The 72089-nt window shown below is 31.2% G+C and overlaps 6 protein-coding genes and 1 pseudogene across 6 annotated transcripts; 4 read left to right on the top strand and 3 right to left on the bottom strand.

Annotated features, from left to right (window-relative positions):
* Positions 1 to 793, bottom strand: part of LOC125877073 (short-chain dehydrogenase reductase 3b-like) — a 955-nt pseudogene extending 162 nt beyond the window's left edge.
* Positions 794 to 23304: 22511 nt separating this feature from the next.
* On the top strand, positions 23305 to 27204 carry LOC125877120 (uncharacterized). The gene is made up of 5 exons (XM_049558446.1): positions 23305 to 23602; positions 23689 to 24237; positions 24894 to 25253; positions 25376 to 25467; positions 26288 to 27204. The coding sequence occupies exons 1-5, from the start codon at positions 23504 to 23506 to the stop codon at positions 27069 to 27071; spliced, it is 1884 nt and encodes a 627-aa protein (XP_049414403.1). The 5' UTR covers positions 23305 to 23503; the 3' UTR covers positions 27072 to 27204.
* A 364-nt stretch (positions 27205 to 27568) lies between these two features.
* LOC125846272 (protein SOSEKI 1) lies at positions 27569 to 32265 on the bottom strand. Its single transcript, XM_049525655.1, has 6 exons — positions 32049 to 32265; positions 31860 to 31929; positions 30815 to 30933; positions 29502 to 30090; positions 28940 to 29044; positions 27569 to 27716 (listed from the first exon to the last, which is right to left on the bottom strand). The coding sequence occupies exons 1-6, from the start codon at positions 32182 to 32184 to the stop codon at positions 27569 to 27571; spliced, it is 1167 nt and encodes a 388-aa protein (XP_049381612.1). The 5' UTR covers positions 32185 to 32265.
* A 6906-nt stretch (positions 32266 to 39171) lies between these two features.
* On the bottom strand, positions 39172 to 41380 carry LOC125876490 (vacuolar protein sorting-associated protein 62-like). Its single transcript, XM_049557684.1, has 2 exons — positions 41098 to 41380; positions 39172 to 40725 (listed from the first exon to the last, which is right to left on the bottom strand). Exons 1-2 carry the CDS (start codon positions 41201 to 41203, stop codon positions 39200 to 39202), a joined length of 1632 nt encoding a protein of 543 aa, XP_049413641.1. The 5' UTR covers positions 41204 to 41380; the 3' UTR covers positions 39172 to 39199.
* A 14563-nt stretch (positions 41381 to 55943) lies between these two features.
* Positions 55944 to 58781, top strand: LOC125847591 (beta-hexosaminidase 2). Its single transcript, XM_049527231.1, has 2 exons — positions 55944 to 56882; positions 57647 to 58781. The coding sequence occupies exons 1-2, from the start codon at positions 56108 to 56110 to the stop codon at positions 58594 to 58596; spliced, it is 1725 nt and encodes a 574-aa protein (XP_049383188.1). The 5' UTR covers positions 55944 to 56107; the 3' UTR covers positions 58597 to 58781.
* Positions 58782 to 60278: 1497 nt separating this feature from the next.
* Positions 60279 to 61650, top strand: LOC125878439 (non-specific lipid-transfer protein 1-like). Its single transcript, XM_049559693.1, has 2 exons — positions 60279 to 60670; positions 61309 to 61650. Exons 1-2 carry the CDS (start codon positions 60315 to 60317, stop codon positions 61316 to 61318), a joined length of 366 nt encoding a protein of 121 aa, XP_049415650.1. The 5' UTR covers positions 60279 to 60314; the 3' UTR covers positions 61319 to 61650.
* A 2077-nt stretch (positions 61651 to 63727) lies between these two features.
* LOC125851393 (non-specific lipid-transfer protein B-like) lies at positions 63728 to 64410 on the top strand. The gene is made up of 2 exons (XM_049531197.1): positions 63728 to 64171; positions 64258 to 64410. The coding sequence occupies exons 1-2, from the start codon at positions 63786 to 63788 to the stop codon at positions 64283 to 64285; spliced, it is 414 nt and encodes a 137-aa protein (XP_049387154.1). The 5' UTR covers positions 63728 to 63785; the 3' UTR covers positions 64286 to 64410.
* Positions 64411 to 72089: the final 7679 nt, after the last annotated feature.

Raw genomic sequence — 72089 nt, 5'->3', positions numbered from 1 at the left:
TGCTCAACCTAACACCTTTCAAGTTTCCGTTTCCATATATTGCTGCTTCCAATGGACCCGCATCCAACCCATACGCTTTGCACACCAGGGGCGTTGCTATTCCATATGGCGACACCCCATTCACCCTTATCCCGTGTCCACCTAGTTCACGTGCGGCCGCTTTCACAATGCCTACAACTGCGTGCTTTGACGCAATGTAGGCAAGCGAAGCGGCCCCAGCTACGATACTCTCTAAACTCGCGTTACATATAATGGATCCCCGAATTTTCTTATCAACCATAAATCTAGCCGCGTGCTTAACAGCTAGCGCGGAGCCTCGTACATTGATGGCCATCGTCTCATCGAAGGCCATCACGTCCATGTCGAGGACGCTGCAGAAATTCAGCGTCCAACATTACTAAACATGATGTCAAGAGTACCGTATTTCTCTACCGCGTAAGCTACGGTATCCTCAACTTGCTTCTCGTCTGTAACGTCTCAGTGTCGGTAGCTGGCTGTCAGCTCCGATAGACTCAACTACTTTCAGACCAAGTTCATCTTGAATATCGGCGACGACAATACGAGCACCATGTTCGGCGAACAATCTAGCTAGCACTTGCTTCTCCAATGCCACTTGCAGCACCTGTAATTATAGCCACTTTGCCCTCCAACCTACACGATGCATATAATATACCACAAAAACATTTGATTAAAGCTAAAAATACACATTTAATTCTCCGTAATGACATATACAATTTGAGAAAAGAAAGAAAGAAATTAATGTACTAATTAAGTACCTGAGCTTATTTGCCATTATATGAGTAGGTGGCTTCCTTTGCAGCAACTGTATGTTAAATTTACTACGTATTAACAAATACTTAATAAAGTGTCTAATAGGTACTAGTCTTAGGAAAAATTTTAATATGGTTGAGATCCAATCAACAATAGTTGTGTGAGGCTCCATTCAATTTTTGACACTTGGATTTGTGGGCCTCATTTTAACACCACACACTCTCTCACCTTATTTTTTCCCAAATTCTCCCTTTTCCCTCCAAAATATTTTAGTTCCTTGTTTAATATTCCTCTCTTTTTCACAGTTTTTTTTTTAATGGAGCCTCACACAATTATTGTTGGTTGGACCTCAACCATATTAAAAATTTTCTATGAAACCCCACTCTTAATTATGATAATTTTTTTAAAAAAATGTTAATTATTCTATTCTATCAATAAAATGTATTAAAGTTAAAATAAGCAACTCAAAGACCAAGGACTTGTAATTGTGGTATTCAAGAGAAGTTTTTTCTTTTTGCTTTTAAGTGAAATTGATATTTGAAAATCAAAGTTATTTTTTAATATAAATATAAATTGAAATTGTTTTGTACTTTCTTTATTCCTAAATATTTGTTCACTTTTCCTTTTATAGTTGTTCCTAATTACTTGTCCATTTTGACAAATCAAGAAAGAATATTTTTTTTACCTGTTATACCCTCAATTAAATGACTAATTACTTTGAAAAATGCAGAATTTTTCATCTGCTTCATAATTAATAAGGGTAAAATGATAAACTCACTATATTATTAATTGATTTCTTAATAGGTATGATAATTCAAAAGTGGACAAGTAAGGGACGAGTATTTTTTAGGCTACAACACAAGGCGACAGGTTTACTTTAATGTTTTTGTAGCGAGATGCTAGAAATTTGTGGGGCCATCTCAATTATAATATTTGTCTTCCTTGTAGCGAAGGTGTTGGAAATTTAAAAATTATATAAAAAATTAGACTAGCTTTCCAATGAGGGTTTTGCTCAAGTTGGTCGAAGAGAGGGCAGCGCACCCAAGAAGTCCCATATGGGGTAAAACACTCTCTCTATCAAAGGTTTGTATCATATTTAAACCCGATACCTTTAGGCTCTATTTAAAGATGACAGAGTATTTATCATCCTCCTATAATCATTATTGATATGGATTGTTGATTAATGCGTCACTCAATAGTTTATTCAAATTATTTTTATTTTAGCAGCAACTTTGAAATGTGACAAATAAACATCATCTACTATTTGAATGGTCTTTGCTTTGTATTTCTTGCTTCTTCTATGAAAAAAAGATATGATTTCTAAATTACAGCTATTTTTGATCGAATCTTTTTAGGATAAGATTCTGTAATGGAAATAAAGGTTTCTTTATTTCAATTTTACTTTGAAAACAACCAAGTTTTCCAGCCCTATTAATATTATATTCTCTTATTTTTACAGAAAAAAATGATCCCAGTTTAGCTATGTGTTTCATAAATAAATGAATGAATACACAATGTTGTTCAACAACTTTTAGTAAGATACTTAAAATAATAACTTTGAAAAACTTGATAAGAAACAATAAAATCTAAAGAATATTTTCAAAACTAGTAAATTAAATCAGTAAAGAAAATAGAATCACAAACAAATTAGAAATACTATACAAAATATTTTTCTCAAAGAAGAAAATCGAGTCTACTGAATGTACAATGTGCCCTTAAGGAAATTATTCCTCTGAATTATCTGAGGTTAATGGAATATATACTCCCAAAATAGAATGATCTTACTCACCGGTGTATCGATGCTTAAAATCGCGATGTCAGTGAACCACTCAACAACAATAAAATACACATAGAATACTAAATTTAGTAGTAAAAGAAGAAGTCCAAAAATTTGTTGTTGAAAAATGAGAGAAATTTCTTTATTTATAGATAACAAAGGGTAGTGTGAATATATGTTTATTGTGCCTTATCAAAAATGTCACAACCCTTCGGAAAAGTCACAATCTTATGAAAAAGTCCATCTTTTTATAAAATTCACAACTTTTCATAAAAGTCACAAATTTTCATAAAAGTCACAAATTTTCATAAAACTCACAACTCTTCATAAATGTCATCTCTTCATAAAAGTTAAAACCTTTTCATTTCCCATTTACACCTTTTAAAACCCAACATATATCATGACCCATAGGGTACTTATTCTACCAGCAAGACAAAATCAATTTGCTCAAGATTATTTTAATTTATTTTAAATGTCTCAAATTTAAGTCATGGATATGAAAAAAAAAAAATTAGTAGTAAATGCTTCCCTCTAAAGATTATGAAGGGTGTTTAGAAATTGAACAACAAAAACTCTTTTTTTAAAAGGGGAGAAATTTTCTTGCTAGTGAATTTCCTGAAGGGTGTCCAGAAATCGTACAACAAAAGCTCTTTTTAAAAAGGGGAAAAAAAATTTTGTTCGTGAAATACGAACAAGCAAGCACTGACTCATTCAAGGTGTTTGAAACCCATTAAAATCATTGGGCTACAACAACCTATTATGTAAGGGTGTCTAAAATATGTTATTTAATCACTCCGCGTATCATTTTACTTATATATATATATGATATTTTTTCGGACAAAGGGTATTCAATTGGACACCCTGACTTGCATGTGCCTCCGCCCCTGCTGCTATGGGTTTAGTAATTTGGACAAAAAAAATAATATTCGTACTTAAAAAATTATACATAAATAACATACCTCCTAATCAATTATATAACGTGAAATATTACTCATAAAAAATTAAATATATACATTACTGACCTCTTAATCAACTACCAAACTATATCTTAATAGAAATTTATTGCTACTACTCCATGTTGATAGTGAGTTCATTCTTCCAAAAATCTATCACAAAATAATTGGTAGACCGTCCAACACCACCATTTGGAAGAAATTTCCTTAACTGAGCTGGCATGATTAAAGGTTGAATTCAATAATTTTGAAGATATTTTATTTTTTTTAATCAATTTCAAAAACAAAATGTCACCTTTTTATTAATGAAATTTAACTTTAATTTTTTTTATTTTATCTTTAATGAAATGATTTGTGATCACACAAATAATTTAAAACCATTTTAAATCATAAATTTCATAAATTCTTTTTTCCCTCTTAAACTCTCAATCAAGTCAAAATGTGTCACATGAATCATACCTAAAAGAATGGAGCCTCCTTTCTTCCTGTCCCTCCAGTTCCCTTCTGGATTCATAACACATGCCAATTAATAAAATAAATGATGCAGATTTGTTCTCTAATTACATTAGTGTAGGGGTGTCAAATAGGCGGGTTGAATTTAAATTAAAAATATTAGAATGACTTGAAATAGAAATTGGGTTGGGTCTTGACCCGCCCAAATTTACTTTAAGCTCAAATGGACAAAAAATCAGTTTGAATTATGACCTGCTTAATCTCAATAATTTTAACATATTGTTATTTAACATTTATAACCACAATTTGAATTTCAACTTAAGAAAATCTTAAAAAAAATAAATTACAAATGGATTGATAAAATCCAAAAATTATAAAATAGATAGTTAGTGTTTTAAAAGGCGGGGACGTGAGGCGAGTCGTTTTACTTAGTATAGGGCGAGGCGTGGGGCGTAAGCCCTATGGATCTTTAAAATTATAATTTATATTATAGTATAATAAAATAATAACACAAAATTATAAAAATAAATCAATAGTTTGAAATAATTGCAAATATGATTAAATAAACTAATAGAAAATAAAAAAATCTAAACATGATTATACAAGTATAAATAATCTAATATCTTAACTTTCTAATAATAAAAGAATCATTATTTCTCAAAAAAAATTAATTTATCATACTATACGATTTACCCCCATAAAAGAAAATAATTAATAGACTTGCTAGTATTATAATAAAAAGGCAAAATGGTCTGGTGGACAGTTGTACTTGTATGAGTTTGTATTGTAAATCCTTCTACTTACCTGTTTGTCAATTGAACCCTTAAACTCAACAAAACACAATTTAACAAACCCCTCATACCATTGACCAAGCTTATGTGGCGGTAGATATCTGAGTTGGCAAAAATGTGTAACTACACGCCTATTAAGGCGAGTGAGGAGCTTTTTACTTGAAAAATATTAAAACTTATAAAAAATATAATTTTTTAAAACCATTAATTAAAAAACCTTCTTCTTCACCCATAACACCTCCTTTCAGCCATATCCATTCCTACCCAACCCCTTTTACTTTCTTTTCCAGAAGCTATTTTCATCTATTTAGATGATCTTGGACACCTCCTTGAGTCCACTAATTACCGACGAAGGGTGTGAGCGGCGCTGGTGGTGCTTGCCAGACACCACTGATATGCAGTGGAGGGAGAGATATAGGTGTGGCTGGTCAGTGGAGAGGAGAACAAAGTGAGTGAGGGTGCGATGATCGAACCATGGTTGCGAAAATGGTGATGATGTGCGGCGGAGATGAAGGCGAAAATGGTGATGATGTTCGGCTAGATCTGATGTGGTGGCTTAGGTTGTCGGTTTTGTGGAGGTTGGAGGAGGAAAGGAAAATGGTGATGATGAAGGCGGAAGGAATATGAGTGCCTTCGACGGCAAAAATGGCTACGACGGCGACGGCTTGGTTCACGTGAACAAGTGGGAATGGAAGAAATTGTAATGGCTTTTACTTTAAAGAATATAATTAAATTTCTATTATTTTATCTTTAATTAAATAATTATGACATGGCATTAATATATCTGATGTGGTTACGACATGTCATTTATATAAAGGATAGTGAGCTATACACATGGTTGGAGGGGTTTAAAATGCTCATTTTGATTGAGTTTAAGAGTTCAGTTGACAAATGATTAAGTAGAAGGGTTCACAATACAAACGCATACAAGTATAAGGATCCACCAGATCATTTGGCCTAATAAAAACATCACTCCATCATGAATAAAAATACAATTACTTTCAAATAGCTAAATAAAATAGAACAACTTTCACATATAACAAATATAAAAATCATATTTGTATGTTATAGTTATAGTTTGCATAATTGCGCTCCATAACAAATTTTATATTTGCTATGAAGCTTTTGATTTGTATAATTCGTTGAATACATCCAATTTTATACAAATTGTTCAGTTTTGTATAAATTCATTTATACATTGTAATTTGTATAATAAGATCTGTATTTACATAATTATAAGTGTATAGGACGAAAATATATGTTTTTATGTTTGTATATAAACTTTTCTCTCACTTTATTCAAACACAAACGCATTTTATACATTTGTATACCGAATGAGTAATTGTATACCGAAAATGGCTAATTGTAAACCGAATCGGATGGCAAAAAAATGGGATGTTTGCTGCGAATTACAAATAAAATAAACTATGACTATAACATTTAATTTGAATCAATAGTTTGCTATTTCATACAATTTTCCCAATAAAATATAATAATTTTGAGACATATGACAAAACCATGAAGACCAATGATAAGTGAAAGGTAAAATTTCGCGACGTATTTATAAAAGAAATGTTACGTAAGATATAATTACTTTCACAGTGTTACCAAATAGGAAAGATGCGATACTAAAACTTGTTATTTGAGTTATTTTCAAACTTCTTTAGCTCCATAGATTAAAAATTATTATGTATCATTCAATTATTCAAGAATTATGAGGGTCAACAATGTCAACTAAAGATTTTAACACATAATTTGTGTATGATCTGTTAGGCGAGCCTCGAGCGTTGGGCGTGCTTAGGGCGTATAGTCGGGCGCTTATGGCGTAAGTCTTACAAAACTAAGCCCGACACTTGATTCTCCAGGCGTTTTGCTAAAGTCCCGCCCTAGGGCGAGCCACGAGGCGAGTCCCAACAAAGTTTTTTAAAACACTTTAGATAGTAATTCATATCTTCAATATAAGAACATATATTATATTAATGCAAATAAAGAATCTTAAAACAGGTTGAAATTGGTGATTAAATTGGCTCAATTGAGTATTCTCTCAACTGGTTCATGCGGAGGAATGAGACAGATTGAAAATGAAAAAAATTATTATGTTGAATAGAACAGAACGAATTAATTTTATTGCGTATTAAGCTCAACCCACACCGCCTCATTACCATCCCTAACCCTAACTCAGTGTATCACATAGAACTAAAGTCATTTCTCTTTTCTGGAGCTCCTCCAAGTTTTTCCTTTCCTCCTGCATACTGTCACGAATCTAGAGGTAACTAGAGAGAGAAAAATATCCCTAACCCTAACTCAGTGTATCACATAGAACTAAACTCATTTGTCTTTTTCTGGAGCCCCTCCAAGTTTTTCCTTTCCTCCCGCATACTGTCACGAATCTAGTGAAAACTAGAGAGAGAAAAAAATAGGCATTAAACATTAGTGGTTCAAGAATCTAGATTGGATTGATTTGAACAAACATGTATTATTTTATCCAACCAAGAAAATAAATTAATACTATTAGAAAAAAAAAACATGCATTAAACATGAGTTCGGAGTCAAAAGGATAACTTTTTTCTTTCAAAAAACTAAAACGGCACATAAAAAAAAATTAACCAAAAGGGCAAAATCGCTCCGTCAGGAGCGATTTTCTTCTGACAAAAGTTGACGTTGTCCGTTAAAAAAAAATAAAAATCATTGCCTTAGCAGCAATTTTCTCAAAAAAAAAAAATTCTTTTTTTCTTCAAAATCACTGCTATATAGCAGCGATTTTGGTTAAGAATTTTTTTTTAAATTTTTTTCTTTTAATTCAATATTCTTTTATTATTATTTATGATATATAATTCAATTTTCCTCATGCTTCAAAATTTTTATTGAGTATGTTGTCCGTCTTGTTTTTCATTTTTATATTATTAATAATTAACAATAGGCATGAATAAGCATGAAAAGAAGAGCACATTAACATAGGCATAAGTTTTTTTTATCATTTTTATATTATTAATAATTAACAATAGGCATGAAAAGAAGAGCACATTAACATAGGCATGAAAAACGCTGCCCCTGCAGCGATGTGTAAGGAAAAAAAATTCAACTTAAAATCGTTGTCACGGCAACGATTTTTAATTGAAAAAAAAGTTTTTGGACAAAATCGCTGCTAGGGCTTTTTAGTCATTGTATTAGAGGAAAATCGCTTCGTCAGAACCGATTTTGCCCATTTGGTTTTAAAAAAATTTGATGTGCCCTTTTGAAATTTTTGATAATTTTTTTTGCCTTTTTGGCTTCGGAATCCATTAAACATCAGCGGTCCAAGAAAGAAAAGTTAATTATTAGGAAAAAAACAAAAGGCATTAGAGCCTGTTTAGATTGACTTTTGGTTTATGACTTATAAGCCAAAAGCCATAAGTTAGGATTTTTAACTTACGACTTGGCTTATTTTTGTTATTTTGGTTTTGAAATAAGTGCTTATAAGCACTTTTTAACTTTATTCAAACACTTCAAAACTGATTAAAAACTATTTTGGCTTAAAAACATCTAAAATAAGCCAATCCAAATGGGCACTTAAACATCAGTGACCCCAGAAAGAAACGTTAGGCCCATCTGGTCAAGCGATATGAAATCATGAAATGAAATTTTATTTAGATATGATATTTAGATTTTTTATGTGGTATGTTTTCTCATAAAGATAAAAACTTCATAAGTTATAAAACTATTAAAATTGTCTCAATTATTTATACAATATTACCAAATAAACAAAACTTTATAAAATCTCATAATACACTATCACAAAGATATTCTTAAAAAATACAATATTTATGATCATGTTATAAAATATTATAGTGTGAATATCCACTACACCAAGAAGTTACTCTCTCCCATTATCTCCATTACTTTCCTCCATTATGAAGATAACCATAACCTCCATAACCTCCAACTTTATAACCATTATTCTTGTAACCTTTCACTTCTATAACCTCCTCCATTATATTCATGATAATGCCATGTTTATGACTAACCTTTTGTATGCCTTTATGTTACACTATAAATAGAGGCATAAGAGTTCATATTGTATAAACTTGAAGATTTGGTGAACACTTGCAAGCAGTGGCGTAGCCAGAAATTTTATAAAGGGGTCCAAACTTTGAATAATATATATATATATATATATATATATATATATATATATATTTATTTATTTTATTTTTTTTTTTAAATGATGATTTATAGAGATTCGATTTTTAATAATATTGTGATATAATTTGGGTAAATGAGTCTCAAATTTATAGAGAAAGAAAACCTTAATCCAAAAGGAAAATGTATTAAAATTTAAGGAAATCTTATTCCACAAGGAAAAGGTATTAATGTTGACTTTTTTCCACCACAAACAGATTTGCCGCATGGATTGAATTTAAGAAAATAATTCAATTTTAATTTTAAAAAAAATCTTATTGGAGGTGAGATTTGAACTTGGGTCACAAATGACAAGCTTAAAACTATTTACCACCAAGCTACTGAACATTTATGTTAAATTTACGCATGTTTATTTACTTAATAACTTCAAGAAGGCAAAATAATTACAAAAAAATGAAAACACTCATGCGGGGAATTGAACTGGGACAGTGAATGGGATTGCGACAACTCTAGCCATCTCCACTAAGGGTTACTTTGTTATTTCAGGGTGTCCAAAATACCATATATACCAATATAAGTCAAAACTTTACGTGTATATATAGTATAATTTTTCGACGAAGGGTGTCCCCCGGGGACAAGGTGGCTCCGCCCCTGCTTGCAAGAAAGAAAGTTATCTTATATTGTTCTAATATTGAAGGATTGAAGCAAAGTAAATTTAAAGAAGGTAAAAATATTTGTGTTTATTTTTTCTCTCGGAAACAAGGTAAATTACTATATAATTTATTTTATATTTTACTTTTGAGTATGCATCATTAGTTTTCTTACCATCTCAAAATCATATGAGTCCAGCAAGTTGCGTTTACTTTGAGCAAACTTTTAATTTGATCACTTATATATTTAAAAAGTAAAATTAGTTTTGTAAGTTAATAATTTGTAAAGAAAGTATTCTTTCTGATCTTATTTTATTAAAAGATAAGTTATTGAGTTATGTGGCATATACATATTGATTGGATTATCATTATTGGTTACTTTTGTACCTCTTTATTTTTCTTTATCTAACATTTCCTTGTTGAGTTATTAATATATTATTTGTACTAACAAAATTTGTTTTGTGGTTATATTAAAATGGTTAGTAAATTATGTGAAATCTTTGTAACAATATTGAGAAGGAATGTTAAAAGGTTTTAGTTCATTTTCACTTGGGACTTTTACATGATTCCAACATGTTGTTCTAATTAATTGATTTTGTTCATTTTTCTTATGTTTTAAGTCAAATTCAGACTATATTTATGGGTTTCGATATTTATTTTTTGGTAACGCTTTAGTTTATTAAGACAAATGATTGAGCGTAAGATGATGAATTCAAGTTTCATCGCACCAAGTGGGTAAGACATCGAGTTAAAGTCTCGATGCATCATGATAATAATATGTTGGGTTCATTTATGGTCTAAGGTTTCTTTATATGGATAAGACATTGAGTTTAAGTCCTAATGCACTATAGTGATAATATGATGATGACTAAGGCAAAATGATGAACTTTTGGTGAAAAGTCATGAAATCCACCCAATTGATTTGCTCCATTCTCTTATGTGAATGTGGTAGCAGTGTATAATATGTTTGAAAGATGACAAGTGATTTAATGTATGAATGTAGGCGTGGTAAAATGTTAATGGTCATCATTATGGTAATTAAAAGGAAGAACAATATGGGTTCTTAAGATGATCCTTCAAAATGTGAAGGTAATTTTTATCCATTAAAGTGATATGAAAAGTTATTGGCCACATTGTTGTTGGTGCAACCCAATTTGAAAAGTTTTGTAAATCCTCCATCAAAATAAAGGAATACAAAGTGGTACTACATTTGGTACATTTGACCTCTTAAAGTGATTTTGAGGTGAGTCACATAAATTTGATAAATGTGAAAGAATGATAACGAGTTTCGAATAAAAACTTATGGAGCATGTTCAAATGGTTATGGTCCATTTCTTAAAGAAAATGTGACTTGTGTTCTTATTAATAAGAACATGTTCATGTATTGTTGGATAAATGTCACATCTTACCTCTACGGGAGGTTTGAGAGATTGAAAAGAAATATTTTGACATAAATGGTCATTTAGTCATATACTTTAAGTACTACACAAATATTGTGGTATGTTAAATTATGAACTATTGAAGGACAAAATAAAGAAATAATTATTTCCTATAAAGATTGTTGCCATGACCAAAATAAATATTGTTGTGTGGCAACACAAATTTGTCATGATTGTCAAGAAATAAGTCTTGCATGTGATAATTTTAACCTTGACAATAATAATAATGTTCTCCTTGAAGGAGATGGTCACCATAAGAATGGTGTCACAAAATTAATTGAGAGTTCCGAAAGGGCTAATTTGTTACTATCCGGAGGAATGAAATTATTCATAATATTGGGGTTGTAGTAAGTCTCAAAAGAAACATTTTAAGTTTCAGAAGAATTGAAAAGAAAAATATTATATTGAGACTATAAATTATGGAAAGATTTAATATCTTCAAATTACTACAACCAAAGTGGATTGTAAAATTTTATGTATAAGATTACCCATTTTTTCTCGTTGTTTGTTGTATACAAATATGGGCATGATTATGGAATCACATGCAAAAGTAAACTAGAAGTTTACTAGAATAAATATAAGTTGGCATAATCGGTTGGCCATGCCGATTCAAATGTGATGCAAAAGAAATTGAGAATTCATGTGACTATATGTTTGAAGAAATAAAAGATTCTTCAAGAATTTTCTTGAGTTGCTTGTTCTCATGATAAAATGATCATTGTACCAGCTAAAGTTGAGATTGTATCCCCTGAAATTATTTGGAACATATAAAAAGGTGAATATGGGCCCGTTCACCTGCCATGTGGACCGCTTACTATTATGATTTAATAGATGCATCTATGGTATGGTCACATGTGCATTTGTATCAACTTACAAATTGGTTTTTGTAAGGTTGTTTGCTCAAATTGTTAAATTAACACTACAATATTTTGAACTTTTAGCCACCCCAGTAAAGTGTAGCCTAAACTGGCAAAAAGTGTGGCCTTTGATAAAAGGCTACACTTTTGGACTTGCAACACTTTTCTGGGGGCGGTCAAAAGAACCGTAACCTTTGACATTAGGCCACACTCTTTAAATGTCGCCATAGCAACTACTCTTAAAAAGCGTGGCCAAAGAGGTATAAGGGCACACTTTTTAGTAATTCATTAGCAACACCTTTTGTTTGATTATACTACACTTAAAAGAGTGGTCTTTACTTTGATATTGGGCACACTTAAAAAATGTTGCCTTTTATATCTCATCTACAACAACACTTATAAAGTGTAACGTTTCTTATGTACAGTAAGTCACACATTGGACATCCCTATAGCAACACTTTTGAAGTGTGGTAATGTTGTGTAGAATTTTTGTTGCCACAATTTTTCATTTTTAAGAATAATAATATTTATTTGCATATATTCAATAATCACATATAATAATTAAATATATAAGTGATCTGAAGCACAAAATTAGTTAATAAATAAATTGAAGCTATATATTTCAAACAAACTTTGAGAAACATGTCTTGTACAACCAAACTTCGACGAACATGTCTCTACTATCAATTATATCCACAAAACAAAATGAATTCAAACACACACACACACACACACACACACACATATATATATATATATAGTACAAAAACTCTACATCGTTCACTACAATAGATCGAGTTTACTTCATGCCACTATTCAAATTCAATTACCGATATTTTCCTGCACATTCAAAATAAAATTATAAGTTAGAGAAATAAATCATATGTATTTAATATGCTCAAATTCACAGTAAGCCAAACCAATACATAACAATAAAGTCACAGCAGAGCCACCATAAACTGAAGCTCTCCAAAACTAACAAATCTAAAATTGAGTCATAACAATAAAGTCATAGGAAAGCTCTCCAAAACTAACGAAATAGAGAGTTGACATTGAAAATTGACCTATGTTAATCAACAACCTCCTTTCCAATGTTAATCAGGCAAAACAAATCTTTTGAAATCCAATGTTAAAGCAGCTATGAATTAACATTTTGCATAGCAGCTATTCTAATCAGCATTTTGCATAGAAGCTATTCTAATCAACAAAATGTTAAAGCAACTACGTGTTGACACCCAGTTTTGTATCTTCACAATACAGATTAATCACCGAGCTTCTTAAATTTCAAACGATTTGAAATAATTGACCTTATAAAATTCAAAATATTTTTCAAGTTATTTTAAATAGTTTTGTCACTTTTTATAATTTTTATATAATACATATGTTTTATATAAATTTATATATAATTAGTATAGTTTATGAATATTCGAGAACCGTCTCAAAAAAGATTTTGTTAAATATTTGGTTAATTAGTTTAGTTATATAATAGTTTATACTTTAATTTATTTAGTTTATAGTTAAGTTAATTATTTTATTTTGTTAACATTAAGAAGCTCATTGATTAATTTATATTAATTCGTCTTATTTAGTTTTTAGTCGAATCACCAATTAAGCTCAACTTGGCTAAAATCTTAAATTCAATTGGCTATAACTGCAATCGAATGGGTCAAATTCTAAATTCCAATCCAACCCTTTTTCTTACCTCACCTTAAACCCGTTGTGGTGGTGAAATCGTCTTAGTAGCTAGCTCGTTCTGTCTCGGTTCTGTTGCCCCTTTAAAGGTAATACTCATTTCGGTTCAAGTCCCTTTTGTTGTTAATGTGTTGCCGTTTGATTCTTAATGTGTGAGTTGTTTATATGCTAGTGTTTGGGAATACTTTTGACTCAGTGTTGATCGTAAATCAGTATGTAGTTGGTTTGTTTGCTCGAAATGATTTTTTTCGATTTCTTTCGCTCAAAGTTGGATTGATTCCATTTTAACATCGAGGTGATTTCCTCTTGTTACTTCAATACATGATCTCTCTTGTTGTTTATAATTTGTGGTTCAATTTGAAGTCCTAAATTTTGTTTCCATAGATAGGTTGTTTCCATTTGTAAATCGAATTTCGTTTCGTGTCTCGACTGGTGCAAACTTGTAAGTTGGATGGTTTACTTCTTTCTCTCTTCTCTTCCTTTCTTTTCGTTGTGTCGATCAGGTTAGTTCATTTTGTTCAGACTTCGGTTCGGTTTGATGTATGCCTCTTCGACTTTGGAAATACTGTTCGTTTTGGTTTATATAGTCAAGCAAAGATTGTGTATGTGACGGCTATTGTCACCTACCCACTCCTGTTTCTCAGTGTTCAAAGAGTTTGAGGCGGATTGAGGTTTATTTACTTGTGGTTTAGGCTGGCAGTGTATCATGATAAGTGTTTTAATTTTTCAAGTGTATATGTTATTTCATAGTGTTATACATTCTTTTATGGGAAAAGGGTCAAAAATACCCCTCAACTTTAGTTTATTAGTTGACTATATCCCTGCCGTTAAAATGAAGTTAGTTTTGCTCTTGCCGTTACTAATTTCACCATATATATCCCTCATTTGACGGAAAGCCCCAAATGAACTCAAATTGACCCAATTTTTTTTAAAAAAAGACCCATTTCCCATTTTAAACCCATGCGCCGATCCATCTATCTTTTAACCCGTATAAACCATTCAATTAGTGTTGCATGCATCTCCTTTGCAGCTTTGCTTGTTTGTTTTCATAGTTGGATCGCATTTCCAAATTAAAAGACCAAAATGAATTATAGTATAATACTAAAGCTTCACACTCCAAAAATAAGTTACTAAATGAGAATTGGTAAATGAAAATGGGTAAAAGAGAATGAGTTCTATCTCTGCTCTCGGGAAAAATTCGCCTCCGCCGTAAACCACCGTACAAACTATCCCAAATCACCAGGAAATCCAAAGCCATCGATCACCAAAACAATCACAAAAGCTGCAAAAAAATCACAGGAGTCTTCACTGAAACTGACGAAATCGCACTCCTCAAAACCCTTTCACAATCCCCAAACAACAACGACCTCCGTACCGGAAACTTCACCTATGCGCTTATCGCGTATAAACTGAAGAAACTGAAAGAGAAGTACCACAAGTTCGCTAGATCCAAATCTCAAATCAAAACTCCACACGGCTGCGAGATTTACGAAATTGGGTGAAAGTTTTGGGGTCGAAATGCAGCTAAGGGAAAGGAATTATTAGTAGTACAAGAAGAAGATCATGATGAAGATGAAGATGATGTGAATTTGGAGTATTTTTCCTTTTTAGTGATGAAATGACGACGGTTTTTCAGAGATATGAGTATTGTATAGAAGGTTAAGGAGATTGAGGAAGAAGAAATTGATGGAGATGAATGAGAAATGGATGGGTAAATGGGAACGGGTTAAAAGATAGAGGGGTCGGGGCGTTAGGTTTAAAATGGGAAATGGGCCTTGTTTTAAAAATTCGGGTTAATTTGAATTAATTTGGGACTTTCTGTCAAATGAGGGGTATATATGGTGAAATTAGTAACAGCAGGGGCAAAACTAACTTCGTTGAGGGGTATTTTTGACCCTTTTCCCTTCTTTTATTTTATTAGTTATCTTGTGTTAGTAGTATTTCAATTAGTTCATATCTTCCCCCATGTGTTGTTACTGTTAAGAAAGGATGGGCTCATGGTTGGCTCTGTTTTGTTCTTGCATTTTGTCAATATGCTTACCTCTGTTACCTTATTCTCTTGTGAAGTTTCAATTCTTTAAGTGGAACTTTGGTTTGTTTGAGCACAACTATCATATGTTATAGTCTAAGCATGATTTAAGCATATTTAGTTTTATAGTCTAAGCATGATTTTGGCATATTTAGTTTTCTTTTTAATGACCAACTGGTGACTTTCTTTTTCCTTAACTCCTTGTTTTTTTTATTATTATTATATATAGTTGCAAATTTTGTTAAGATAATTCATGGCTCACCCTTTAAGTATGAATATTAATCCTTGTTGTATTCTTTTTTGTATGTGGCACTTGCCTTGAGTCCACGAGACTCTTTCCTTGCATTTGGAGTTGGATTGAAACCCAACACCGCTATCGAGTCAATCTTGATGGAATACAGTGCAAATGGAATGCTGAAATACGAGCTTGTATACACTGATATACAGTTAACTGTGTACAGATGATTCAGGGCGAAAATGGGCCAAAGCCCAATATAATTAAAGCAACAGGTTGAACAAGAAGTAAGTGGGCCGAAACCCATTTAAATTTTCAGCAGGTCTAGGTGGAGAAATGGGCTAAATGCCCAAATCAATACATTGGGTCAGGCCCAAACGAACTGTAGTGGTCAATTCATTTAAAGGATTGGATCTTTTAGATTTAGGACAAGATTTGGGCCAGAAGCCCATCAGATTAGAATTTGGGCAAAAGGCCTAAATTCAATGTTTTCCTCTTTGTTTTTTTATTTGTTGATTGACTAACATTTTATTTTTATTTTTGGTTTAATTTAATTAATTCTCCAAAGATATTCATTTCTCCTTTTATGTTCAAATTAAAATATTTATATTTTATTTACTACTTAGTTTTATTTTATTTGGTTGTCTTGCAATATATGAGTTACTTTTCCCGAAAAATTCCTTAGGTTTATTTCCGTCCGAATAAAAAATGAGTATTCCTTACTTAGTTAATATTTTTAAAATTAGTCAAATCGTTGGTCAACCGCAAGTTAGCGGACATTCCGAGAGCCTAACACCTTCTCGGAATGTAAATTGAATCCCGAACCCCCTTTGAATGTCAAATGATTTTATTTTGTTTAAGTCCTTTTGAAAGACTACAAGTTTTCTTAATTTCTTTCAAAAATTAACTGGCGACTCTATTTAGAAAATCGATTTCTCTTCAAATCATAAGTTAAGTCAATTTTTTTGAAAACAAGTCATTTTTTTTCATTTTTATTTTTTCGAGTAAAACACTATGTATTAGGCAAAAAAAAATCTTTTGAAAAACTACAACTAGATGCTAATCAGGATTTAGAAGAGGAAGTTTGATCATTTTCACCATCAGACCGAATGTTTATACCAGGAAAATATTGGTTCCACCAGGCACAAATGCTTCATGAGGCATAAAATTACCGACCACATGACCACCAGAGAAGCTGCAAAAAGACTCACAATAGCCAGCAATTTAAGTTATAAGAACTTTTAAGAGATACAGTTGAAGGAAGAAAAAACAAATTCAACATCTTTCGAGCTAATCATCATAAAAAGATGGAGAATGTACCTTAGGAGAAGACGCATATGACCTAATAGCAGTCCTTTTCTAGCATGAGCATTGACTCTGTTAAAAACTAGCCACTCTGACCACACATGAAGTCCCTGATCCATGTTGAAAATAAATTGCAAAATAGCAGGGAGAAATAGTGAAAGGGTGCATCAAGAAATTTTTCTATCCCTACATTTACTAGATAAGGAATCTGGCATAATATTATGAAACCTGTCGCACCCCATTTCTAGCCGGCCGAAACAGTTCACAGCATAATATGATTGTCACTCTGATTTTTGGAAAAATTGTTTCTGTTGTTGTTTTAGAGTCGCCACTTAAATTTTAAGGAAAATATTAGGAAAACCATTTTTTAAATATGTAAATGTAAACTCTGTTTAGATTTGCGAAACCAGAGAGATTCTAAGTAAGGGTTTCGATTACTCATGGGGAAGGTATTAAGCATCCCTCAGAGCCTATTTGAAGATAGTCCTTAAACTCAATTTAGGAAAATATGATTAGGAAAATTTGTTTATTTATTTGCTTTAAAAATCAATGATAAGTTAGTTAGTTTAAGAGAAGAGTAAAATACAAGGTACAACATATATATGTCTTATAAAATAGATTTAACAGTAGTATTTTTATCATATTGTAAAATAAATAAATAAATGTACTTAAATGTATGATAAAATTTTGTTGTTTTATTTATATATAGAATTAAGACGTAAAAAATAAAATAAGATTATAATCGGGTTTAAATAGATAGAGTGATATGTGTGAAAAATGAAGTTTAATGAAATAAATAATAATGATACTAAATGTTAAAATATTATATAAAAGTTTGTGATCTTAAATATGTTTATTATAAAGTGTAGTATATACATGTAAGTTGTTTAAAACATATGAACACTTATTATTTATTTACACGTATAGACAAATTGACGATAGATTATATGTAGTAAAGTAATATGTATATTTAAGTGTAGGGATTTATAAATTATAAAATAAATAAATAATATTAGTAAAAGTGATAGTAGATATGAGAAAAAATAATATGAAGTGTAACAAAATAATGAGTTACGTATAGAGAAAACTAAAAAAAATATAGAATTTGTACCTTTTTGCGTATGACATATATATATGTATGTACCTTGTATTTTAAACCTGTTAGCATATCTAAAATCTTGAAATAACATGTTAAGAAATTAAAATGTTTTATAATATTCGATTAAAAAAAATGACAATAACAAATATATTTTCAGAAAGGGATGATGTCAAAAGAATATACAATGGGCATAATTATTGGGACTTATTCTATAGTTATATTTATTTTGTTAGATATATGAGCCTACTTTCTTACTTGTTTTTCTTTAAAAAAAAAGGTATTTCTAAAGATAAATATATTAGCCTTAAAAATATTTCAAAAGGGTAATTGCTTTAGCCTCTAAGCTAGTTTCAAATTTATTTGGGAGTTTTAAATCATGAGTTTTCCTATCCGTTAAGATAAACTTTCAAAGACTAGAAAAACGGGGTAACAATTCTAGCAAAACTTATAACATCCATTTTCGGCTTTTAAAATGATGTTCTTCTTTCTCTTGAAAGTAGTGTTTTTTAAAAAAAACCTTTTTTAGACTCAAACTATTGCACTTTTAAACTCTCAAAGTATAGTGATTAGTTTCAAAAATTTATACTTTTAGATCCCACAAAATGGTGTTCGAAACTAGGTAAAGGGCTGCATTTCTACACCAAAAAATTTGCCCAATAGGGCTGTTAAAAGCTGTATTTTTTACCTCTCAAGGACTGCACTTTTTTATGCTAAAAATCTGTTTGGTAGAGTATGTGAAATCTGCATTTTTTCGCACTATAAATCTGCAATTTTTTAAGCTAAAAATCTGCATTTTTTTAACCTCAAAAATATGCATTTTTAAGTTCAAATTGCTCCCCCTAAAGGTTCCCAAAATCTGCCCCTTCTCAAACTAGAAATACATCATTTTGAACTCAAACTAGCTCACCATAAAAACTCTCGTAACAAAGCATTTTTGTTCGAAAAAAAATACACATAAAACCTGCACTAAAGCTGTTGTAAATATGCAGTTTGTTTTAGCTCTCTAAATCTGCAATTTTCAAGCTAACATTTGCACTTTGAAGCTCACAAAAGGGGTTGTGTTTTGAGCCTCAGAAAACTTGCGATTTTTACACTTAAATTCCTCCTCTTTTGATCTCAAAATTCAACATTTTCGAGCTCAAAACGCTGTACTTTTGAGCAATAAAAATGCACTTTCTGGCTTCTACTAAAGCTTCAAAATCAGCCACAAATATCTAAGAAATCTTTTCAAAAGAAGACCTCTTTGTAAAAATCTTTTCTGTAACTCAAAAGAAAACGTTTAGCAAGGCAATTAGAAACTAATTAGCAAGTTTTACCCATCTTAAGCACACACATAAGCCACAAATAAGAAAAAAGAAGGCGAGTGATCAAACTTGTTGTTACTAGTTGGTTTCCACGAACCCGCACATAATAACCCAAGAAAAATATATGGTGAATAAGTAATGAGTCAGTCAAAAAAATAATAATAACAATATACACAAATTATACCTCAAAAGGTATGCTCCTTCTAATCATTTTTGCTTGTCTGATATTGTCTTAACATACTTCTTAAGCAGCAATAAATAGAATACTCCTTTCGTTTCATAATAGTTGATCATATTTCTTTTACATGCATATTAAGAAATCATTTATAAGAAGATGATTTTACTAATTCACTTCTTACAAAATTTCTTTGGAATTTTATAAATAAATGTGAACACTTAAAAAAAGAATTAATTGTCAAGGCAATATAGAAATAATTTAATTAATATTTTCTTGATTTAGTAAGGTAAGACAACCAATATGAGACAACTATTTTTAATAACATGATCAACTATTTTTACTTGTCAATTTTTTATTTGACACATGTATTAATAAAATAATGATTGATATACTAAGTTTACCATTTTGTCCCTATTAATTGATAGAGTTCCAGACATATTTACTCATTACATTTTTCAAAGACGTTAATTTAATGTTTATAAATTGAGAGTATAATTTGAAAAAAGAGAATTATCTTTTAATATAACGTCCAAGTAAAAGTGAACGGAGAAAGTACTAAACTCGCTAAAAATATTAACTTCTTTTAGCCATGATTTCTGAAGTTGCAATTTTTGAGATTTTGGACCCGTTTGGCCCCAAATATATTTGAAAAAATAACTTAAAAAATAGTGTTTGGTCATACAACTTGTCATTACTTGACAAATATATTTGTCAAATATCCAAGTTCTCAAATACTACAAAAAAATTAGTATTTGGACCAAGTTCTTATATTTGAGAATTTTTAAAAAATTAAAAATTACCCCAAACTTTTTATATTTTATAAAAAACACCAATCATTTTTTAATCCAAGCAATATTTATCTACCAAATTACTCCACTAATAACTATTCCTCTTTGCTATCTATTCAAAACTTGACAAAAAAGACACTTTATTTTTAATGGGTTATAATTCATCTTGAATCAGTGACAAAATTGAGTATGCGATTAATGTATTGTTCTTGCCCTTATTGTTATTTTGTGATTGTTGATTGTCATCAATTATGTTATGAGATTATTTTTTCAGAACATGTAATTTTAATACAAACTTAAAGATAATTTTAATAATTTTTAGAACTCATTAGTATAAATCATATTTTATAAAATAGTCAAATATTTCTCCCAAAACTTATGACGATGAAACTTCACCTAAAAATAATTTACCCATAATATTTAAAAAACCGAAGCCAAATACTAGCTTGAAGTTTTGTGAGTTAATCCAAAAAAAAACTCAAAAAACTTTAAATTAGTTGAAGGTCAGATTTTGAAATTTTGATCATATTTCATAGTCAAACAAATATTTGAAAATAAAATTTTAGATAGCAGACAAATAAAGAGAAAATGATATAAATAGTCCCTTAATTATACACTTAACAGATTTAGTTCTTTAACTATTCAAAAACTTATTAACTTTGGTCTCTTAACTATACACTTACCAATTTTTAGTCCCTTAACTATAAACTTACCGATTTTAGTCCTTTAAGTATTTAAAAACTTATCATGTTTAATCTTTGTCCATTTTTAAAATACAAATAGCTTAGGTTTATATTAACGAAAATCTTCGTAAAATGGAATCTTTAACCCATTTTTGAGTTGTTTCTCTATGCCCGCCTTTTTTTCTTCAAACTACTTTTATGAAAAGAACAATAACGTCAACGATTCAAAATAAAATTAATGAAAAAAGAAGATATAAGTCCTAATTTTATTTAATGGAGGATATAATTAAGCATATAATTGTTGTTAATGACTTGAGTCCACACTTGAATATGCTAATCAATGCAGATTTTATTTAATTTACTAAAATTTCTTAACGTAAAATAAAATGAATAGAATAATTAAATTGATCTATTTTTTTAAAAATAAAAGAATTGCAAATCTACCATTTTATAAATTTCAATTTCTTAAAAATTAAATAAATTTTGTTCAATGAAGTCATTGGAGTACAAACTTTGGATTTAACTGGTAATAATTTTTTTCTTTTTATAATAAAGTTTAGTATTATCAGTCATTAGTAGAAATAATATGCTTCATTTTATCCTCTCTTGAATAAAATTATGACTTATATTTTTTTTCTTCGTGAATTTTATTTTAAATCGTTGAAGTTAATGTTCTTCGCATAAAGTTAAATTTAAAAAAAGTAGCAGAGAGAGAACCAACATAAAAAATTGCTAAAGGGATTTAATTTCTTGAGATATGAATTCTGTTAATATCAACTTAAGTTATTTGTATTTAAAAAAGGGAAAAATGACAAATATACCCTCGAACTTTTGAAAATGGTATGTCAATACCCTCCGTCATACTTTTCGTCCATCAGTGCCCTTGCCGTCCAATAATCAGTGCACATTTACCCCTCCCACTAACGGAACACTCATTTTATACACGTGGCGCAATTCTAAGCCACAACTCGGTTGACCAATTTTTTAACCCAAATTTCAATAACCCACCCATAACCCATTTAACCCACTCTATTCACCCACAAATAGACTATGGACCAAGTTCAGCCAATGTACCGGCCACCGCCGCCGGAGACACCAAAGAAACCCATGAAATTTCTATCTTGTTCTTGGAGTCTCTCTGATTTTGAAGTCTCTAAAGCTTTAGCTCCTCCTCAAGTTTTACCTAAATCACTTTTTTTTGCTGCCCCTTCTTATATTGGGAGTGGTAGTGGTACTATACCGGAGGATATTGCTGCCGAGTTAGATGAATCCGCCATTGTTTCCGGCAACCCTTTTTCTTTTTCTTTTGCATCTATTTTATAATACAATTTGTTACTATGTTTAGAAAGTTTAAATTTTATGGTGTGGTTCTTTTTTAACACCCATGTTATAACTTAAATTATTTTTTGTGAAAATTGATGAACTTCAAATGGGCACCAGGCTCTCACTGAGATGCCTAATTTTTGGCCACTTATTAATAGGCACCATCGCAGATTTTACAGATCCCTTATCAATGAATGCATCTGAAGAACCACTCTATTTATCTTCCCAAAATCAAGAATCCTTTCTCTCTCACACACACACAACTTGTTTTCTTTTGCCTATGGCACCTTGTCATAATAGCACCTGGAAATTTTCGATACCCACCTAAAAATCATAGCCGGAGAATTTCTCTCACATAGTATTCAAGATTTGTATGTCAGCGTATTGAATGTCAAACAGATTCAAATGGGCCGAAAGGAGTAGTTAAAATTCTTTTAATCTACCCAAGAAACTTGGAATTGAGCTTTAGTCCATAGTTTATTTGTGGGTAAATTAAATGGGTTATGAGTGGATTTTTGAAATTTGGGTTAAAAAATTGGTCAACTGGATTGTGGCTTAGGATTGCGCCACGTGTACAAAATGAGTGTTTCATTAGTGAGAGAAGTAAATATGCACTGATTATTGGACGGCAAGGGCTATAATAGATAAAAAATATGACGAAGGATATTGACATACCATTTTAAAAAATTCAGGAATATATTTATCCTTTTTCCCTAAATGGACAAATATTTTGAATCTTTTTAAGATACAGAAGGGATGATTTTTGTAATAACTCCAGGTAGGAGCATTACTACTACCTTTTTAGTTGAATCTTGTCTTCTACTGCCTTCCTATATATCTGTGCCCATTCCTCCCTTCTCTCTCTCTTTCTTCTGTACCATTTCTGCAACTCTGTCACCTATAGACCACATCCCCAGCTGACACGTGTCCTTTTTCCGTTTTGAGATTCGCCTAAAACTCACTCTTCCCCATACCCCCAAATACCTTCTCTCAAATCTTGCTTTGCCATGTTTGTTAATCTTTCATTTTTGCTCTCTGTTTCATCTACATTGCACTAATGGCGTCTCTAACGCCTGGTATTTTGCTTAAACTCTTACAACATCTTGATGATAAAGAAACCAAAGTTGCTGGCCAACACCGCTCTGCTCTTCTTCAGGCATGTCCAAAAAAATACCAATCTTTTTTTATATTTATAACAATGCTGGTATATCACTTGAATATTTTTTTTTAATGGGTTTTCAGGTGATTAGTATTGTTCCTTCACTTGATGATGATCCATGGAAAAGCAGGGGATTTTATTTAAGGGTATCAGATTCTCAACATTCAGCTTACGTTTCTGTATCAGAACAAGATGTTGAGTTGATACTGAGTGACAAGATCCAACTGGGTCAGTTCATTCATGTTACTCGTCTTGATTCCGGTTCCCCTGTTCCGGTTCTTCGTGGAGTCAAGCCGGTTCCCAACAGGCGCCCATGTGTTGGGGATCCTAAAGATTTGATTTCTAGTGATTTTCTCACTGCTCGGAACCGACCCGACCCGAAAAGAGGGAAGAAGAATGGTGAAGTGAAAAGGGTCGAGGCGAAAACCAAAATAAACAGAGTGGTGGTGAGTGAAGATGTAAAATCAAGAAGACAGTCCATTGGGAATGGGAAGGTGGATGGGTTAGAGATGAGGAGATTGAGTTTGGATTCAGTTAGAAGAGGATGGGATCGGAGCCCCGGTGAGAAAAATGGTGCTGGAGCTACTACACCTAGGTCCAAATCAAAAACCGGGTTTCCGGGTTCGGACTCTGTAAGTTTACCCCCATAAATTAGTTGTTGATGAACTTTTGGCAGAATGTGACTTCATTTAATTTAGGCTTGACATTGTTGTAAAGTTTTATCTTTTTTAGTGATTAAGTTGGTGCTTTAATGCTGTTTGTTAGAATAGTTATTTTTTTTTTGTTTTCTCTTTTAGGTCAATTTTCTGATTCAATTAGTAAACCTAGGGCAAAAATGGTTAGACAATAATACACTAGGTTAATTTCAATGTCCTTGTCTTTTTCTTTATTTGGTTCTTCAAAGAGATCACATTAAGTTCATGTTTAGATTAAACTTAAAAATGTTGGTTCTTTCTGTACAATAATGGATGGATTGGACTGGATACTGGATCAAACAGTTCATGCTAAATCGAGATTTTATAACGCGTTGTAGTAGCTTGGCTATTTATCTCCATGGAAATGTTAAGAACTGTATCCCTGTAGACTGTAGTTATATGGCTTTCTTCAGTATGTTAGTCTTATAGAGTACGGGTGGTGAGTCATCACGAATCATTTTGTTGGTGTTGTTTATTGGATGAATGTGAAACTTTAGTTAGTATCATATAATATTGACCAAGTCTTTTTAAGAGAAAAACCATGCCTATGTTTTGTTGATTGTGTTTGAATCGGATGAATCGATGTTTTGCAGCTTCCTTCTGTGAAGAAGCGTTCTTTAGATAAAGTTTCAACACCAAGACATTCAACTGCAAGTATTTCACCGCTTACAAGTAGGAATAATATTGTGTCACCAAGGTCAGTTAGCAAGCCCACTAGAAGAGATGTAGAGCTTATTGTGTCACCAAGATCAGTTAGCAAGCCTACTAGAAAAAATCTAGAGCTTATTGTCTCACCAAGAGCAGTTAGCAAGCCTGCTAGAAAAGATCTAGAGCTTTCACAAGATGAGACTCTTCCGTGCAATCTGACAAAGGTGGCCCACAGTTTCAAAAATTGGTCCGACTCAAGGATTTCATGGAGTTCACTTCCATCAACAGTTCGTGATCTTGGCAAGGTATGCGAAGAATTAATGTTTTAGTTTTTTAGTCTATGATAGTGGTATGCTTGCTTATCGAATTGTGTATTATAATCTCTTCAAGAAGTTGTGTATCAAATTGTGAATTATAATCTCTTCAGGAAGTGACAAGTTTAAGGAATGTTGCATTTCTATCTGCTATGCATGCATTAGAAGAAGCTGCTGCCGCAGAAGGTGTCATCCAGTGCATGAGGTAATGGTTCAGCTTTATTTCGATGCCTCTGCTTCGCATGTATTTTTACCAGTATCTGACATGAAACTACTGGAATATAAGCTCTGCCTTTGAATATTTGAATCTTATTATTCTGTTGGTGTGTATTTATAATTTGTTCGCTTAGTTCTAGAGTACCCCTGTGTGGGGACAATCTTGATTAGATAGATTTATTGCACTCCACCCGATTACTCATCCTACAATATTATCTTGCATTAGGTTCATAAATATATTGGTACCATGCAAGATTATGTGGTCTTTGCTGCCTTTTGAGTAGTTGCATTCCTTTCTTTAGCAGTGTCCCATTTGGCTTGCGTCATGCCCTTACATGTACTTAACCTACAGGCTACACATCACTTGTCATTACGAGATATCCTTATCTTTTAGTTGGAAATAAAGTAAAAGCGATCCTTAGAGACACGTTTTATCTAGTCATATCCTTTTCAATGTACAAGCAAGAATGGTTGTACTAGATCACCTTTTTGTATGTTATGCAACACTCTGATCACATTGACAATGTCCTGAATCAGACTTCAGTTAGTATTGAATGACAAACTTCTTCGATCTATGTGTTTAGCTGGATATCCCATTCTCTATTTCTTCAGTGAACATAGTTCAGGTGTTGTTTGCCAAGAATTGAATATTATCTGAACACTGGTCTTCTTTATCGAAGCAAATTATCTGAATGCTTTCATGTATTAATTGTGGTTTGAAATCACATTGGCAGTGGTAACTTTCTTCAAAACCTGTGTTCTACCCTTAAGACATAGAAGGTAAGCTTCCTCCTTACACTTCTCTATAGTATGTTTGCAGAACTATGTGAATCATCGAAGAAAGTACCTGCTGGACAATTGGTTGAGCAATTTTTAAACCTTCATCAAAACATGCAGAAAGCAGCGTCTCTTACCAAATCATTGGTGACGAAAACTCCTGAAGTGAAAGGCAATGATAAGTTGTGTCTGCAGAATGCCTTTCCAGAAATTTGCCATAACGTTACCAATAAGAACGGGGCCTCTTGGATTCAAGCTGCAATTGACTCCGAACTTTCCAAATTCTGTTTGTTCATAAAGGAAGACCAGAAGGGAAATTTGGATAGTGAGAAATCTCATTACATTATACTAGAGAACACTCCAAAGATTAGTGAAGCAGAAAACCATTCGCCTATAATCAAGCAAAGCACTAAAACCAATGGGCCATCTGGTCCTGATTCTAGTGGAAGAAGATCAGTATCTAAACCGAAGCAGCATTTACCAGCTACAAGAAGAACAAATATTGAAAGGGAAGAGTGGTCCAAAGGGAGTGGGCTGAAAGAGGCCGCAAATTTAGCAGAAAAGTTGCTTTCTTCATCTCGAGCTTGGTTCTTGAACTTCTTAGATGATGCATTGAGCAAGGGAGTTGGGCTGGATACTGTAGACGGAGATTCTGAAATTGTAGATCTTCTTGGTCAGCTCAAAAGCGTCAATCAGTGGTTGGATGACATGCTTAAGTTAGGTAACAGAATGGATGAGAGGGTAGAAGGATTAAAACAGAAGTTATATAGGTTCTTGCTCGATCATGTTGACTCCTCGATTCTTGGAGGCAAGTAACCAGCTATGATCTTAGCTATTGACCACTGACATCCTGAAAATTCGATTGTTAGTTACAGATGCTATTAGATTAGGTATGTTCCAATGACCTGAAATATGGTCATTAACACCATTGGGGGCTCTAAGATATTTAGAGAGGAGTAGATATGACATACTGCTTCAGTATCCAAATGTAAAGAAGAATTTATCTTCATTAAACTGGAGAAAGAAAAACTTTTTCATCACCAAAAGTTTTTCTGTCTTGTCATTTTTGCTTGTTTAATCTGATATCCATACTGCCTCCACTAACTCAGATTCGCACGGCGTAATACTTGAGATTAAGATGGAAATTCAGGCTTATAACTACTTGTGAATTCTTGAATTGCTTAGGCTTTTGCCTGTGAACCTTGTTACTCAAAAATATACATGGTAGGTTTCTAAAAAAAAAACATAATCTAATTCCAATAGAAGGTGAATAAGAATAATTTAGAAAAAATGAAAGCTAGCATTTAATAGAGTCAAAGAGAATCTATTTTTGGTGCATTTTTGGATGTCTTGTCAGTAGCAGCAGCAGCAGAATGAGCACCCTTTGACAGAGCTTTCATCCCTTTGCAGGACTTCATGTGGGCATGAAGTTTCTCTGGCTTGAATGGCTTTCCACATTGCCTGCAACACACATTCATTAATTAAATACTATGCTGACATTTAAGAAACGACACTCCCTCCAAACCACTTTACTTGTCGAATTTATTAAAAATACATAGTTCAAAATAATTCTTATCTTTGAAAATCAAGATATAATTTTGGGTATTTGTATATTTTTCTAATTTACACAGAAAATCTAAGTGAAGAGCGCTCACATATTGTGATTACTTGGATCAACTCTCTTTTTTATTTATTGAAGAGAAATTAACATTTTAAATAATTAAAGATAATATATAAAAGCATCATAGTTAAAAAAAAAACATAATTCTTTTAAGAGGTGTGTAAATAAAAAATGTGAGAAGTAAAGTGATCCCAATGAAGTAATTTAGATAAATAATTTTATGATTAAATAGATGTCTTTTTTAAGGTACCATGGTAGTAAGTAAAATGTGTCAAACTTTGTGTATTTGTGCTTTAATTTAATGACATACTTTAACTTTCGTGTTCACTTTTATTTATTATTTTTGAATTTGCTGTATTTATTAAAGAAATATTGATTGATATGGTTATTTTATTATAATATTTCTATTAATTGATGTTTAGTATTAGAAATTGAGAAATGATATAAAAAGTAAGTAACAAATGTCAAGGATAAAACATGAAAAAAATAATTATCTTTTTTCTTGATATATTAATCTATGTTGAAATAGTTGACAAGTAAAAGTGAAAGAGGGTATACTTAGCAACAATTTCAATATACATTTCCATTTTTAGCATACGAAGAAAAGACAATTATTATTATTTTTCATTTACCCTTAATATTTGTTACCATTTCTCGTAACATTTTTCAAGGCTTAATATTAAATATCAATTAATAGGATAGTGTGGTAAAATAATCATGTCAATATATTTTTAAAGAATGTGTTAAAATTAAATATAACAAGTAAAAGTGAACCGATGATATACTATTTTAATTTCAAAATAAGTGCTATTTTAATTCAGATATATCCGTTAAAACTTAAAAGTATTGATTTCTAGAAAACAAGAAGGGTTTATACTAACTTATCCCTAATCAAAGAAAAACTAATTAATGATTTATGATAGTTTTGAAAAATAAATCAATTTCTTCTTTAAATCCTAAAACATCACATATTTTAAAATAAAATGAAAAAAAAAAACTAAAATACCATTTATTTTAAAACGAAAAAAATAATATTTAATTTAGTTGTTATGAAGGAACTTACGAGCAGTTGGGTCCATGGATTGGCTTATAATTAGCAGAAACTGATCTACGACTACCAAATTCACTTTTATTCTTTGACACACTGAATGCCCCATCGCAGCTTTTCCTGCAAACAACAACAAACTAATTAAGCTACTCACCAGCGGATTCAGAAATTTGACAAAGGATGTGTAGATATTCTACTCAGTTATATGAGTGTATACATAATCAGAGACAGAGTTAGGTGGGGATTTGTGGGTTCAAACGAACCTAATAACTTCTCCGTATATTCAGTATTTGTATTAAAAAATTAAATAAATATATATGTAATTAACTTGTGAAATGTAAACCCTATAACAAAATTAATTGACAGCGCAAAAGGGTGGTGAAAATGTTTTTCATATCAGTGTAAATTTCTCTTTTTTTCCTTTTTAGAGGAAGAATCTCAAACTTCTAACCTTGACTCCGACTCTACGCAAAATTATATATACAATTCATAATAGCTAACATTTAACTTGGATACAATTTTCCAACGAAAAAATGTGTACCAGATCACCCTTAAGGTGGTTCCATGCGAAAATTACCTTGGATTAGTCTGTTGTTGATTCCAAGCAGTCCCAAAAATCCTCTGAGATCCTCCAATTTTATCAGCTTTACAGATCTCTGATGAAAAACTAACTGTTTTTTCAGCAGAAGTTTTATTTTTTTTGAGTGGAATAATTCCAGAGTCATTAGTATCAACAGCGCCACAAGTAATCAAATTCCTGAAAATACTTGAAGCTCCATTTGAATAGCTTCTACTCTTATTGAATTTCGGGTTTTTCGATGTTTTTTCAGTATTCTGACTAGTGTCTATTTTTTCTTCACTATCCTCTGTTTTCTTCTTGGTTTTCATCGAACCAAAAGAAGAAATAGAAGAAGAAGAAGAAGAAGAAAAAGAAGAATTGTTCTCGAATTTGTTACCAGCTTTTTTTTCTTCTTCTTCTTCGAATTTTGGTGAATTTGTGGTGAGTGTGGATGTTTCAGAAGAAATATTATTTTGAGAATCTTGTTCGATTTCTAAAGAGATTTTCTTTGATGAATCCATGAGAAAAACTTGATCTTGATCTTCTTGTTTTGTTTGTTCCTTTTGCATGATTGCTGTTGTTACTTCTTTTTCACCACATGAAACATCTGCACATTTTTTTTTATAAATGTGAAGTTCAATTAATAATACTCTTTCTTGAATAAGAATTAAGAGATGTTAATATTGATTAATACTCTCTTATTCACTAATAAATCTATAAATTTGCCTTTTTTGGAAATGTGATGGTAAGTAAGTACATAATATTGATTGATATCTTATTCACTAAATCTATAAATTTACCTTTTTTGAAGTGTGATGGTAAGTGAGTACAAAATATTGATCATTAATTATTGAGTTTCCTTTTCCACACTAAAATGAAGTGAATTTATGCTAAAAATATTAGGCAATATTCATCATGTAATGAGAATAGACAAGTAAATTTTTCTCTTCCAAAAGCTATCACTTGTCTTTTGAAAAAGTATAGAAATGTTGTACAATGTGCTTAATTATATGTACCATGCTGCCATTTTAAATTAAACCTCAATTATGAATTATACAATTCCATTAATTGTACCCTTAGAATATGATTAAAATGCCCAAGTCCATAATATTGTTCACAGCCTACTTAAAGTTGATTAGCAAACATGTTGGTGATCTAAGAAATAAATTAACTTATATGCTTGATAATATTTAAAAAAAATTACACAACCTAATTTGTGATTACCTTCTAGTTTTGCGACTTTAGTGTTACAAATAGTTAGTTTACCGACTTTAATGAGACTAAATTTAGTGACCATCTATCGAAAGTAACTCGAAAAAAGGGATAGTTACCTTTAATTGTGGTGATGGATGGAATTTCAGATCCTTTAAGGACATATTCATTGTCCGATATTGGAGTAATGAGATCTTCATCCAATAAGTCTTGCCATACATATCCTGTTTTGTATTTCCTGCATCATCATAATATTTGACTCCCTCAATTTATTTTTCTATTTTTAGGAAATAAAATAAAATCCCAAATTTCCATATCATATAGTAGTATATATTTCCAGCACAATTGATTGAGAATTGATCTTTAATGAGGTGAGATATGATTGATTCTCGTGACTTCCACTAGAGGATTAGAGCATTAAATTTAGTACTTTGTCATATGAGATTTGTACCTCCATTCTGATTTTAATTTACAGGATACAAAATTTCAAATAAAATATATGACAAATATATTCATGTAGAGGAGTTTAACTAGGCGGTTTGACGTATTATTTCCAATGCTTTATTCATAGTCCGAGAGTTCTTCTCAAGAGGATTATTATTTGGCACATCGATATTGGCTCATTACTCTGTTACTCTTTAGGAGGGATCAAACTCTTAATAAACTACCGATACATTGAGAATCCAAGACTTTTCCTAATACACAAATTCTCAACGTGTTTATACCATGATCAAGTGATATATAGTTGAGGGAAAAATGTATATTGATTAATTATAATTAAATGATAAAAATGTATGCATACAAATTTAGTGAACACTAGCACTGAGCCTCCAAGTTTTAACTTGTACTATGAAATTTATACCACGATTCTGCTTTTAATAGATATAGATAAAGATTCAAAATTTCAAATACAATATTATCACATCTATATATCCATGAATTATATACTCTTAATTCGTTTATAGAAATATTTTACTAAGCAATCTAACACATTATTCACTATAACTTACCAAAAATTCTAAATTGAGTTATTTAACACCTCGATATCGACTCATCACCTATGATACTCTTTAGGGGTATCCATTTGCATTTTGAGAGAGAAGAACACTAAGCTAATTTTTAAGCAAACAATTTCATGAAATTATAATAAAAACATGAACTAACCTCTTATATGACCAAGCAAAAGATTCAGGCATGTCTTTTCCTCGCAATTCTCCCAACCATCTCTTAATATCTATAATATAATCCAATCATTAATGAAAAAAAATATAAATCGTTTATTTTTTCACAATTTAAAAAAATGAAATGAAAAATAATCTTTATTTATATATAATTAAATTATAGAAAACAAACCTTTAAGACGAATGCCATTTCTAGAGAAATGATGCACTCTAATGAGATGAGGATGTTCAATACGACCTTTTCTACTCAAAAAATATATGATATGAAGTCTTCTCACTTCTCCTCCTCCTTGATTTTGTCCTTCCATTAATCTTCTCCTAATTCATTTTTACAATAATTAAACGAACAAAATTTTAATTAAACAAACTGAATTCTTCTTTCTAGGCATGCTTTAATATAATATTAACAAATTCAAGAAAGTAATAATAAAAGTAATTAAATAATTAAAGATCAAGAATATGGGACAAATCTATGTATGCCGGCCTGCTCTAAAGATTAGAAGAATTAAAAAAGGGAATAACGAATTTTATCGTGCTTTTAACCAAGAACTTAACTAATTATATATTAAAAGAAACATGTTTGTAAAATATTTTTTCTCACAGGAACTCGATTAAATCGAAATTCACGCCTACGTTCTCTAATAAAGATGACTTCACATCTAAATGCACTCAAATTTGAGACCTCTAATTAAGGATGAAGGATGACGGAAGGAATACCACTCAACCACCTTGTTGGTAAACATGTTTGTAATTAGTATATGTATATATGTGCAGGGCCTAGCTAGTGTAGTTCAATTTATTTAAAGAGTATAATATAAGATGGAAAGTTATTGAAATGATAGAAACTCTTACACACTTATCAAAATAAACATCATTGGATTTGGAGATTACCTTATAATGCTTTGTTTCTTTCGAAGAATGAAAGAGAAAAAGAAAGTGATGTGTTTTTTATCAAGAAAAAAAGAAAAGAGGGATTTGAGGGGTGGGTTGGGGTGAAGAAGTAGATCTAGAGCTTCTGAACCATATATAGAAGTAGGAAAATTAGGTGTTCCAAGAAAGTTTTATCTGATTTCCCGCGATATGCTCAACTTATACAAGAAATAAAAATACATATGTATACACACAAATGTATATGTATTTTTTGTGTTGGAGGTTGGGTGGGTGGGGTGGGGTAACAGCTTTTGACCATATTTTTGTTATACCTAGAGAAAATTTATTTTATCTATAATTTTGTAATGATCTGCATGAGTATTACAAGATAAATATATTTAATTTGGTTAACAAACATCTTTTGGTTTAATATTTAGTTAATGAATTCCATATATATTGTCCAAAAAGATTATTTTTTTTAAATGATTTTCAAACTAAGATAGGATATTTGTTTAACTATATTTCTTTCCTATATAAACTTTTTGTGTAAATGTTTTATAAGGAGCAATATGTAAAAGAGGTGAGTTTTTAAATAGAAATATAAAACATGGTGATCAAAACAATATTTATTCATTTATTTGCCATTATTATTTTATTTTATCTAAGATTTTCCTTATAAATCACCTTTTTTGCAACATTTTTTCTGTATAACTTAAAAGGAATATTATTTTAACAGTGTATTTTGGGGCTTAATTCCACGTGTTTCATTTCTAACCTTGTATTTTAGGATTACAAGTATTTTTGCTTTTGATTGGTTCCAAAAATTAAAATAATCAGAATATTTTGGTCATGTGATTAAAATAATCAACAAACTCACTTCAACTCCACCTAACTCTCTAATTAAGTAGAAAGTAGAAACAAGTAAAGAGACAATTTTATAAAAGTACGTACGTATATAGACACAAACAAGAAATCATAATTAATAAGTCATGGAGCCATAATTACCAGCCATTTGTAAGATTACTATGCAAAGATGGAAAAGATAAAAATATTATGTACAGTTCTTTATTATAATAATAAGATAAATAATATAGAGGGAAACAAATTATATATATAAAAAAATTAAATAAGAAAATGATTATTTATTACGTATAATAGTAAGGGTTGGGTAACCTAATTGATTTTTTTCTTAATGATGTGTAACAACATTTGCTTATATTTCTAGCTAGCTACATTTTTAATCATATACCTTTTATTTAAATTATCTTGTAGCTTATCAAATGATAAATGAATTATTCGTGGCCATTATTTTCCCGTAGGTTTTTAATGGTTTGTTAAGTTAGTTAATATCNGTATAATAGTAAGGGTTGGGTAACCTAATTGATTTTTTTCTTAATGATGTGTAACAACATTTGCTTATATTTCTAGCCAGCTACATTTTTAATCATATACCTTTTATTTAAATTATCTTGTAGCTTATCAAATAATAAATGAATTATTCGTGGCCATTATTTTCCCATAGGTTGCTAATGGTTTGTTAAGTTAGTTAATATCGTAAATTCAACAAGAAATAGTTATATGTGAATGAAGTTCAGTAAACAACCAATCAAATGCTATAAATTATCTCTAATTAGTGAGAAAATTGAGTGTTGACATTTTCATAATGTGCTTATCCACTAAAGCCAAGTCTTCCTCTCATGGGGCGGAATTAGGTAGGAGCAAGGAGTTGATTAAGATAAAAATTATTTTTTACATATATAAAGTCGCAAATATTAAATTCTCTCAATAAAAATATTGCCTTCGTCAATGTTATTCTTCCATTCACTACTAGAAAAAAAAGAAATTGGTAAAGGACAAAAAATTATAGCTCACAACAGAATTCTAAATTTAATCTTATTTATTTATGTATTAACAACCTATCAATTCTAAAAAAAAATCAAATAGTTAGGAGCTTTTTAGCAACCAATTAGACAGGGTTTACTGATAAATTCCGCGGCTAATAATTTCACATTTTCATAGTGATTTATATGTCATATCGATCATTCATAAGTAATACGTAGCTTTTTATATGAAGCCATACAACGCCTGATTTTCTACTTGTGATATTGGTCTTAAATCATAAACATTATTAATTTAATTTATAGATGATTGCTCAATTTTTAGTGTATTGTACCGAACGTTATTAAATTATCATTTTTATAATTTAAAAGTCACTCAATTATTTCACCTAAGTAATTGTACCCAAAGGTATTTTGTATACCAAAAAGTCATTAATTCAAACTTTACCTAAGAATTATAACAAATTCACTAAACATTTTTTTTTTTACGTATAGCTAAAACAGAACAACTTTATCTAAGATTTATATAAATATATAATAATCCAAAAACAAGAATAAACTTCATTCTCTCATATTTAAATCGTCAAAAACTAAACAAAAAATCGTAACAAAAAAAAAACAGAAAGAACAATTTAAACCTCAATAGCAAGATGTTGATTATAAGAAGCATAATATTATATATAAATAACCATGAGTAGAACAGCTTCTTACATTTTATTTTTTTTGCCAATTCCAGAAAACAGGATCTTCTAATCATGAACAGAATTAATTAACTTGATGAATGATGATTTATGATGTTTATATATTTTCTTATAAACACCAAATGATTATTAGTTGTTGAAATGTAAATTATCATGGCCAACATAAAACATAAATTAAGGTATGAAAGTGTCATTGTTTTCGGTAACCGTGGAGACTCACTTGATGTTGAAATTTAATTTAAAGCTTATAGCAATACGAAATATATTACTACATTAATTATAACAAAATTAAACCATTAAGTCTGCGTTACGTTGCAGCTGAGAAATAGGTTTTGAGACTAGGGATGATGACGAATATAATGATCAAATCATGTCATCTACCTTCACTATATAATCTTTTTTTTTTTATTTGAGTTAATTTTAAGGTTTGGTTTGGTTTGGGTGTTAAGATTCACATTAATAATTATATCCCCTATATATGATAACAACTTAATAACAAATTGATGGGATTGGACTAGCAAAATGCTTGGTGGAGGTTGGGGTCTCCAATGGGAAGGTTTAGATAACTTTTTACTGGTTAAAATGAGATGAGTTAATTAATAATCAAGAAAATTTCGTAAATAGTGCTATGTTTGTTCAGATTAGTGAAAAACAACGAAATTTTACTTTATGAAATGTAACAATATTTTGATATATTTGCTTTGAATTTCTTACCTTATTAGATTTTATTATAATTGATTTATACTATTTCAAAAGGAAAATATAAATCTTTCATATTCAAGTAACTATTTTTCCGTAGGAAAAGACTTTAGACTTCTACAAATTGAGTATCCTTCCTTTCACAATAGCATTTATAATGTAGTTATTAAAAAAATTTGTTTAGGAGAGATTATTCTTCCATAATTTGTATGTTTTTTTAATAGTATATTAGTTTTTTTTGTATGTAGCTCACTCGACCAAAGTATAGATAAAAAAAAAAGTTTCATTTATCGTCAAGTTTACCACCTTCAAAATTTATAATTATTAGTTTTCATATAACACCTGATTATTTTGATTCCAACCAAAGAAATAATTACATCGTTTTAGTCAACAGGTTTCGGTTTAACTTTGTACATCAAGCGAACTTTCGACGAAGCAAAATATATACCTCGTGCAACATTAAAATATTCGAATAATTTTCCTTTTTTTTTTATAGGAATACATACATATACATATATAACATCAAAGTTGTCATTAAAAATGGCTTTACAACCAATACCTAGAGTGGGTTCTTGGTACCAATGATGCAATTTTAATTAAAGAGGACTTGGTTTTCTCATGAATTATATTCAATTTTATTAACAATAAAATATGTATACTTGTTGTCTAAATTATAAACAAAAAATCATATCAAGCTATATTCTGTTAACACATTAACTACCCGCCTGCACAAGTTGTATACGTTGTTTAAGCGCAGAATTTTGATCACCCCTTGTCTCATGGGCAAATTTTTAATGTAAAAGGTAAAAAATAGTTTATGTTATCAAGGGCAAAAGTTCAAAATAATCCACCTTTAAAGTTATTTATACAAATCACCCTAAATTTGCAAGTTTTTGCACGAATTGACTTTATTTTAAAGTTGACTTTAATTTTATATCTACGGCTCATTTAATAAAAAATTGTGAGCCAAAGTTTTTTTTTAATTATGACCTAATTTTGCAAGACAAATTTTCTTAGTGTATACATTTGCTGGACATAAGTTCAATACTATCTAGTTCGCAAGACAAACCTTTTATTTATTTTTTTTGACTTTGACATAAGATTAGTTGATATAACTTGTGCCTGGGAATAAGTTTGATAGGCATAACTTGTGCCTTGAGGCATAAATTCAATAGAATGAATTTTTAAAGGTATAAACTCTAAAATTGAACTTATGCCTCGAAAGACATAACTTGTGCCTTGGGCATAAGTTCACTAGATGGACTCCTTTAAGACATCAAGTTTTAAAACTAAACTTAACTTGTGTCTTAAGATATAAGTTCATTATTGTGATTTTTCAAAGCATAATATTCTAAAACTAAACTTATATTTTAGGTCATGGCTTGTGCCTTGGGGTAAAAGTCCAGTATATGAACTTCTTTAAGGCATAATGTTCTAAAATTGAACCTAGCCTTATAAGGTCTAACCTGTGTCTAGGGATTTTCTTAAAAAATATTAAGAGTATTTTCCTCTGCTTAGTTACTTAATATCTTAAAAGATAAAAGATTAAAAATCATAAATTTATTAAGCAAAAATTAAAGACCACCCGAAATAGAGACATTCCTGCGAATGAACCCTAAATTTGTTGTAGCGAAGCCCAACACTCAAAACAGCCCATTCTCTTCTTGTGCTTAAATTTTGGGGAAAATGTAGGCCCAACATAACACTTTGCACTTGCATACTTCTTCAATTCATCCCACATAACTAATTTTTTTGTATCAGTATTTAATTTATACATCCTTATATTATTATACAATATTTATATACCTATATAAATAAGTGTGTGATAATATGAAATATATTTATCTTGTATAAAAATGTATAAAACAATATATGAAAGTGAATAATATGTTGCTAGCTTCAAAAACGAACTTCTTCTATGATATGTAATTACTCCATCTGTTTCAAAAAGAATGTCTTAGTTTGACTTGGAACGGAGTTTAAGAAAAGAAAGAAGATTTTTTAATCTTGTAGTTCTAAATTAAAGTTTATTTCAAATGTACCAAAATTTCCTTTAATCTTATGGCCTTAAACATGCCTTGTGGAAAGTTGAAGTTAAAGTGTTAGCCAAAAAAGAAAATGGGTCATTCTTTTTGAAACAGACTAAAAAGAAAATGTGGACATTCTTTTTGAAACAGAAAGTATAATTTTCGTTCAAAATCTGTTCAAATCTTCGTAACTTGGAAGTAGGATTTCCAAAAATCATTTTATAAGGATATATGTTGTAGTATATTTTAATCAATCAATCAGCCATATACACCTCTATCCCATGCATGCATAATTTGTGTTATAACCTTTGGAAAAATTGCTTAAGTCTAAAATATTATAGATGCTTTCAAATTGTTAGACTTTATGAGAAATATTGCTTGAACAATCATTATTTGAACTAAACTTATTTACTTATCGACGAAATATGATAAAAGAGAATGATAAAATCTCCAATTTTGTGATTTTGTCCTATGATGAGCCAGATATAAGCGAAAGAACAAATATTTAATGCATGCATCTCGAATTAAGTAGGTCTTTGGCCATATATTCTAAATATTTTTCACTTTATTTAAAAGTTATGGAGTTGGAGTCTTAGATAAAATCGAATTTGGTTATACTTTTTCCAAATAATATTTAGAATAATGTTCATGCTTAAATGTATTTAAATACAATTTCAAAAGTGATAAGTGAATTAAAATATAGGTTATAAGTTGTTTTCGAAAATTTGAAACACAATTTCGAGTTAGATTTGAAACTTTCACGGTCAAACATTGGTTTCAAATAAAATGAAAAGTCCAAAAGAAAGTTTTTATGACCAAGCAGATCCAAAGGTATAATCTACGTTTGATCATAAATTTAAAAAATTATCATCAGATATCTATTTGCCTATGAAATTTTGATCAGATTTCTTCAATATTTTCAAGTATCCACAAACAATTTTTGAATTTTCGGGACTTCAACTCACAATTTTTTTCAAGTATAATGCATGTCCAAACACAACTTCAAATTTTAACTTTCAACTTCAAAATCTACCATCCAACGGAAGGTAAGTCGATTTAATCACTAGCAAACTTTATAACGACAAAGAGGTCACAACTAAAACGAAAGCATACGATACATTCATGAAATAACTATTTGATGATACAATCATAGAAAAAAAAAAACCCCCATTTTTTATCACACCATATTTAACCCCTTTCATCACCATTCCACATGTCCTTAAACTTAGGTCCAGTTGGTCCTTCCTCACCCAAAACCTCATTTGGTAAACTTTTCACAAGTTTCTCAATAGCCCTCTTTAATTTTCCAGGCAAAAATCTCTCTATTTTTTTAAGCTCATTTGCAATATCATAGCTAATTTTTGGACCCCATTCTCTAGCATAGTTAAGCCACACTGGCTCAACAATTTTCAAATAATCACCAGCCACCACTGCATAATTTGCTCCAGTGTCCATCACCTGCCCCTTTGCTGTGTCATTTCTTATGCCAATATTCCCATTCCCCTGCATATTTTGCCCTGTTTTCGAATAACAAGCGTGACCATGCAACGATGAATAGGTGACGGGCTTGTTACTATTTTCAAATTCAAGTTGTGGTGCACTCACCCAATTTCCTCCACTATGTTGGGAGAAGTATACACTTTGTAACTCTCCATTGAAGTTACTAATTCTTAACGTAATGTGTTCCCAATCGCCAACGTGCTGACCAATTTTCCCTAAGGGAATGGTGATGAATTCGATTTTTGCTCTAGCAGGGCCGTTAAAGGGGTAAAATAGCCATAGAGCGATATCAGTATGTGTCGCGCCAAACATTGGTTTAATATGTAAGTAGGATGTGGCAGCATGGAAATCTCCATTCTTGACACGATTTTTCGCTGAATCATCAGTTGGTAAGTCTAACCAATACGCGCCATCATTTGAACCATCTTGAGGAAGATTTGAACCGTCTGGCTGAACAAGAACCGGGGCAGATTCTTGCCCTTTCGTGTACAATAATACCCCATTCTGAAAAAACCAAGTGACAGAGGAAGGGTAATATTCTTCATCAGGGTGGAAGTAATATAAAGGCGAATACGCTTGAAATAGTGCTTGAATTTGGTTTAAATTTGGCATGGAAGAGAAATTTTCCACGACGTTTTTCAAACAAACAAGTGAATCTGCTGCAGCTCCGTTATTTAAAGCCATAAAAGCACCAGTAGACACTCCTAGACCCTTAATTCCTCTGTCTTTTGGTCTTGATGAGTACACATTCAACACATCATTTCCCCAAATCCAATCATCAGTTTCAGATACATCGGTTAAATCAGCACGAACACATCTGATTTTGTCAAGAGAAGGCTTCTGAGGAGACGTTGTTACAACGTGTCCAACAGATTTATAGCCCTCAGGGGGGATTGGGAGCCAGATATAGCAAACACCATCCTGTTTGATTTTCAAGTTTTCACTACTCCATACAAGAGTATAGTCATTTGGCAATTTTAGAGCATCTCCTGATGAATCTTTACCAATAAGAAGCCAACCAAAAAGGGGCAAATTGTTAGGTTGGCTATAGGATCCAAGCATAAAGAAATCATTTGGTAAATTTGATGGTTCAAAGAATGTAGCTCCAAGATTATCTGGTCCACCTTCTTGGCTAGCCCATACTTTAGTAAATGATGATATTTGAGATACTTGTAATCCTCCAAGATCAATGATTCCACTAGCAAACCCTTCACCTGATATTTAAACAAATAAGTCATGAGTTCGAGTCGTGGAATTAGTCACATCACACCCCAAGAGGGATGCACCCTTCCCCAAACCCTGCGTGAACATGGGATGCATTGTGCACCAGACTCCTCTTTTTCTTTTTTTTTACATGTAATGCAAAAAATGTATCACTTTGTCAAATATATTTGTCTAGATAGTAATATAGTGCAAAAAACACGCGCCTTATCACCTAGACGCATGCACTAAAGCCTCAACTAAGCGAGGCAAAGGGCACAACATGGACTTCATCGAGCTTTAGGCGTAAAAACGTTTTCAGGGAGCCTTTAACAACACTACAATTGATCAGATACTAATAAAGCAAAAATCATAACATAAAGTACCTGAAGGCCAAGTGGGCAATGGAGATGGAAACTTAAAGGGAGTATCAATTGGAAGTAACACATTAGCATCATCTTGATTTGAATTTTTTTGGTTGATGTTACCCATAGTTGAATCTTTCAAGGAATGGCTTGAAGGAAGTGTAAGGAATAAAATGAGGCAAGCAACAAATATATTCTGCAAAAGAGAAGTTGAATAATATGAAAGAAAGAATTAGCTAGCTATATATAGTTGAAAGAAGAGCTCAATGGGTGAATTGTGCAATGAAACCTTAATGTGATGGTTATATATATATATATACTAAAATAACTTTCCTAGTCTTGACAAACGTATCTTCCTAGTTATTGACAATGTCAAAGACCATACCTACCAAAATCTTGGCTTCTCTGCTTTTTTCTACAAGTTAGAAATTTATATATGTATATATTAGGTAGGCTCTCTACATTACATTCAGCGTTGTGAGGGGTTAATTCAAAATTTCTTCGTTACAAACTTAAATTATATATGTGTAGACATCAAAATTTTATTGTATTTAAGATGAACATCTACAAGACTAACCAAATCCATGTTTTTTGAAGGATACTCTACTCTGAACCCCTTAGCTCACACCAATAAAAGGGATACATATGTCCTTAAAGAAGCATCTTGAATATTCCATAAACTTTGAGTGTTCACAAAGAGATCAAGACATCAAATGTTGTCTTTTTTCAAAAGAGGAGTGATCAAAAGGAGTGTCTTTTTTCGAACTACTATCTGACGTTCTTGATGATCAAATACATCAAGTATGCCTAAAATACGTTACTTATAAAGACCTTTGAACAACAAAAAAACTTAGAAGAGTAAAATCAAGGAAATACACAAAATTCTACTCACAACGATTATCAATACCTTTCTTTAATTTTTTGCGATAACAACTTAATTTACATTTTGAGAAAAAATTGTTACAAACGATATAAGATAAATGATTTGATATGTATATATAATAAATGTGTCCTTTTCCAAATATAATATGAACGTGGAATGCTTCGTATACTGATCTGCCTTTTAAAGCACGTAACAAAATGCACATTATTAATTTTAGTCACATGGCCAGAAAGGTAGAGCTAATGCTTAATAATTTCCCAAAGGAGATTACTTATATCTTAAAAAAAAAACTACATTTGTTGATCATGGTTTTAATCATATAAGGTCAACAGGCATCTGCTTCGTACAAGCAAAAAATATACTTTAGATACATGATGTGTTACACGTTTAGAATATGCTAAATGATGCTACGTACTGTTTGCATTCGAAGTTTTTTTTAATGATCGTAGTGTTTAAGGTCAACTTATACACATGGAATAATTTTATGCTATATCTTTCAACTCTCACCAATAATAGATACCAGATAACTTTATCCAACTAAGCTAAGATAAATGAGAAGAAATTACTTAGTATTTTTTTAATCTCTTTTGAGAATTGAACTTTGAGACCTCACGATTCTCAACTCACTTCATGGACCACTGAATCACGATGCAAGTCGTGTCTACTTTTTTTAACTAAATTTTTTCCAGGAAATCAAATGAGACCAACATTTACCTTTACTTGTTCAACCTCATCATCACCTTTTTATTATACAAGATTAAAAAATTTCCTTGTGTTCCACAACAAATACTAATAAATTCAAAAGAACAAGTTGTTCCCATAATGACAATAATTAATCATAGATTAATAATCGATAGAGTTAGGTGGGGAAGAAATACAGCTTAATTAATTTGTCCAGAGGGCTTAACAGTAAATTAAAAGGGCCGTCATCAATATAATATTGGAAGTTAGAGGAAACGGATTAACTTAACAAATCACCAAAATTATGGGATTCTTTTTAAATCTGTTTGGTTTATATATGATGGTTGTTACCTGTGGTATTGTATTGTGTTGTTAATTTAAATATTTATTTTTATTGTTACTTAATTTTTTTATACTGTATCATTAAATTCATTAAAATTTTATATAGCGATCGATTTGATGTGATCATGTCATTACTCTCCCATAATATAATGCTCACAATACATTATGATACGATACGTAACAACCCTTACAAAGTTGTATATATTCTTCAAGCTAAGTTCTTATCCATACTTAAAAGATAAACTCGTTATTAGTTATTATGATTTGCAAGTTATGTTTTATCACGCAGAAGTCATGATGAGTGCTGATAAGAATATGCTTGGCGTGTGGTTATGTTATCCAATAAATTTTGTCACTAGTAAATTTTATATATGTATTTTCAATTTTTAGTTATATTATATATCCCTTTCATTCTATTTTAACTGTTATTTTAATTTTTTTCACATCCATTACGAAAATTAATAAATACAACGTTTAGTTACATAAAGGGAAAAAAGTGATCTCTTGGGTAACATTTTTGTTACAATTTTATCCTTTATTCAGTTCTCATACCGTAAAAAGCCCTTTATTAACAAATAACAACTAACTTTCAATTTAAACAATTTATTGAAAATATATTCATTTCTCATACAGTAAAAAGCCCTTTATAACAATTAACTTTCAATTTCAATTTATTGAAAATAAAATATTGAAAAGATTATACAATGTGAATAAAAAAGTGTTCCTAACACATGTCCACATGTAAATGTCCATTTTTCCCCAAAGAATGAATGAAATCAGAAGAATATAAGAAACGTATTTTGATTATTACTATTTATTTATTTTTAAAAAACGAATCAAATTGGAGCAATGTCGATATTTTGTAACTCACCTTAGCTTATGGCATGCCACATGGGAAATGGACCGACCATGTTAACCTTTTGTTAAGATTTAATTTATAAATAATATATCAATTTTATAAAATGCAAGACATGTGTTTATTAAAACGTTCATTTGTTATTTAATTACGATTAAATGATACTATATCTTTACTTTAACTCTTAATTGATTAGGTAAATTGATTAATGATAAGATACCCAACGGAGAAACTGGAGAAACTACATAATTAGACATAATCCACTATCATATATTATTATTATTATTTTATAAAATATTCTGTATCTTATCACTAATTAAGAGTTTCATATCATATATTGAGGAAGATACATCTAGATACATGTACTTTTGCTACCAGATATACTAAAATAGAGAGAGGAGCGAGAAGGGGGGAGGCGAGTGAGATTTGTTATGTATCCCAGATATATATGAATCACATTAGATACACACTAGATATATGTATATGTATATATCTAATGTGATTCACATGTATTTGGAATATCATGTACATAGGAGAGTGACGACCGAGATGGGAGAGAGGTGACTGAATTTGTTATGTATCCAATATGCATGCGAATCCACTTGGATACAATGTATCTAGAACAAACTACACTTAATTTTGACCTCATGTATCTTGAGATACATTTATCTAAACGCACCAAAATCTGATAAAATACGTAATATTGCAAACTAAAGTATATCCAAGTAATTAACTCCTAAATATTGGGTAAGTTTCCCTCCCAATATTTCAATTTTGTTTGGGCTGGCCTACTTAGCTAGCGATCTACTCTATACGTCAGCCCAACCATCAATTTTTAGGGCAGCCCAACTTAGCTCCTAGCTTGAAGTTTTTTCAAGGATTGCTTGTGTTTTAGGGTGGTTTTTAATTTTGGGAAACTTACATAAATTTCACTAGTTTAGGAGTTAATTAGTTAGATAATTTATAATTTGCAATATTAAGTATCTTATCAAATTTTGGTACGTCAAGATACATGTATCTTGAGATACATGAAGTCAAAATTAGGTGTAGTTTGTTCTAGATATACTATATCCAAGTTGATTCACACTTACTTATCTAGGACATATGACAAATCTTACTCACCTGTCTCCCTATTTTAATATATGTGATAGAAAAAATACATGTAACTAAGTGTATATCTTCCTCAATATATAATAGAAAATTCTTAATTAGTGGTAAAATACATAATATTTTAAAAGTACAGATAATAACAATATATATGATAGTGAATTATGTCTTAATAGTTTTTAGTTTAGTTTTTGTTTTAAACTAAGATTTTCTTTTATTCTTGGTCTTTATTACTCATTTATTAAAAAATTATGAACCAATACATCCTTATCTAGGATTTAATTTCTGCCTTGTTTGGCACAAGTTTGTAGAAATTATGTTCTGTCTTTTTAGACATAACGTATGAGTTCTCAAACTGAAATGTTATCTCTATTGGCATAAGTTCTATAGACACTAAATTATGTTATTTTTTTCAATTAAGTCTTTTTTTTCTTAAAAAAAAGGTTTTGTTGAAACGCCATATCAATTATGTCATTTACCATATAACTTGTGGATTCTGAATCGAATTTTACCTCCATTGGCATAAATTATATATGAACCATATTGTCATATATTTTACAACATAATTTGTGGATTCTAAACTGAACTTTTACCTCTATTGACATTAAGTGACAACTAATGTTATATTATAATACAGAAGTATAAACTTATCCGCCAAAAAAAAAATTCCGAATGAAAAATATTATTCTGGTAATTAATAGTACCTTGAAGAGAAGAAAGCGCAGTAGCAAAAAGAGCTGAGACGAAAATACCGATGACGTCATCATCGCCATCGAAACCGTCGCAGCTCTTCCGTATTTTCTGTTAATTCAGCTTCTCCGGCGAGTTCTCCGTCCACCGATACACACATACAATACACACAATTGGATAGTCCGATCCAATGTGAATATCAAACACAAGCGGAAAACCAAAAAAGTCACAATGAAAGCACTAGTATATAGTATATATTATAGTGTTAATTGAAGATTTTATCAGTTCCTCATTTTCTGGTTAATTTGTACTATTAATATGAGTTTTAATTTTCCTAAAATATAGTACTAGCTACTGTTATTACTCCTATAATTATGGTGAGATTTGGAGGTTACAAATATTAATGTAAGCTTGTACCATTTAATGTAATTAGCTATTAATTGAATTTCTCTTAAGTAATTAGCTGGGTAATTAAACTTCGGATATATATGATTTAAATCAATTAATCAACAGCAACATTTTTCAACAGTACAATACAAACATTTTATTAAGAAAATAATATATACCCGTATATTATCTAATCCGTAGGTTTTAAATTCAGATTTGAAAAGCGATATTATTTCAATAACGAGTTTGGCAAGTGTACAAATGTCTAAAATATTAAAGATGTGATTTGAAGAAATAAATAAAATATAAAATTTATTTATCTTCTATTGATTTATGTGATTAGTGCAAGGATATTTAATGGAGTAATAAGGTAACCATATGGTCGTACTACAAAGGATATATATGGGCATATGACTCTAATGGCACCATTTTGTTGATATTTGAATGGATTTTTAATCAAATTATGAATAACTGCCAATTAGAGCTTCTATAAATATTAATGATGTGAAAAAAAAAAATACTTAATACAATATTCTCATTTTCCTTGAGTTTCTGCATACTTGTACAAAATCTCTTAACTTTTTCAAATGATATATGGTATTAGCTCAAAAAGTTTGTAAACAAGCCAGATAAATTAAGATCGAAGGTGTTCTTAGTTTACCTGTTTCTAGTGGTGTTTTTGATAGTCATCGTTAATTTTTAAATTTATTCCTGTTAGTTACATTGAATCTAAAGTGTTCCACTTTAACAATTTTAAGAAATTCAAGATAATGTTCCCAATTACATTTGAAGAATATTTCCATAAACAAGGGATAAAAGTTTAATCATAATATTTATTCCTAGAGGTGTAGTAAGTATAAAATGATTACTCCCTCCGTCCCATTTTATGTGGCAATATTTGACCGGGCATGAAGTTTAAGAAATAAATGAAGACTTTGAAATGTTTATCAAATTGCCCCTTCAAAAAATAGTCATATTAAAAAGTAGACTCATTTTTCTCTCTCCTCATAAATGTATTGAAATACTATCTTTAAGATTAAGTGGGACCAACAAGGGTAAAAGAGAAATTGTACCTTTAGGGGTCGTTTGGTTTGAATACAAGTTATGCTGGGATTAGTTATGCTGTGATTAATTTTTGTTGCTTGTTTGGTTTGTCATATTCAAACTTATATTCATGGCATAGTTTCTAAGAACAAGTTGTTTGTTTACAAAAATACCCTTCATCTTATTTAGTTTTTTTTTTTTTTTTTTTTCATTTTCTTTGTAAGTTTTAGTTATTCATTCTTAAAAATAAAATTTTTCATCTTATTTAGCCTAAATATTTTTGGGTGTGCATTTACATGATTGTGCCGTGTGTTTTTAAAATTAAACTTTCATCTTATTTAACTTTAAAATAAAACTTCCATCTTGTTTAGCTTAAAAATAAAATTTCAATCTTATTAAGCTTAAAAATAAAATTTTCATCTTATTTAATTTAAAAATAAAACATTCATCTTATTTAGCTTAAAAATAAAACTTTCATTTTAAGTTTATTAAAAGTAAAAGAAATTTTATTATTAAAGTTATCTACATTTTAATTGATATATAAAATATAATTTTTAAGTGAGTTATAAACTATTTAATTAAAAATATGCAATTTAGTAGTGGAGTGAACATTTTGGGAGAAATCAAGATATAAATAGCATTAAGAATTAGGCAAATAAATTCAACTTATTTTATATTCATAAATAAAAATTATATTTATAAAATATAATTTTTTAATAGAAAAATATATTATCATAAGAACAAGGAATAACTAAGATTGTGAATGTTATTATAAATGTTGTTAAAAATTATGTTAATACTAGATAAGAATTGCCCGTGCTAAGCACGGGCCCAACGTGTGGTCTTATTCGTGATCTAAAATTGATTAATATAAATGAGACAATCGCATATAAACACCATTATATAAAATAAATAAATAATATAGCAGTTAAACGTGTTATCTATATATTTTGTGAATGTCATTATATTGAATGTTGTTTTTAAAGTGAAATATTTACGTAGATGAACATTGTACATTTGGGAATACTAATTACATTTGCATATAACTATTTATAAATTGAACATTATACATATGGGAGTACTAATTACATTTGTATATTAACTATTTATAAATTGAACATTATACATATGGGAGTATTAATTACATTTTCATATAACTATTTATAAATCAGTTACTAATAGATATACACCAAAATTGATCAAGTGCAATCTCAAATTATTTGAGGTCAATTATGTCTCATTCATACTAAAGTTTTTTCAATAAATTTTTTTTTTTGAAGCAACTTTTGTATTTTAGCGCGGAGTCTGTTGATTTATTACTTATATAGATGTGATATAGCTACAAATACTACTACTACGACAATTCATATATTAACTCTGAAGTAATTAAATTAAATTAATTCAAATATCACCTCTAAAGTAACCAAATTATATTTTCATGAACTCAGTGCTTCTCAGAAAAGAAATTCTCAGAAATATGCAACTCCCATCATAAAAATGAATCAAGATATACAATTTTTCTTATAATTAAAAATTCAATTTGATGGAAAAAGAAATAGGCAAGAAACTGCTTAAGAAGTAAAGATCATTTGCACTTATACTATCAATACATGTATTTGATTGGACATGTGCATTTGAGCACACCAACAATTTCACTTCCTGAATTTGTCTATTATAGAGATTGATATAGTGGAAAATTACCAAAATACCCTTGGTCGTTGGTTGTCTTCACACTTCTATAGATTCTTAAGGTCCGTGATACGGGCCCAATATAATCGATTATTAATCATTATTTAATAAATATTAAAAGGCACTTCTATAGCATTTTGGTCAATATTAATTAATATTGATTCTGATAAAAAAATTAGTATAAAAAATGTTGAAATTACCATCAAAGAATATAGTGCATCATTGCATTGAGTTGCTCCTTCCTTAATTAAATATCTTAATTTTGAGTTTTGAATATGAAAAAAATTCTTAGTAGGGACCACTATATCCGAATGTGCCCTATTTCGGCGTACATTAGAATTAATCGAACTTCAATATGAATATTGAATATTGAATAAAAAATATTAAATTAACCCAATAATATTTTTTAAGTATAATTGGTATTAAGGATGGGTAGATTCATTTTTTAAGTTGTAAAACACTCAAGTCTAATATTTAATTTATTTAGTTTTTACTATAATGACACAAATTTATTAGGATTCAATGTTAATTTGTCTGTTAGATTGAATTATATATCTTATATAAAAATCATGAATTATTATGTATTATTATCTTGAAATCTATCCTATTCATTTCAATTAATCTGTCATATTTTTCTTTATAATCTATTAAAAAGTAATGTTCCTTTTCTTTTCTTAGTTCCAACTCCACATAATATATTTAAGATCACAAGATTAAAAGACATTTACTATATTTCACACATTTTTAATTTAAAACCACAAGATTAAAAAATCTTTCTTAATTTCTTAAACTTCATTCCAAGTCAAAATTGAACAAACAAATTGAAACGGAGAGATTAATATTTTTTATTTATCACACACATAAAAAATGGAACTAAGTAGCATGTTTCATTATCACATGAAGTTCAATATATGTATAATTTAAGCTACATTATAGAATCAAAGTTGAATATTTAATTATTAAATGGATCTGTATTTTTATGTTTGTGAAAACATTTTATAAAATGAAATAATAATATCAGAGTTCCGGAAAAAAAAATTGCCATATGTATGGAGAAAGAAGAATTACTCTCTTCGTCCCCTTTTAATCGTCATGTTGCGCTTTTTGAAAATCAATTTTACTAATTTTCAAAGATAAGTTAGATTATTATATTAATAAGACATTTAAAAAAAAATAGATAGTCAAAAAGTATACAAAAACTACTATAAATTGCAGATTTGTGTATATCAATATGATGAAAAATACATTATAAAATATTAATCAAAATTCTTATAGTTTGACTCTAAAAATTAAAATTATAACAATTAAAAGTGGACGGAAGAAATATTAAATTTTTTATTATCTAGAATTGGCTGGTCGTTGTCCTAATTGGTCCTCGGGAACACCAAAAAGATAAATAACAATAATAATAATAATAAAATAATTGTTCTGATTGGACTTTTAACCCACTTAACTTGCTTTCAGTAAATATAATTAATATTTGCCCTTTAAATGAACATATATTTACAATATTGCCCTTGGTCGTTTGGTTGGCTTCACGCTTCTATATAGTAATAATACATGAATGTAAAGTGGTGTATAAAAGTGGAGTTTAAGGAGGGTATTTTTGTTATTTTACCTACCTAATCCCAGGATAAGTTATCCTGAAATTACTATCCCACCCCCAGGAAGGGATAACTTATCCCAGGACTAATTGTTAATCCTGGGATAAGTTATCCCATCATTGACAACCAAATAACAGATTAATGACCACTTAAAAATTATCCCTGGATTAAATCCTCTTGTCCATCACACCAAACGACCCCTTAAACACTTATCATATAAGGAAATGTGACATTCTTTTTGGGACTAACCAAAAAGAAAATGATGTCATATAAAATGAAACGATGGGTGTAGTATTTAGTCAATAGATTTTATTTAACAAGTCAAAAATGTGTAAACTCTTGCGACCCCATCCACCCAATCCCCCAATCAAATTGTTTTGACGTGACTATGTAAAGTTGAAGCAGAATTCTCGCACTAGAAACTGACTTCACAAATATTATTAGTAAAGTAAAGAGAAAATCCAAAAAAAAGTTAGTTATCTTTTTAAATTTTTTTTTTTTTACATTGCTTTGGTTTTGTTAGATACTCGTATTAGAACTCAATTAATTTGAATTCATGTCGGATAGGGCTCTATTCGAGAGATAGCGTATTCTATCAAAGATTTTTTTATATCCAAGACTCAAGCTTAAGAGTTAAAAAAAAAAAGTTAGTTATCAAAAAATGAACTCAACTCCTCGAAAAGTTAAACTCAAAATATTTCAAACGTAAATTAATGTGAAGATTAAAATGTAATTTTGTTAAGTAAAAATATTACTTCATTTTGGGTACTAGGGGCCGGGTCATGAAATGCCAAAGTGAAAACTATACAAGTTTCAACACTTCACTATATATGTTCCATGAAATACTATGTAGACAATCTTATTGCTTAAGATTATTATCGGAAAAAGGTTTTAAAATGTTTCATATTGGAAATGGTATAATATTTTCCTCCTTTCATCTATTGGTCCGGTTAAGAATTTCCACATCGGAAAAGGGATGAAAATTTAGTCTCCTTATATGGACTTGGACAATCCTCTTCTCATAAACTAGCTTTTGAGGTTGAGTAATTAGGCCCAAGATCCATCTTTACAGGTCTGGATTGCCCTTAACATTATTTTTCGGGTTAAAGATCCACATTTTAACAAAACTATGAAATACACATATACCATTGGGCTATAATTAAATAGGTGGTAGTGATTAATTGGTCGATGATCTGTATATTAGTCCAATAACTCATAAATAATCCGACTCATCCAAATTTATTTTTTCAAAATTATTGGGAGTTCTAAGAATCCACTATTGTTAATGGATGAAGAAGCTGAGTTGAACCTAGATATGAAATTGATTGAAGTTTGTTTGCATCAGTTTTGCACAAAAAATTACAGCTTCAAACAGACATAGGGATGGCAATGGGGCGGTGTGGGGCAGGGGCGGGACAGGTTGAGCTTAACCTGTAAAAATTTTAATTCACCCCGCTCCGCTCCGTTCAACATTTTTTTTTTTTATTTTTAACCCGCCGCACCCCGCCATGCATAGATTTGCTCCGCATGAACCAGACCCGCATAATTTTTTAACAAGTTTTTTTTCTAGTTAAGTTTGATAATAAAATTATAAAAATAAATTCATTTTTTCATTAAGTTGTATTAATTTAATAAGCTAGTGACTTAAAATTTTATTTAATAGAAGTCAATTGGGAAATATGTAAGAAATTGAATTATTTCTTGTTGACCATTTTCATTTACTATCTTGAATATTTTAATAGCTTTAAAAAAATTATCTTAATAAATAATGTTATATCACTCTTATAACATGTAAAAAATTAAAATTAAATTTAAACCCACATAAAATCACATATACCCGCAACCCGCCCCGCTTAATTTTATAGAGCAACTTTCACATATAGCAAACACAAAAATCATATTTGTATGCTATAACTATAGTTTGCATAATTGTGCTCCATAGCAAACATAAATATGTATATTTTCGCTATACATATACAAAAGAAGGCAGTTGTACATAATTTGTTTCTGTTTCGGTATACATATACAAAAGATCAATTGTATAATCTATGTTTGTATAAAACGAGAAAGAGAAAAAGGCGAAAGAGAACTGGGCAGGGGAATATTTGTATTGTATAATTATAAGTGTATATATGTATTTGCATGTGTATATACAATTTTCTCTTTCTTTATACAAACAGAAACACAATTTATACATTTATGTTTGTATAAGCGAGAGAGGCGAGGGAGAGACTGGCGAGTGAGATCTAGGAGAGAGGCGAGCGAGATCTAGGAGAGAGGCGAGCGAGATCTAGGAGAGTGGCAAGCGAGATCTGGGAGAGGGGAACAAAAATATATGTATATATACAATTTTCTCTCGCTTTATACAAACACAAACACATTTTATACATTTGTATTTGTATAAAAGCGAGAGAGGCGAGGGAGAGAACGAGAGTGGCGAGCGAGATTCACCATGAGAGAGGTGAAATAGCAACAATTTGCTATGGGATACAATTAAATCAAACTATGTTTATAACATTTAATTTGAATTAATAGTTTGTTATTATATATATAAAATTTTCCTTTTTAAAAAAAACCTACTTCAGCCCGCCCCACATCCCACCCGCCCCGCCCCACCCCACATAGCCTTAAACCCATCCCACCTTGCATCCGCCCTGCTCCATTGCCATCCCTAAACAGAGAAGATGTTATTGTCTTTTGAATCTATTCGGTCCCAAAACGTTTAGCATCGAAAAACCAGATATGAACAAAAAAAAATTGGTTATTAACCTAGATGCATGAGTTGGATTATTTAAGATTGGGTCCACGTGAATCAATTAAATAAATCCTGTTCAGCAAAAAAAAAAAAAAACTAAATAAATCTCCACAAATGACATTTCACAACTCCATGGATGATGCATTTTTAGTTTGAAAATTAATGTTAAGGAAATTGTGATCCAATTGGAGCAAGGAGTGACATTTTTAATCCTAAAATTATGTGAAGGGCAATTAGAATCCAGAAAGAATAAATAAAGTTGAATCATTACTAATACGTCACAAACATTTTAATCTTTTTTTTCTTCAAATTATTGCTAACAAAACTTTTTTTTTAAAAGGGATAAAAACAAGTAAAAGACAAACCTACAGAGAATGTGGTCCGTGGATAAGGTTAATCTTCTCTTAATTAGAGGTCTCAAATAAGTTAAGTATAAAAAAATCTTGATAAGAAGCGCTTTCCACTAAATGGAACCCTACGGTGTGAATTTAAAATAACCGAGAAAAAAAAAGAAAAAAAAGTATAAAATAGTAAACTATTAATTCAAATTAAATGTTATAACCACAATTTCATTTAATTGTAATCCGTAGCAAACACTTGCCATTCGCCTCACTCCCATAGAATCTCGCTCGCCACTCTTCCTCGCCTCTCTCACTTTATACAAACACAAATGTATAAATTGCGTTTGTATTTGTATAAAGCAAGAGAAAACTGTATATACAAATACAAATACATATATTTTTGTCCTATACACTTATGATTATACAAATACAGATCTTCCCCTACCAGTTCTCTTTTGCCTTTCTCTCTTTCTCGTTTTATACAAATACAAATTATACAAATTACAATGTATAATTTATGTTGTATAAAGCGAGAGAGAGATTTGATATACAAATATTTTATTTTGATTCAATTGTATACAAATTCAAATTTTATGCAGATATACAAACACAATTATTGATATATATACATAGTAGTTACATATATAATTATCTAACCGATATACATATACAATCGTTGCGCTTTTATACAAATGAGAGGCCTGCCAATGATTTATACAAATTTGATGCTCCATAGCAAACATAAAATTTGCTAAGGAGCGCAATTATGCAAACTATAACTATAGTATACAAATATGATTTTTATGTTTGCTAAACCTAAAATTTAAAAGAAAAATTACAGAAATCCACCTTTTAGTTTACTTATTACCATTATCCCCTATAAGTTTTACAAATCTTCAAAATCCCTCATTTTCGCGCATTAGATTAGTGTATTTCGCGCATCAGATTAGTGTATCATGTATAAAATTATCTCGTGCATCAGATTAGTGTATCTCGCGCATCAGATTAGTGTATCATGTATAAAATGTACATCAGATTAGTATATCATGTATAAAATGTACATCAGATTAGTATATCATGTATAAAATGTAATGTATCTTACTTAACGATTAATGTATCTCGCGCATCAGATTAATATATCATCACTTATATTATTGTATCCATTTTAAAAAATTTTGAGGGATTTTTGTAATTATAAACTTATAAGGGAGAAATTATAATTTTACCTTAAAAATATGTGATTTTTGTCGTTTGCCCAAATTTAAAACCAAACCTACAGGCGCCGGCTTTTGCACTGTATTGAATGTCTACAAATAATACTAGGGATTAACCCAACAAAAGCACTTGGCACTACACCATTCCACAATCAATCTGCATTCCCAAAGGTCTTTAGAAGTTCATATTCTTTTATTAAAACATTATAATTATAGTTATACCTATTTTGAATAATTTTTTCAACTAAAACACCCAACATTCCATTGTATATCATCAACGTATACGATTCATATATTATATACCTTACTAATATATAACAGTATGATTCAACTAAGTTGATTGTTGTTATCGTCGGAATATATAATTATATGTTGTATACTCTGACGATATACAAACACACCAAAGTATGGACAAATTTTATATTATATTATATTATAAATAGATAGAAAACAGTATGATATAAGATTAGTAACCGTTTGGCCACTATAGGGGTCAACAACTATTTCTAAATCTTTAGCCCTCTTCGCCTGCAATCTATTTTAACTAATTTGTCTCACTAATCACAACTAATGAGTTGTTTATAAACTTATAAAAGTTAGGTTAAATGAGTTGTATTATTCACTTGTTAATTGCACCTTAAAAATTAGGTGAATTGTGAAAGTTTTCCCTTATCCCATTTAAAAGGTAATTCTGATTCATGCTTAAGCTAAACTTACCAACATAATAAGCACAAAATTAAATTAACCAAGGTATATTTGTCTACACTTAACCAACATAATTCTGATTCATATTGTTAAGACGACTAACATTTATTTAGGAAAGGAGATTGATTACAAAGAAGTAACCCATAATATTACAAGTTTTGCATAAGTAATAGTATTACGTTTGGTACCTGATTAGGAAGTAGATTATTTATGTATAAAATTAATAGGATGTTTGATTTACAGTTTAGAAACCAACATAACTATACATCCATATGTTATGAGAAAGTCTATGCATCAACAAAAGATGGAATAACTGTTACATGTACAATTAATATTTAAATAATTAATCTTTGTATAACTAATACTTGCATAATTCTAATCAGTTACCAAACACCCGTAAGGGTAATAAAAACATTGAAGTTTAAGTTGCTTGTATCCAAATCACAAACCAACAAACTAGAAGCAAAGACTTTTGAAGTTGAAAAGAAAGTAACCAAGTCAAGTCTTTATACAATCCCCCTTCCATCCATCCCACCCACAATATAAACTCCAAACATAATCAAACAAATATGTAGCTATTTTCCAAAGTAATATTACAAGATTGTAACAACCAAACCATACTCTTCATATTCCAAAATTTGATATTTTAGAAAAATAACAACATATATAGTCCTTTCCAATCTTTGAATTGGCTTACTTCAATTTCGAAGTAATTTTCATTTCTCTAAGAAAAATGAGAGAAGAGAAAACATTCTCCTTCTTTCTTCTACTATTCTTTATCTTAATTTCTCAAACAACAGCCACAAATTATCCAATCAATGTCTGGCCCAAGCCCACAACATTCCATTGGCCCAACCCAAAATCAATCTTCCTCTCCTCAAACTTCACCATCTCGCACCCGTACCACCGGTACCTCACTCCCGCCGTCGACCGTTACCGCCACCTCATCCTCTCAGAGCACCACCGTCCCATCATCACTCCGGCGATCAATCTCACTTCATCAATACCGTTGCAAAGCCTCATCATCTCCGTCTCCGATGTCACTTCACCACTCGCTCACGGAGTCAACGAATCCTACTCTCTCTCCACACCTTCCGACGGCTCCTCCGCCTACATCACTGCGGGGACTGTATGGGGAGCCATGCGAGGGCTGGAGACATTCTCACAACTCGTGTACGGAAACCCTACCAGAGTTGCAGCCGGCGTGTACATACACGATCTGCCGATTTTCACTCACAGAGGTGTGGTGTTGGACACTTCGAGAAATTTCTACGGAGTCGATCACTTGTTAAGGCTTATTAAAGCTATGAGTATGAACAAGTTGAATGTTTTCCACTGGCACATAACTGATTCACATTCATTTCCGCTTGTGATTCCATCGGAGCCCAAGCTCGCCGGAAAAGGAGCGTACAGCAACGAGATGATGTATTCTCCGGCGGACGTGCAGAAGATTGTGCAATATGGAATGGAACACGGAGTTAGGGTTTTACCTGAAATTGACATGCCTGGTAAGTTATGGAATCATGATAAAGTAGAATAGAATAATGTATGGATACTTTTTGTTTACAATTTCTAGGTAATCCCAAAAAGGAACAAGATTGGACTTCTGGATGTATTATTAATTTATCAGGACATGGGGATCATTAATTTATTAATTTTAACTTAATGGGACCTTCCTGAATTTATTTTGAACTTTTTCTTCTGGCAAATGAAAATGTATGAATCTTTTTATACAGGAAACCAAAACCTTTAAGCCTGGGTCCGGGGAAGGTGGTGTGTATGAACCACGGTTCTTTCGAGTACTCTTCTCAATACGAATAATAGATACTTCAATTCGATATATGCACATAAATGTAGGAGAACATGTTTGATACTTTCAATGAGATGTGAATGAGAGTTTAGATGGTTGACGATCTCAATCTTGATAGTTGGCTCCATTTTTATATATGGTAGATTTCCGTAGGTAGGATTTTGACAATTTTGTTTACATGGTGTGCAAAAAACTACGAATTTTAGATTATCTTGTAAACCAGCTTGATAAAGGTAGAGCCGTAGAAAGTGCGGTAGTCCTTATTTAGATTTATTTTTTTGCTACTTCACCAAAATAACATAATCCAAATAAGAGGCAAATTGCTATATCCTCCACAGAAGAAGGTTATATCACGTTGTAAGATTTCTTTTGTTAAACATATATTACAGGAACAAAGAAAAGTGTATTGCTAACACTATTAAATAAATGTCTTGTGTTTGCCCGATTTTGCAAATATTGCAGCACATACAGGATCGTGGGCTGAAGCTTACCCTGAGATAGTCACTTGTGCAAATATGTTCTGGTGGCCCGCTGGAAGTAGTCCAGCTCTTGCAGCTGAACCAGGCACTGGCCAACTGAACCCCTTGATTCCCAAGACCTATGATGTAGTAAAGAATGTCATCCAGGACACTATCGCCATGTTTCCAGATTCACTCTTTCATGGAGGAGCAGATGAGATCAATTCAGACTGTTGGAATACTGATCCATCAGTCCAAAAGTTTGTTGCTAGCAATGGAACTCTCAGTCAGCTACTCGAGAAGTTTATCAATAATACCTTACCTGAAATCCTCTCACTCAACCGTACGGTGGTCTACTGGGAGGATGTTATATTGAGTGGTAATGTGAAAGTGAATCCATCTCTGCTTCCTCCACAGAATGTTATCATGCAAACTTGGAATAATGGACCAAATAATACAAAGCAGCTTGTCACTTCTGGCTACCGTGTCATTGTGTCATCTGCAGATTACTATTACTTGGATTGTGGCCATGGAAGCTTCGTTGGGAATGACAGCCGCTATGATCAGCCACCAGGTACTGACCAAGGCAATGGTGGATCATGGTGTGGGCCTTTCAAGACGTGGGAAACCATTTACAACTATGATATAACCTACGGCCTTACTGATGAGGAGGCTCAATTGGTAATTGGAGGGGAAGTAGCTTTATGGTCCGAACAAGCTGATTCAACTGTTATGGACTCAAGGATTTGGCCAAGAGCATCAGCAATGGCAGAAACATTGTGGTCAGGAAATCGCGATGAAACAGGAATGAAGAGATATGCAGAGGCTACTGATCGACTGAATGAATGGAGGTACCGAATGGTTTCTAGGGGAATAGGTGCTGAACCGATTCAACCACTTTGGTGTCTCAAAAACCCAGGCATGTGTAACACAGTTCATTCATTTACTAGCTGATCGATCCTTCATCAGTGTATGTACCAGTCTCTTTTCCACCTCTCAGTTTTCATTCAAAACTAAAAAAGGGGTCATTTATCTGTATTATCTTCTATATTCAGATCCAGTTTATTATTGTAATGTTACCTTCTATTGTCACCACATTACCATGATTTTACTAAGCAAATGAATTTGGGAATTTCTTACATTGTTGTTTTCCCCTATCTGTACTTGCTGATGTTAGTCTAGCTTAAAGCCAAATACATCCATTTTTTGAAGATAGCCACTATCGTATGGTTCTATGAATTTTCACTCGGGTGTATCAATAAAAAAGTAAACATACGAAGAAGCTAACCTAGGGATTCTACATATTTAGTATATATGTGTTAAACAAATTGACCTATCTACATAGTGTAATTTTCTAGTAAAGAGGTGTTTTGGATTGTTCCCTAGTTTTTTTCTCTTCCCTGGATGTCTTCAAGCCTTTAAAAATAACTTAGAAGAAACTCCATAACTTAGAAAACTATAGGCTAACAAAGTGGTTGCAACAACGATATACTTTAGTTATCGGGTGAAGCCTTCAAAAAGTGACCAACTATCCATACTAGTTGCTACCTTACGCTGTCATTTTCAAATAGGAGTAATTGAGACAATATGGCATTGCATGCTTAGAAGCAACTTATATGTATAATTCTTTAGCACAAACCAAAGAGATGTATTCAAAATAAATAAATTTCCTGCCCTTCACTATTCTTTTTTAATTTCCATTTCTATCATTGTGTATTCACTTTTCAATCTCCTACTACCTTTAAAAAATTACACAATTTCTTAAATTCTAATTCAAGATTCAAATTATTAACTTAGTAAAAACGTGTACACGTAATGACATATAGATTCAAGAAATTTCATCCTGTGACATACTGACACCTTGATCATTCGATGTGTTTGTCCCTATTTAGAGTTGATGAATTACTTGCAAGTGTTTGCTAAATCTGGATACGGTACAGTTGGCAAATGTATTTATATCCAATTTTATTACCTAAATATTAGACAGTCAAGGTAGTTAAGTGAATATTCTAGAATTCAGAAACTATACTGAGTGCAAGTTTTAATTAAAAAAGTTAAGATATCCATTTCCTAGAGGATTTCACCAATGCCACATCTTAATAGGATCGCGTTGTTAGATTTAAACTCTCTTACAAGAGTAATTGTGACAATAGGGCCATAGGCTGACACTAGTAACCTAAACGAGGGACGTGTAGTACTCTTTTCCTTTAGAAGAATTCAATTTGTGAGTATTCGATTAATAGTAGTTTTTACCAAATAGACAAGTGAAATATAAAATGATCATTATGTTGAATACACGACACTTCCACAGAAAACTTAAATAGCTCAGTTAATTGACTAAATTTTTACCTTGTTGGTAAAAGTTTAATTCCTCACATTGTAATACCCTACTGCACTTCACTTTCCCCTACCCACAATTTAATTTCTTAAAAATGACACTCCCTAATTGCCTCAATCTCCATTGCACCAAACTTTTGACTTTCCACAAAACAATACCCAAATCTTAAACAAAGAAAATACATCAATAATTTTCCATCATTTCTTGCACTCAATCACTTAAACCAAACATAATTTTTCATTTTTATAACTTACTTGTGCTAGTGAGCTTTCTCAAATTTCATCTATAAAAACAGACTACTCTCAACAACAAGTTCAAAATCATTTAACTAATCATGAATTCCTCAATCCAAGCAAAATTAGTACTAGTACCATTCATCATGGCTCTAATTCTATTACTAATTGCACCATCTTCAGAAGGTGCTATCACTTGTGGCACAGTAATTAGCTCAATCAAGCCCTGCCTCAGCTATTTACAAGGCAGTGGTGGGACACCACCACAACCTTGCTGTGATGGTTGTCAATCTCTTGTATCTGCTGCAACAACTGTACCAGATAAGCAGGCTGCATGCACTTGTCTAAAGAATGCATCTCAAAAAATCAACATTAATTCTCAACTTGCAGGGAGTCTTCCTAAGAGTTGTGGAATCTCCTTGTCCTTCCCTATTTCATCCACTGTTGACTGCACCAAGTAATATTACTCTCCTCCTCCCTTATTAGTACGACAATAGTCATTTTTCATACATAATTTTAGAAAATAATGTTTTCCGTGGAAAATGTTATACATATATTACAAATCAATAGTGTTGTCATATGGAACTTTTTAGTACTATTAGAGGTCGATAATATGTCTAAATGTTGGTTGATCTGAAGTAAGTGAAATGAAATTAAGAACTAAAATAATTATAGGGGTGCTAAATGAACGGACTAAACTGAATTTGAACGAGTCGAGTCAATAAATGTTGGGTCATTGGCTTGAGATGGCAAACCAATGGGTCATAACTCATAACCCAACCCTCCCAACACTAGTCAAATTTTATTTAATTAACATACAAAACTAATTCAACTTTTTTTTTCTTGTTGTTGTATACATATAACGCATCAAATCAAAAAGAGAATTCTTCTAAAATATTTTGACAAGATCTCAGTTGGATTAATTTGACTTACATATTTAAAATAAATCAGTTCAATTTTTAAATAAGCTTAACTGAGCTATGTATAAGTTGAGTTAATAACTGGGCTGAGTCATAACAATGTTTTTTATGGACTAATAGCTTTTGTCGATATGTCCTTGATATATAATTTTGTACATCGTTACTACTCTTGCAGGATCAATTGAAGTGTTTTAAGGATGCCATATATATATACAAGGCATTTCTTTGGCGTGATGAAGGCTATTTATATAGCAAATAAAATTTGTTTGAATGCATATTATAAGTTATAATTGTGATTTTTTTTTTCTGGTTTATATTTGTAATATAATATATCTCGATGTTATGTTCAGGATTTTTGCACTTTTGTTCTGCATGTAATAAAATTGTGTTTTCTCCGATGAGGAGAAAATTCAATAGCTTTTCTTATAATATACGAAACGAGCTAGCTGGGCTTACATTGAATTAAATCAAATATGTACGTTATGAGAATTTATCAAAGTTTTTGTTATTCTTTTTTTTTTCCCTTTTTGGGCTTGTGTGTGATTATCGACAAACTAATTGCGATTTGAACATAATAATATATGTGATATGATTCAGAGCACTAAAATCAAACTATTTTTTTTTATGTATGAATTTGAATATATTGTTTTAAAGTTTTTCTTTTAGAAGATTTGTGATAACTATGAGCCGTATAATTGTTCCCTTTTTTTTGGGCAAACTCAATTACAAACAAACATAACATATTAACATGACACCTTCCATGTGAAAATCCTACGTAAGCTAATAAGTACGCATTTCAGGCAAGCTCTATGCACCTTAATTATTTTAGAGAACATTAATATCTATTACTATAAAGACGGATTCACAATATAAAGTTTTTATAAAGACAAAAGAGAAATCACTTTTTGATTTTAACTAGTTTGTAATTCTATAATTTTTCACCTAATTTTATTTTAATCTTCTCCATTATCTTTAGCCAATTCGATATATCGTCATCAACCAACAACTTTATTTGTCTTCATGTCCCTTTAAAACTTCTATAAATTAAACCACAAACCATTTGGAAAGAATTAATTCAAACTCAAAAATCTCAATATCCTTAACTTCTCCATGAAGCTTACCTATCCTTTTGTAACATTATTTTTAATACTCTTCTTCTTGATTCTCCAAACTTATAACTCACATGCCAAAAACATTAAGTGTGACAACATAGAACGAGCCTTGAGACCTTGCGTGGTGTTCTTCAGGGGCGGAAGTGGGGTGACTGGGATTCCTCCATTCGCGTGTTGTGCTGGAGTTTCAACTCTCTTACAAATCGCGAACAACACCGCTGATAGGTCAGCTGTTTGTAGATGTGTTCAGTCAGCAATAAAAGATTTGAGAATCACCGATGCAACAGCTAAAGCGCTTCCCCGTAGATGTGGAGTCGCCTTGCCCTTCACTTTTTCTCCTTATGTCAAGTGTCCTGGTACGAGTTTAAGTTATATATATTAATAATAAAAAAATATTTACATGACATGGATCATTTATAATGTTATTGTAGATAAACATTAGGTAAAATTTGTGCATTTTTTTTGTATTATTTAATTAGTATATAAACTTCAATAAGTTTACCTTATAGGTTGTAATCATAATAATAATATACATGTTTAAATAAGTAGCTTGATACTATAACCAAACAGATTTGAATTATTATTTTTTGGTGAACTATTGGAATAGTAATAAACTATGTACTACGTACTAGCAAACTTTTTATTTATTTTTTAATTTCTATTAATTTGTTCTACTGTATTTATTACTTTGCTATAATTATTACATCGTGTAAATTAAATGTTTGTTCTTTGGGCAGGATAAAATGATCTTAATTTGGAAATCACTAAGATGAAGCTCTTGCTGGAATTATGAGTATAAATATTCCATGAATTTTGTGTTTTTTCTTTAGTATTAATTATTTGGTATTTCATTTTTCTGCATCTTCATGTAATTTCTCAATTGCGTGTATTTCGTCTTATGTTGATGTTTCTATAGTTGTAAACACTAAATATCAATCTGCACTAGTCTGTATTTATTTTTTATTTTTTTTGCAATAAACTGACCCGTCGCAAAAATAAAAGGGTGCAAATTATTTACTCGTTAAATTTTGTTTTAGAATTGTAACATCTCCTTCTACTTTTGAATAATTCACATTCTCCCTCATTTATCTCAATTGAACATTTTAAGTTCTCAATTTACCCTCTATATGATCAACCTTTAATTTGTCTCCTTTTACTTTGTTAATATTATAATATTTTTAAATCTATATTATGGATTAACCTATAAAACAAATTTATAATTTTATTATAAAGTAAAACCGTGAATAATAGTTTTCAAGTTTATATAATTTGAATGGCCTCAATGAGCTAGACTTCTTATGTGGAGAGTGAATTAAGCAACCCCCTCACAAACATACGTGGTACCTCCTTTATCCTTGTTAGAAATATGGTGGTTAATAATTCAACTTCAAACTCACCTCTATAAATATGAACAACTTTAGCCAACTCTACTACAACAAACAAAAACAAAAAATAAAAAACAAAATAAAAATAAATCTTTTTAAACGTATCTATCTTTACCTATCTGAAAATAAGACAGATTACGTATCGAAACTTCACAATGAGTCCATCATCAACATCATTTTCTCTTCTTGTTATTCTAATTATCTCCTCCTTATCGCTTTCGCATTCGTCTTCATTGAAACCCGTGCATAGTTTAGAAGCTAATGAAGTTAAATGTAGAGATATAACTAGACATATGAAATCTTGCATAGATTGGACGAAAAGTGGTTACAAGAATAATAAGGTTCCTCCAAAGGCTTGTTGCAATCAAATATTTAAACTTAATACTATGGGAAAGGACTCTCAAGCAGAAGTAGCCATTTGTGAATGTGTTAAGGCAGGATTACAAGATCCAAATATCAATGCAAAAGCAGCTGAATCACTTACTTGGGGTTGTAAAGTTCTCTTGGCTTACCCTACCACACCAAAAGTCAATTGTTCCGAGTAAGTTTAGCTACCTTTTGTTTCAATTTATTTGTCATATATATATCATGTAAATTAATTTAATCATATCGTAATTTTTGTGACAGAATAACCGCTCCAAATACCAAATTTTGAGGCTTGGAGTGATTTGGAGAAACAACAAGTTGTAATATTTTATATTACAAATAGAGTTTGGTATGTAGATTGATTTGTCTATAGGACATATAATTTCCTAGACAATCATTATAGGATCTATGGAGTATTCGATTAGGACTTTGTATTACTTGTTAAAAAAATATCCAATAAACTTTGTGTGTTTATATATTTCAATATTTAATTATATTCAAAATTGTTGCATTGTTTTGAAAGATTACAGCCTCTTCTTTTCTTTTATAATTTTCCTTTTTTGGAGAAATTAAATTAGAGGGTGTCAACGGATTATAAATCAAAATATACATTTTTTCCTTTTCAAAATTTTAGAAAAATAAATAAGTAATGAACAAATAAAAATGAATGAAGATAAAAGCTCAAAATGTAAGCGATGATATGGATAACTATGAGCCGAATGTATAAATCGATATTATAATCAAACTTGACATGGCACCCTTCCACACCTGCACGTGAAAATCCTACGTAGCATACATGTATTTCATGTTTTTTGTTTTGGTTTGTTTTAATAAATGTTTCAATTTATATGTATTTTAATTATGTCACGAGATATCTATTACTTAAGTCTCAGAACTCATATATATATCAATGTGATCTCTGCTCACTAAAATTTATAGGCGAAAAGAAATTAGCTAGGATTTTTTTAAATTTTTATTGAAATTTAAAGTACGATTGTCTCCTATATATTTTCACCTATTTTACTAATCGTCGGATCGTGCATTTCATTTTCATCCTCTTCATCTGTCTTAGCATGAATTTGATCGTAATTTATTCTCGTATTTAATTTTAGAGAAAATTAAAAATTAACAAACTATTCAAAATTTCTAACATAGCTAAAACATCTACATTTTAAAATAATGATTTAAAATGTTATTATTTTAGCAAATATAATGTAACCAAATATAATTAATTTACTATCCTTTTATTTCTCAAATCAGGCTCATATTTACCTAGTTTGACTCTATTAACGGTTAAAAGTAAAAAAAAAAAAAGACCCCACATTCCAGTATTCTCTCTCTATGTTTTTACCAAAAATCTCTCCACTCTCTCTACCATTTCCATCATTGCTATCTCCTATACTTATTTGAGAAATTTCTTCAACTTGTATGATTTCAACATCTGGCAATTCTTCGTAGCAAATTGGGGTATAATATCCGATTTTGCTCTCTCATGCATCTGATCAGGAGTCGGACCTGCTCCACAACTTCTCTGCTTATCNATGTTATTATTTTAGCAAATATAATGTAACCAAATATAATTAATTTACTATCCTTTTATTTCTCAAATCAGGCTCATATTTACCTAGTTTGACTCTATTAACGGTTAAAAGTAAAAAAAAAAAAAGACCCCACATTCCAGTATTCTCTCTCTATGTTTTTACCAAAAATCTCTCCACTCTCTCTACCGTTTCCATCATTGCTATCTCCTATACTTATTTGAGAAATTTCTTCGACTTGTATGATTTCAACATCTGGCAATTCTTCGTAGAAAATTGGGGTATAATATCCGATTTTGCTCTCTCATACGTCTGATCAGGAGTCGGACCTGCTCCACAACTTCTCTGCTTATCGGGCTTGGGCTGTTTCTCTGTCGAATTCCAGATCCCCGTCGGCGCTCTACAGATGGTTCCGAAAAGACTCTTCTTGAAATCCATGGAACTTGTTGAATCAATTGTCGGATCGAAGTTCATAATTGTCCATTCATTTTCAATTCTAAATAACCAAGATACAATTTATTTATGTATTAATTATTTAGGTATTCATCCTAGTTGCATATGTAAAAAAAACTTTTTATTTTATTTTGCGTATTTTGTTTTTACAATATCACTTTGTATACCAAATAGTTTGTATTTAGATTTAATTTTGTATTTGTCCTAATAGTATACCATCAAGTTTTGTATTTATATTTGATTTTGTATTTATTCTCTATTCTAAATAACTAAAATACGGTTTATTTATGTATTCATTATATATGTATTCATCCTAATTGCATCAGCAAAACTCATTTTGTATTTTCAATATCACTTTTATACCAGATAGTTTGTATTTAGATTTGATTTTTTATTCATTTTCAATTCTAGATAACCAAATACAATTTATTTACGTATTCATTATACATGTATTCATACTAATTGCATTAGTACAATAGATTTTGTATTTTATTTGGCTCATTTTGTATTTTCATTATCACTTTGTATACCGGCTAGTTTGTATTTTGATTTGAAATCATATTCGTCCTAATGGTATATCATCAGGTTTTTTATTGTATGATCTAACTTTTTAATTGAAATGAGTATTTATCGTGCTTAGTTTGTATTTCATTATCACTTTGTATTCCATTCTCAATTTGAATGCCAACAAATCTCTATTACTTTGTTATTATGTAGTCATCATGATTGTATATCACTCGCAATTTATATTTCAATTACATTTTAAAATAATGACACACAAAATCACATTTAAAGAAATTCATCCTAATACATTTCAGATAAAATCATATTTTAAAAAGTTCAAAGAAGGGTAAAAAACTAAGGGAAATATTTTTACCATTTTTGAAATATTTTCTCTCATATTCTCTCCATTCTGTTAGTAAAAAATTTTATTCTTTCAAATTAAATAAATACAATCAACCTTATTACAAACCAAAATATTGACATTTTAAATAAATATTGAAAGATTTGACAAGGGGTCCTATTATATGCTAAAATATTGTTGTTTTGAAAATTTTCCCTTAATTTTACTAGATAAATATTTTGTGCCAAAAATGGGCCTGAGCTATGTTTTTTTTTTTTTTATATATATATATAAATGACCTTATTAGATATACATATATACCATATATATTAATTATACTTATGCTTTCAAATAATTACGTACCTTACCACTAATTAAGAGTTTTCTACCATTTATTGAGGAAGATACATGTATTTCTACGGATCTGGATCCTCTCCTGTAACGAACGGGTTCCGTCATTATAGAAAAACCAATGGGGAAAAATTTTGGGCCGGAAAACTTTTTGGTAGTAACTTGAAATTTCTCAACCTAGTCCAAATTTGGACAAAATCAGAGTCTTTGAAGTCCAGGGAAATATGGTAGCAATTGGGTGATTTAATTATGAATTTGATTACATGAGTCGATAGCTAACGCGTTAAAGAACCTGCACGACTTTACGGAATTGAATTCGGACGAGTAGAACTCCCGAAATTGATCGTGGCGTGAATGGTATTTTCTGAGTGTTGTTGGTTGAAGGTGTGTTGTGAAATGGGTTCTTGGAATTTTTAAAATAGTTCACTATTTCGTGCAAGCCGCTTTGGCTGTGGTTTTGGTCGTCGGGCGGGGCCGCTGTAGCGAGCTGGGTACCGCTGTGGCGGGTTCGACACGACTTAAGTCGTAAATAAACCCTAAAACGTCTTTATTCTGCACTTTTCAACTTTGAGAGCTAGGAGACGACCCCATACGAGTTCTTGACAATTTTCCACCATTCTTGAGGTTAACAGTAATATTTTATCTCCACGAATCCATTTTTCGATCCGTAGAACCTATTTTCTTAGGTTATTATCGATGAGAGAGGGTTTTGATCTAAGAATTATGGTTGGAACAGTTCTAATTGGGATCATGGGTTGATCTAGGGTTGGTAGAATTGTTAGTAATCCAGGTAATTAGTGATTGTTTATTGATTCTCGTATTATATTGATTGTTTGTAGACCAAGAACAAGCGGAACGAATCCAGAAAAGGAATGATCAAGTTTCTTAGGGTTTCAAGCTTTTTTCGAGGTTGGTAATGGTTGTGATTCCATATTGTGTGATGTATGTTTGTATTGCTACATTGTATTGCATGAAAGTATACGAATGTGACATTGTTGATCACACTAATTGTAAATGAGTATGAACGAATAACAATATGCCATGAATCACTTCTTGATTGTATGATTATTGAAAATATACTTGTGAATGTGATTGTGGTGTGTTGTTTGGATCAGTTGCCACGTTCCGACATAATCATTGGATCGGGTACCACGAACTGGTACACTAACATTTTGGGTTTGGGTTTGGGTTCCATGAGAGGACCAATGACGTGTTATAATGTATATTGTTGAGCATGTGATATTCATTATTGTTTATGTTCGGTATTTTGCATGTTTATAATGTTGTATTTACTTGCTTATGTTACACTTAGTGGGATAGCCACGTGATCCTACCAGTACACGATGGTTGTGTACTGATACTGCATTTGCTCTTATTTTTGTTGAGTACATGACATCTTTCTGTGGTTATTGGCAGACCTCGCTTAGACGATCAGTGATCGTTTCCAAATTCAAGGGTGAACTAGTTCTTCCGGGCTGCCTTAAGTTCTCCTGTTGCTTAGTCCATTTCATTCGGACTTGGATTTTCTAGTTAGTTATTAGTGCTTTAGTTTGGGGTTGTAACCCTTCTTGTTTAGACTTATGAATCTCGTTAGAGTTTTGGTACATTGACTTTCAGAATCTAGGCGTTTTTTCTTCCGCATTGTTTAGTTATTAGACTCTTGTTGAAGTTTATGGGAACTTCATTTTCTTTTAGTTTATTTAACCTGCTTTTGTAGTTTAAATTACTTAGTTAGTTAGTAGTTATGGTTCTCCCACCGGAGGGTTAGTGTGGGTGTCACTCACGACGGTCTGAGTCGTGACAAAGTTGGTATCAGAGCCTAGGTTCGTTGATCTCGATGTACCAAAATGAATCTAGTAGAGTCTTGCGGAACGGTACATAGACGTATGTACTTTTCTTCGAGAGGCTATATGACTTTAGGAAATCTCTCTATTTTCTCTTGTCTCTTTTCGTGCTATAACTTGGGTCTAATTTGTATCACAATTGGTATCTGGGTGATACAAATTGGTATCTAACCTCATTCACTATTTTGTCCGCAGATGGTTAATTGAATTCGAGCGAGTAGAACTCCCGAAATTGATTTTAGCGTGAATGGTATTTTTGAGTGTCATTGGTTGAGGGTGTGTTGTGAAATGGGGTTCTTGGAATTTTTTAAAATAGCTCATTGTTTCGTGCAAGACGCTTTGGCGGTGGTTTGGTTGCCAGGGCGGGGTCACTGTAGAGGGCTTGGGGCTGCTGTGGCGGGTTCGATGCGACTTAAGTCGTAAATAGACCCCCAAAACGTCTTTATTCTACACTTTTCGACTTTGAGAGCTTGAATCCCCTAAGAAACTTGATTCTTCTCTTTTCGGATTCTTTCCGATTGTTCTTGGTCTACAAACAATCACAATAACACGGGAATCAGTAAATGATGTCTAATTACCCGTATTGAAGTCAACACTATCAACCCTAGATCAAACCCTTAATCCACCATACCCAGATTGGGGATTTTTTTCACCATAATTCCCATATCAAAACCCTCCTCCATCGATAATAACCCAAGAAAATAGGTTCTACGGATCGAAAAATGGATTTGGAGAGTGAAAATCTTACCTTTAGCCTAAAAAATGGTGGATAACTGTCAAAAAGACTCCTGAGTTTGTTCCTTAGATCCCAAGTTTGAAAATTGCAAAATAAAATGTTTTTGGAATTTATTTCCAACTTTAAGTCGCGTCTGTCCCACCACAGCGGTCCTCACCGCTCTACAGCGGCCCCGCCCTGGCGGCAGAAATATTGCCTCAGCGGCTAGCACGGAAACAATGAGCAAAATTAAAAGGCTCCAAACCCCTAATTCAGAACACACATTCAACCTATGACACTCAGAAAATACCGTTTACGCCAGGATCAATTTCGTGAGTTCTACTCGCCCGGATTCAATTCAGGAAAGTCGTACGGGTTCCTCAATGTCTTAGCTATCTACTCATATGGTCAAATTCGTAATTAGACATCTCTTTTGTTACCAAATTTCCCTAGAACTCATTGACTATGATTTCATCCAAATTTGGATTAGGTTGGGAAATTTCAAGTTACTACCAAAAAGTTTTTCGGCCCAAATCTTTTTCTCCATTAGTTTTTCTATAACGACAAAACACGATCGTTACAATAGATATCAATTTACCCCTCACTCGTCCCCGAGTGACTAATTAGGAAAAACGGGCTAAAGTAAAAGTGGAGTAGTACCTGAATCGTCAAACAACTTGGGATACTTGTCTCGCATGTCCTTATCGGTTTCCCAAGCGGCCTCCTTACCGGACGATGCTTCCATTGAACTTTCACGGACTTAATCTCCTTGGTCTTTATCTTTCGGACATCACGATCAAGAATTGCAATCGTTTTTCCTCATACTGTAGGTCCTTGTCTAACACAACTGAGTCTCATTTTATGATGTAATCTCCATCACCATGATATCTCTTCAACATGGACACATGAAATACCGGATGAACTCCCAACAAGTTAGGAGGTAGTGCCAATCTATAAGCAACAGATCCTACACGATCAAGAATTTCAAATGGTCCAATGTATCAAGGACTAAGCTTGCCCTTCTTGCCGAATCTCATCACCCCTTTCATGGGTGATACCTTAAGAAGAATGTTCTCACCAGCTTGGAATTACATGTCCATTACCTTATGATCTACATACTTTTTCTGTTTACTTTGGGCGGCTAGGAGCTTAGCTTGGATGTTCCTTATCTTATCTTAAGCATCCCTCACTAAGTCCACCCCCAAAGGTTTCACATATCCAGCCTCAAACCATCCTATGGGTGATCTACATTCTCTCTCATAAAGTGCCTCAAATAGCGTCATATCAATGCTAGAGTGATAACTATTATTATAAAAGAACTCACACAAAGGTAGAAATTTATTCCAACGTCCTCCAAAGTCAATCACACATGCCCTCAACATGTCCTCTAACACTTGAATGGTCCTTTCCGATTGCCCGTCCGTCTGTGGATGGAACGTTGTTCTAAAAGTGAGTTGCGTACCCAACTCTTCATGTAATTTTTCCCAAAATTTAGATGTGAACTGAGTACCACGGTCTGAGATGATAGAAAGGGGCACCCCGTGTAGCCTTACTATCTCTTTTACATACATCTTAACCAATTGATGCACATTATAGTCCACTCTGACTAGAATGAAATAGGCTGACTTAGTCAATCTGTCCACCACTATCCAAATCGAATCATACATTCCCAATGTCTTGGGAAGACCAACTACGAAGTCCATAGCTATCATTTCCCACTTCCATTCCAGAATTGACATTCTTTGAAGCAAACCTGCAACCTTTGATGTTCATATTTCACTTGTTGGCAATTTTGACACTTAGCCACAAATTCCGCTATATCTTTCTTCATGACAGGCCACCAATGAAGTTGTTTCAAATTTTGGTACATCTTAGTCACACCTGGATGAATGGAATAGTTCGAACCATGGGATTCTGTCAATAAATTATGAATCAAGTCGCCCACTCTAGTAACACAAATTCTTCCTTTAAAACTGAGCACACTACCTGCATCAAGAGTGGTCTTTTGTGCCTTTCCAATCACCGTATTTTTCCTAAGCTCATTCAAATTTTCATCCTTAAATTATTTGGCCTTGATCCCCTCAAAAAAGGTGACTCTAACCTCGATTGATGTAATTCTCACAAGAAGAATCACAATAAAACGCATAAATCAAAATACAAGAAATAAAATATAGGTAAATAGACACAATAGGAGGAAACAAAAACAACCTGAGGGTATATTAAACCCAAAGACCTCAATTCGTTAATCCAACAAGAAGCACCTTACTCTTACGAAGACCTCAAGAAAATCGATATCCCAAGCAACCCCGTTTCTAAGCAACAACCAACAAAAGCTTATACCAAGCTTT

Source organism: Solanum stenotomum, chromosome 1 (genome assembly GCF_019186545.1).
Source record: "Solanum stenotomum isolate F172 chromosome 1, ASM1918654v1, whole genome shotgun sequence".
Lineage (NCBI taxonomy): Eukaryota > Viridiplantae > Streptophyta > Magnoliopsida > Solanales > Solanaceae > Solanum > Solanum stenotomum.
Note: the sequence above shows the minus strand (reverse complement) of the source record. Positions and strands in the feature narration are given on the sequence as shown.

What these genes read in the sequence shown, in the direction of transcription:
- LOC125877120 (XM_049558446.1), top strand. Translation starts at nt 23,504, where the DNA reads ATGGCGTCTCTAACGCCTGGTATTTTGCTTAAACTCTTACAACATCTT. An exon ending in ACCGCTCTGCTCTTCTTCAG is followed by an intron (nt 23,603 to 23,688) that starts GCATGTCCAAAA and finishes ATGGGTTTTCAG; the next exon opens with GTGATTAGTATTGTTCCTTC. An exon ending in CAGTTCGTGATCTTGGCAAG is followed by an intron (nt 25,254 to 25,375) that starts GTATGCGAAGAA and finishes TAATCTCTTCAG; the next exon opens with GAAGTGACAAGTTTAAGGAA.
- LOC125846272 (XM_049525655.1), bottom strand. Translation starts at nt 32,184, where the DNA reads ATGGAAGGACAAAATCAAGGAGGAGGAGAAGTGAGAAGACTTCATATC. An exon ending in AAATGGCATTCGTCTTAAAG is followed by an intron (nt 31,930 to 32,048) that starts GTTTGTTTTCTA and finishes ATTATATTATAG; the next exon opens with ATATTAAGAGATGGTTGGGA. An exon ending in CAACAACAGACTAATCCAAG is followed by an intron (nt 29,045 to 29,501) that starts GTAATTTTCGCA and finishes TGTTGTTTGCAG; the next exon opens with GAAAAGCTGCGATGGGGCAT.
- LOC125878439 (XM_049559693.1), top strand. Translation starts at nt 60,315, where the DNA reads ATGAATTCCTCAATCCAAGCAAAATTAGTACTAGTACCATTCATCATG.
- LOC125851393 (XM_049531197.1), top strand. Translation starts at nt 63,786, where the DNA reads ATGAGTCCATCATCAACATCATTTTCTCTTCTTGTTATTCTAATTATC. An exon ending in CCAAAAGTCAATTGTTCCGA is followed by an intron (nt 64,172 to 64,257) that starts GTAAGTTTAGCT and finishes TTTTTGTGACAG; the next exon opens with AATAACCGCTCCAAATACCA.
- LOC125876490 (XM_049557684.1), bottom strand. Translation starts at nt 41,203, where the DNA reads ATGGGTAACATCAACCAAAAAAATTCAAATCAAGATGATGCTAATGTG. An exon ending in ATTGCCCACTTGGCCTTCAG is followed by an intron (nt 40,726 to 41,097) that starts GTACTTTATGTT and finishes TTTAAATATCAG; the next exon opens with GTGAAGGGTTTGCTAGTGGA.
- LOC125847591 (XM_049527231.1), top strand. Translation starts at nt 56,108, where the DNA reads ATGAGAGAAGAGAAAACATTCTCCTTCTTTCTTCTACTATTCTTTATC. An exon ending in ACCTGAAATTGACATGCCTG is followed by an intron (nt 56,883 to 57,646) that starts GTAAGTTATGGA and finishes CAAATATTGCAG; the next exon opens with CACATACAGGATCGTGGGCT.